Genomic DNA, 60,948 nt, shown 5'->3' with positions numbered 1-60,948 from the left:
TTTAATCTCTATCTTTTTTCATCTCAAGGATTCAAAACCCTGTAGATTTCAAGAACAATAAATTTTTTTATTCCAGATGGTTGTTGGAACTCCAGATTCAAGTCCGATCAAGAAACTTACCCCAAAATTTATAGATTTCAGGTGGTGAAGAAGGAAGGTCTTCATGGTCCAGAGATTCTTTCATGGTGTTGCCGGCGAAATTTACCCATGGTTATTGAGCATAACCTCTTCATGTCGACTTCATCTTCTTTTTTCAGTTGCAGGTACATTCTCACTGGGTAGGAAATCCGTGACTCTTCACTGCACCTCATCTTATCTTCTCCAATACATTTAATATGAATTCAGAGTCCATCTAAGTAGAGGCAAACTTACCTTGGGGCCGAAGGGGGCCATGTCCTCCCCCCCCCCCCCCCCCAATTTTTTGAAAATTTTGATTAGTTCCTTTAATTTTTCCTATTTTTCTCTTCTCACATGTATTATATTACTATTTGCCCCCCCCCCTCTCTTAAATGTTGAAAATAAAATTTAAAAGGTAAAATAATAAAGGTATAAATCTCATTCCTAATTAAAAACTAATTCCTCAATTCCTATTTATTCTCTCCTCTCTCCTCTTTACTCCCTATATTTTCTCTTATCTTTCTACAAAAATTGGTTAAGGAAAAATCGAAAGAAATCTTCTTATTCTTTTTATTTGATTTTATAGTCTCTTTTTCTTTATTTTTTCTACTACTTTTTTTATTTGATTTTATATTGTGAATGAAATATCTATGGCTAGTAAAATAACTAAGTACCATTGGTTTGCATTTCCTACAAAAGAAGAAAAAAAAAAAAAAAAAAAAAGAAAGAAGAAAGAAGGTTTTTTGCTATTGAAATCATGTGCCATTTTCTTTTGTAGGTTTTTTAGTTTATCTATATATTATCAGGGAAAAAAATATCATTATTAATAATTTCTATTTTTTAATATGTGGTCCCATAAAATATATATATGGGCCTATGTCTAAAAAAGATAAAATAATTCAGAGGTGGGACCCCCAATGAGTCTTACATGGGCCCTTACAGTATATGCGGTGGAAAAACATTATTGCTTCCCCAACGGGGAGGTGATCTGAACTTAATTCTTTGCCTCTCTCCTCCCCAAATGTTGAATCCTAGTTCCGCCCCTACATCTAAGGATTGGTGAGCTATCCTTTCCCCCCCCCCCCTTTTTTTTTCTTGATAAGAAAAGAAAATATATAAAGACTTAACTTGTTTTTAATTTGGAATGACATTTATATCCATTATATTACCTTTAAAAATTGTTCTCAATATGGGGGGGGGATAGTGACATTTCACATGTAGGAAGAGAAAAAATTGAAGAAAAAAAGGGAATTAGTATAAAAACCAGAAAAATTAAGGAATTAATAAAAAAAATTTAAAAAGGGGGCCATGCCCCCCGGCCCCACTGCGGTCCGCCCCTACATGCAGCTATGGCTGAATTGGTCATTGCAACCATTGTTGTGCATGGATAAAGATACCATTGTGCTTTGACAATCAGTTAACCCTTTATTTATTTATTTATTTATTTTTATGTATTAACTAGAGCTGCAACAAGGTTAGGTTGGTGGGTCAGTCTTGAGCCTTACTCTAAACTTAGTCCTGATCCTAACTTTGATTCTAAGCACAAAACAATAAAGCAATTCATAATTCTATATCGTTGCTTTATAGTTACAAAAAGACGATATGCTAGAGGTTGCAGGTTGTAGGGGCTGAGCTTGGATTTAACATCGAGCAGAACCAAGTATTGTTATTTCACACATGGAAAAATGGAAAGAGAATTTTCCAAAAATTGAGAAGGGAAGGAGATGAAATTTCAAATTTTTGGGAGGGAGGAGTGCTAATATTTCACACATGGAAAAAGGGTTAGAGGTAAAATTTCAAAAAATGAGGTTGAAGGGCCTAGGTAGCTTCACCCCTGTAGAACAAGAATTTTAATAATCTTTCTTCTAAGTTTATTTGATGCTTGAGATCTATCATATTTTGATTAATTTAGCATTTTTTTAACATATATAATGCTTGCAAATTAGCCTAATGGCACACATTCTTAGTGATGAAAAATGAATCAATAATATTTTTATGACTGTTGATTGATGATATATTTGTACTCACAAAAGTACAAAATTCAAAGGTGAGTAGGGAATAAGTACATGTATTTGGTTATAAATAATTATCATTCTTATATGATTTCTATTATCATATGAAAGATTATTTTTATTTTCACTGAGTTAAATGTAAAAGGAGCTTGGTGGAAACTACAAATTTAAAATCGATATCCATGAATGGTGACAAGTTTACAGCTTCTCCTTGATAAGGAAAGAATAAATAAGCTTAACCCAGTTCGGTTTGAGCCCTGTCTGACCAGATCGGAATCAAACCAGTTCGGTTTGAGCCTAGTCCGACCTGCTCGGATCAAATTAGACCGACCAAGTCAAGGTCGGCCGAATAAATACAAAGGCTGAATAACAAGGTAATAAGACTCTAGTCAAAGAAACAGTATTCAGTCAGGACTCAACTACTCATGTTTGAGTAGGACTCAATAATGACTAAGAGTCAGATCACAACCTAACTAAGGTTTGAGTCCCACTCAAACTCATACATAGAAAACCTACAAAAAGGTAAGGGAGCACAAGAGAAATGTACGGTGAATAGAACTATCAATATTCGTATTATAATTGTTCATTACTTTCTTGTCTTCCTTAGTCGGATTCCTAACTAGATCGTCGGAGGTGAAAACTCGACCTCCACGGTCGAGCTCATCCTTGCAGGTTCAACCGGTTGAAGGGACGAACAGGATTGTGCAGCAACACTCCTCATAAATCAAACTTTTACCTTTCATCTCGGGAACAAATTTTGTATATTGATTCTTTTTTTCATGCATTTTTTTTTCTTTCCTGCTTCTCATCTTTGCTAATAGCAGTTGTAGTGTACAATGAAAAGATTATCAATAAATTAATGAATAATTAAATATCTGAATTGTATCCCAAGATATCGGCTGGTTTGCCCGAGAGGTTAAGGGGGAAGACTTAAGATCTTCTGCACATAAGTGCGCGTGGGTTCGAACCCCACAGCCAGCAGTGTAAATGTATATGTTTTGCTTGGATTTAGGGTTGTTGGGAAATGCCATGTCAGCATTTGCCACATCAGCCTCTATTGGTTTTGATGATAATAAACATAAATTACTAATGGCTATATTGAGTTATGATGTTTTAGTTCAAAATGAGAACAAGTGGACCAACTCCAAGTCAAAGCCAAGATCACGCCAAGATGGACCAACTCCAAGTCAAAGCCAAGATCACGCTAAGATGGACATGAAGTCTAAGTCAAGATGACCATGCCAAGATGGACATGAAGACCATTGCACAAAATCAAGTCGAAGATCAAGACTTAGGCTGAATTAGGGCTTAGAACACTCTCGCATACACATTCATGTAAATGCATCAATTATATGTAATTCATATTACTAGAGTGACCTAGGACATGTTATTGAGGTGTACAATGCTTAGGGTTGACCAAAAAGTCCAAGAACCCAAGCCATGTCCCAGCCCCAACTTAATTCAGCAAAAGGGCGCATGTTCGGGTACATGAATCCAGAGATTTAGACGGATTCACCGTTTGAGAAATTTATATTTGTTTGGTTGTGTGAATTTCTAAATCATGAAGTCTAGAGATTCAATTTCGTGCGAGACGGAAGACTAGGGCTGCAATTGGGCTAACCGTGCAACCGAGACGCAACCCTGTATGGTTAAAAATGAGCCTACAACGGCTAGTTTAACGACTCTTTTTCCGGACCAATGATTATTGTCCAGCCCTGACCGCCTGGGCATTCTTGAAATTCCGTCTGGTTTAACTAAGCCATAACGGCTAGTTTTTAACGACTCTTTTTCAGACAGTCGACCGTCTGGGCTAAAAATAGGACAAAATTATGTCCGTTTTCTATCCATTGGGGATTGGGTTTAGGCACTCAAAGGTGCTCTATAAAACCCCAATTCACCTCATTTTAAGAGTAGAACACTCACACTTGATCACCCACTCCCCAAGTGATCCTAAGCTCTCAAATTGCAAGAAAACTTTGTGCTTTCCCTTTCACCTTCTCCCCAACCTTGAAGAACATTCCAAGGTATTAAGCAAGCTTGTGGAAGCCAAGCTTGAGGTGATTAAAGGCGTCGGTGGTGCATACATTTCCATTTGAGCATACAACTCACATTGCATCACATTCACACAAGAGGTAAAGTGTCACACCTCTTAAGGTAACATCCTTCCTTTGGAACTGATTCAATTCTAGTCGAGGTTGGTAGATTAGAATTGGTCATTGGGTGCTCTTGCCCGTGAACAAAGATTGCTTGGGTGCTTTTGCCCGTAAACAAAGATTGTTAAGGGGTGCTCTTGCCCTGCTTGTTAAACAAAGATTGTAAAGGGTTCTCTTGCCCCATAACAAAGATTATTGTAAGGGTTTGATCTCTACCCATTGTATTGAAAGAGAATCAATAGTGGAATACTCTCTTGAGGCCAAGAGAGGAGTGGACGTAGACTTGCAAAGTTGAACCACTATAAAATACTTGTCTTGTGGTTGATTGTATTGTTTAATTTCATTTGAATTTTCAATTTACCTTGTATTTCCACACAAACCGAAAAATTGAGACAATCCACTAGTTGCAACCTAATCACCCCCCTCTAGGTTGCACCAATTTTGTCCTATTTTTAACCCAACGGTCCTTCCTTCAAATCCTTTTGATCAAGTCGATTAAAAAAACACGCTGAAAACGACCAGTTAAAAACTAAAAAATGCCGTTATGGCTTAGTTAAACCAGACGGAATTCCGTCTGCCAGACGGTCATCCATCTGGAAAAGAGCCGTTAAACTAGCCGTTGTAGGCATTTTTTTAACGGGGAATTCCTTTACTCGAGGGTCCATCTCGCATATTCCATCCGTCAGGGTGATCGGTAATTCACGGTTTAAAATACCAACAGACGGAAATTCAAGGGTAACTTTTGTGACTTAGAAAATATCCACGACAAACCAAAGTTAAATTTAGCCAATACAGTCGACCGATGGGAGGTCGTCTGATCCATTTGTTGAATTAAGTGGGGGGTAGGGACATTTCGGCTAGGGTTTTTGGACTTTTTGGGCTATCCAACCCTAAGCATTGTGCACCTCAATAACATGTCCTAGGTCACTCTAGTAATATGAATTACATATAATTGATGCATTTACATGAATGTGAAAGCGAGAGTGTCCTAAGCCCTAATTCAGCCTAAGTCTTGATCTTCGACTTGATCTTCGACTTGATTTTGTGCAATGGTCTTCATGTCCATCTTGGCATGGTCATCTTGACTTAGACTTCATGTCCATCTTCATGTCCATCTTGGCATGATCTTGGCTTTGACTTGGAGTTGGTCCACTTGTTCTCATTTTGAACTAAAACATCATAACTCAATATAGCCATTAGTAATTCATGTTTATTATCATCAAAACCATTAGAGGCTAATGTGGGAAATGCTTTCATTATGCATTATCCCAACAATCTCCCCCCTTTTGATGATGATAAACACATGAATGACTTTGGGAAGATATGAATGAGAATTGTTCCACGAAAAGATACAACACTCATTCATATGCATGTTATTTACATGTTTTTCCATGGTGAATTCTAATTCATGTTTGTTATCATCAAAACATGGTGAATTCAAGTTTCATGTTTGTTATCATCAAAACCAATGGAAGCCGATGTGGCAAAATGCTGACATGGCATTTTCCAACAAGGGTGAACCCACACTCCTCCCTAAGGGCATGTTTGGTTACATGAATCCAGAGATTTGAATATGTTTGTGCTCAAGCTCTTTGTAAGCACATCAGCCCGTTGCTTGTTTGAAGTAACAAAGGTGATATAGATCAGCTTAGCCTCAAGCTTTTCTTTTTGATGAAATGTTTGTCAATCTCCACATACTTGGTCCTATCATGTTGTACTGGGTTATAAGCTATGATGATTGCTGACTTACTATCTAAGTATAACTGTATAGGAACCTCCAAATCTGTCCGAACCTCTTGAAGCAACCCTTTAAGCCATAGTACCTCACAAATGCCTTGAACAATCACCCTAAACTCGGCCTCGGCACTGGACCGCGCAACTACAACCTGTTTCTTGCATCTCCAAGTCACAAGGTTACCTCCCACATATACACAATACCCAGAGGTAGACCTCCTATCATCTGGACATCTTGCCCAATCTGCATCTGTATATGCCTCAATCTTCAAATGTCCATGAGCTGAAATTAAAATTCCTTTTTCTAGAGTAGTCTTCAATTATCTCAAGATCCGATATACTGCATCCAAATGTGAGGAATAGGGATCATGCATATACTGACTAACAAGACCAACTGCAAATGTGATGTTAGGTCTAGTGTGAGATAGATAGATCAATTTTTTCACTAATTTTTGATACCTTATCTTGTCAACTGGTTTTCCTTCCTTTGCCTTTAAGTGTAGGTTAGGCTCAATAGAAGTCTCAGCAGACTTACATCCTAGCATTCCAGTTTCCTCAAGAAGATCCAATGTATACTTCCTCTGGGATAGAAATACACTGCTAGTAGAATATGCCAACTCTAAACCTTGGAAATATCTTAGTTTTCCCATATCTTTGATCTCAAATTCAGTTCCCAAAAAAGTCTTTAATGTTGAAGTCTCATCCTCACTACTGCTTGTGATCACAATATCATCCACATATACTAAAAGTATTAGTGTGGCAACCATCTTTTTAATAAACAAAGTGTGGTTTGTATTGCTCTGCTTATAGCCATTAGATATCATTGCCTTATGGAACCTTCCAAACCACGCTCTTGGAGATTGCTTCAGCCCATATAAAGCCCTCTTTAACTTGCACACTTTCCTATAAGTCTCTGTAGTAGAATACCCGGGTGGTATATATATATATATATATATATATATATATATATATATATATATATATATATATATATATATATATAATATATATATATATATATATTATTGGGTTCTCCATGCAAAAGGCATTCTTCACATCTAATTGTTGTAAATTCCACCCTTTATTAATTGCACATGAAATTATAGTCATCCATAGCTTCTTTATAGTTTGAGTGAGATAATGCCTCTTGCCAAGTGTTAGGAATTGAAGTAGAGGACAAAGAGGAAATAAACTTTGAATGTTAGGAATGAGTAGAGGACAAAGAGGATAACTGGAGATGATAAACATAATTGGAAATAGAATGTTTGGTACAAGTTCGAGGCTGCTTTCTTAATGCAATTGGTAATTCTAAGGTAGGATTAGAAGAAGGGTCAAAGACAGACTCACCTGGAGGAACAAACTGTTCAAGGCCAAGAACCAAAGCTTTTGACTAGCTTGGTTTAGAAGGGGTCACTTGTTGCTTTTTTCGATAGGTCTTCAAAGGTCTAGTCTCCCCCTGTATATCATCCACCAGCTTTTCCTGTCCGGTCATTCCATCTTCCAAAGGAGGATCATCTGCAGGAATCTCAGGAGAAATATCGAAAGGCGGGATCAACACTGGAACCTCTTCACTAAAACTCTCCCCCTGAAGAGGTGTAGGGGGAAAAAAAGGAATTCGTTTCTAGAACACAACATCTGTAACAAACCCTAACCCTAACCCGGACCCACTGTTGTTTTTAGGTCCGAAGACCCGAAGCGGTGGTAGAAGAGACTTATGGACCCTTTTGATTGATAATTATGAGTCGGAGACCGAACCCATGGACATTGACGATGATACCCCTTACTTGAGTACATTGTTGGTGTTTAGTGAAAGTCTGCGCATCGGAGAAGAGTGATTTAGTTGAAGTACCTAATGGACTCCCGTGCACAATCCGAAGGTATTCCCCGAAACTAGACTTTTTGATTGAATTGTAGAAGAAAACCCCATTCAATTTGACCTTGTATAGCCCTCCAAATCCCTATCCGAAGTTGCTAAACAAAACCTGATTTTTCTGTTGAATTATATTTTGGTCGATCCTCTTTGGTCGATGCCATCGACCAAGGACCATCGACCAAAGTTCCCTAGACAGACAAGTTAATGATTCTTGGAATATTCCCTATTCTATTTATACTAGCCTCGTGTTTTGAGCCCTATTCCAATCATTATCACTCTTGAAAACATGGGGAGAGCTTCCCAAAGCACCTCCTAGGCATTTGTAAAGAAGATTCCACCAAAACTCATTGTAAATCATTGTTCCTTGTCTCCATCTACAACTACAAGGTATGATTCATCACTTTCACTCTCTATTCTATTCTTTTCTATCCCTCTTTTGCAGTTGAGACCTTGGAGATGGTGCTCCAACCTTGCAACCATCACTCCAAGTGTCCACTCTTGCTTAACCTATGATCCTCTCACTTGTCTATTGATGCTATGCTCTCATTTCAAGCCTTGCATATGCATTCTTTGATTTTCTCCTTAACATCATGCCTTCTTGTACAAAACTGAGGTATATAGTGTGCTATGTACATGTTTATCACTAGCATATGATCCTAATCACATTCCTATAAGTTCCCTTAGCTAATGCATGCCTTTTCAATGTCAATGCAATCAATTTCAATCCATGCTATGATGCTTGTCTCTTGAACTTAGTAGCTCAATTTGGGGCTTTCTATTTAGACCATTAGATTATGTTAATTCCTTGATTTGTAGTGTCCTCATACTATTATTAAGCATCCCTCCAAGTTCCGGATCGATCCAAACCTCGGAAGACCAATTTTGGACAAAAATCCCCAAAACCCACTATTCTGTCCCGAAGACATTTTGGTCGATGCCATCGACCAAGGACCATCGACCAAACTTGTTGCTGATAGCAACTTCAGCCAGTTTTGACCCGTTCGACATCCGATCTTCCCGATTCCTTCTCTAACTTCTTATTTATGTTTGTTTAGGGTCTTAACACTACTTTTGGATCATTTCTTGGTAATTCTTGATTTATCATCAACTCAACCTAAGGTAAGGATGGTTATCTCCATAAAAACTTAGGCCATGAACTTATGTTTGGTGCTTACACTAAATAAACATAGTCTCTTAATTGCTTTTGATTATTATAGGACTACTATACATGTCTTAGTACAATAGTATTGTGATTTCATATACTCTTGTTAGAATGATTTATTATCCTTGTTATTTATATTCATGATGGATCAATTCAATATTATGATTTAACTTGTATCATGATGATGTATCAAATGTATGAGATATGATGGACTTGAGTATGTGATTGCCTAAGTATAACTTGGGATTGGGAAGTGTCCTATTGATGCTTTCGTCCTTGAGCATCGGAGGGAATAGTATGGGATGTTCTCCGAAGGTGCTTATCGACACTTTCCCGGGTTATTGGATGACATACATAGGATTGTCTAGTTGTGTGGCTAAGATTGTCCTTGTCGTGTCAGGACCCGTAATCGGAAGGGCATTGAGACCGAACGACCTGTGGTAGTGTATGGTTTGATGGGTGCTCAAGACCGGTAACCTACCCGAAAGGGGCCATTTATTGGTCGGGTTGCAAATAGCTAGACTTGGGCTCACAGGCGCTCAAAACCGGTAACCAACCCGTGAGAGGACGTGAGAGCTTCCCGTTTACTATTTGTGGATGACCAATAGGGTTGATGAGTCTGTAATCCGGGATTACGCTGACTCTAGTGTGAAGGATACCGGAAAGGATTGCCTAGGGCAAGGAATGGACGTATCTGGATTTGAGTTGACACAACTAAGTAGATGACTTGCATTGGGCTAGGCTTTACCGTGACTTGCGCCAATACTTATCAATAAATTAATGAATAATTAAATACCTAAACTCATTTTGAAAATATCGGCTGGTTTGCCCGAGAGGTTAAGGGGGAAGACTTAAGATCTTCTGCACATAAGTGCGCGTGGGTTCGAACCCCACAGCCAGCAGTGTAAACGTTTTTGTTTTGCTTGGATTTAGGGTGAACCCACACTCCTCCCTAAGGGCATGTTTGGTTACATGAATCCAGATATTTGAAAATTTTGGATTCATGAATGAGAGATTTATACCTGTTTGGTTGTGAAAATCTCTAGATTTCATGAAATCTAGAGATTTATCTTTTTACACTAAAAACATGAATCCATAGATTTCATGAATCTAGAGATGGATTTCAGCTCAACTATAAAAACGCTAAACATTTGCACATTCACAAAAATCACAGATGAATCCATAGATTTCATTCCACATATTCGGTTAACCAAACAGTTAATTTTATAAATTATGACTCCATAGAGTTGAAATCTCTAGATATTTGAAATCTCCAGACTCGTGTAACCAAACATGCCCTTAAGAGAAAATTATACAATGGTTACTAAGATCATATAAGAGCATGTTTGGGTACATGAATCCAGAGGTTTTAAAGATTCACAAATGAGAAATTTATACTTGATTGGTTGTGTGAATTTCTATATTTATGAAATCTAGAGATTAACTTTTTTACACTAAAAACTAGGGCTGCAACTGGGCCGGGCTTTTGCAATCCCAAGCCCAACCCTATATGTTTTAATATAAGCCAATTCCGCCCTTGACCCTAGTTCAGGGCCAAGGATTATTGTCCCTAGCCCTAAGACCTACAGGGCCAAGCCAAGCCCATTCCGCCCTAATTGGCCCTAATTGCACTGGGTCGGGATGAGTTGGCCCTGATTAGCCCTGATTGGTCCTGACCTTGATTGGTCCTAATTGGCCCGGACCCTGATTGGCCCTAATTGGCCCTGTCCTTGACCTTGATTAGCCATATCCTTTGCCTTGACCTTGATTAGCCTTGTCCTTGGCCCTAATTGACCCTCTCTTGGCCCTAGCCTTAATTGGTCATATCCTTGGACCTAAAATATCAAATGTAAATTCATGAAAAAAAATAATAATAATAATAATTAAAGTATCACAAGTAAACTAAAAATAAAATTCATAGAAATATAAGATGATTCAAGCTCATACAAAATGATAAAATAGTCAATAAGTTGATAGTGTTGCTTTAAATATAAATAAATTCATACTTTATAATTCTATATTGAGTTTGGAAAGTCTCCCATTGCTTTGGTGATGGAAATTGAAAACCTCTCCAATTGATATCCTTATTAAAAAAAAAAAAAAAAAAAAAAAAATCCATATTCAAAACTTTGTTAACAAGTAAATCAACGATAATTTAGTATTGATATTTTTTTCGCAATTAAAGAAAATGATATTTTAGTTACAAACATAGCTATCTGTCCTTAAATAAGTTTTTTTTTTCTCCTAAAATATCACATTGGAGGCAAAAGAAAGATGCCAATATTCATGATGAGAAGCTGAGGTGTAGATTTGTTAGATATTAATTCTTTATGTACTAGCTTTTATTATTTATAATATATTATCTCGCCATAATCCTAAAAGAAAAATCAATGACTTTTGGGAACTGTTGTAATGTGAGGAATTGCTCCTCTAAAAGTATTTTATTCACAAGACCCCAATAGGGTATTTATAGTTACAACCTAGTTAAGTCCTATACTAAGTAAGAAAATGAAATATATAAATAAATCTCTAGACTTATGAAGAAACATAATCCTATCTCTAATTAGGAAACCTCAGTCCATGTTTTCAACACTCCCCCTCAAGTTTGAGCATAGATATTTATCATGCCTAACTTGCTCATAATGTAATTGTTGGGATTTTATAATTATTAATTTAATTATATGTCCAAGGGCAATATTGGAAACTCACTTTTAGGGTTGTTACAAAATAGGGTTATATATTTTGGTAACCACCGCATGAGATAGTAAGTGATTACATTACGTAAGTTTTCAAGAAACAGCTGCTCCCATCTCTCTCTCCCTCTCTCCTAGAAACGTAGGAAAGGAGTTCTCTGCTTTAGATCACTCTTCCATCCTTTCCACACGGGATTTGGGTTGTGGAACTTGTTTCCTATCCTAGTGATTGTGGAATCACCCTGGTGGAGCTTTGGTGGAGGAACGAGGACGTGGATCCAATTTACTTCCGCTGCAGATACTCCATAATTTAGGAAACCAAATCCAGGTGAGGATCTTTCCATCAATTAATCAAATTGAGATAAATGGAGTTATTACCAACATTGGCATTAGAGTCGTGGTTCCCACGACTCTCGGTTCCTCCCCATTGTTTGTTTTCATTGTATGGATCCAATGGGAGGATCAAGTGTTTATGGAAACACACGGAGAATCCGAGGTTTAATAGGAAACCCATGGGAAATGATAGGGTTTTAAGAAACCCTTATGTTTTGGTTCAGATCCGAGTGGGAGGATCCTTGTGAATTTCCCTTATGAATTTTTGCATGAATTGATAATCCATGATAATTATTTTTTTATAATATTTATTGCTGGATTTTTTTTCATGTGTTTTTGGATGATTTTTTGGGAGAAAAAAACATGTTTTTCCGTTTTTTGAAAAAAATTTGTTCAAGAAAAAAATTGAAAAAAAATCCCTTTTTGTCACTGTGGACCAGATGGATGTCCATCTATTGATATGTCTGATCACAGTGACCCAGACCCAGACGGAAATTCCGTCTGGGAGTTAGTTTTTTTTGGTCCATCTAGTTCAGAATGTGTTTCTAACTTACTGGACACCCATGGCCCGACAATCTATGTGATGTTTGGGCATTGAGTGTGAAATCCAACCCAAACCTAGCTAGACACCCTATCTATTTTGGGTGAAGAAAGGTTAGTTTAATGTTTGACCTTGAAGTTGGACCTTGATAACAGTGTTACTACCCTTTGAAAGCCTTAGGAAGTCATGTCAAACCTTTCCTTAGGGTAAATCCAAGGTCCCGAAGTGAAGGAAGAAGTCTTTGTGGGCCCTCTCTATAGAAGACATGGTGTGTGACCCAAAACCCATGGATATTGTTGATGGTGCTCCATATTTGGAAGCATTGTTAGTGTTTAGTGAGAAACTATGCATCGAAGAGGGGTGAATTATTTGAAGTACCTAATGAACTCCCGTGCTCAATCCGAAAGTATTTTTGGAAACTAGACTTCTTGATTGACTTGTGGGAGAAAACCCCACACAATTTGACCCCGTATAGCCCTCTGAATCCCTGTCCGAAGTTGCTGAAATGTGCATTGGTCGACTGGTTGGTCGATTGGGGCCAGTAGACCAATCAATTGACCAATAGGGCCAGAAATTCGAGAAATCTTCAATTTAGGGTTTTTGGCTCTCTATTTAAGTGAACTTCATGTTTCTTAGTATCCTCTGCCTCCAAAACACTTTGAGAACATGGGAAGACTCGTTTGAAACTCTTTTCGGTGATTTTGAAGATTCCTCTACAGATCTGAAGCCTCTCATCTCTGATCTGCCAATTCAAGGTTTGTATTTCTTCTGTATTATAGATTATTCTTTCTCCAATCTTGTTCTTTATTGAGATCAGGAAGAAGATGTTGCATTCTTGCAACCATCTATTCCATGATCTCATTCTATTCTTTGAGATCTATGATCATCATCGTGATCTCAACCCTAGCCCTGAATATTCTTCTTGAAACCTTAATCCTCGTACGATCTTTTGGAACCCTTGGGTAACCTTCCATGTGAGGGTAACCACATGAGTTATATTTATGTTAATCTAAACTTTTTCAATGATTTTCTTGTTATCTAATTGCTAAGCAATTATTCCCTTTCATCTTGTGACCCTAGCCTTTTCATGAGAGCCTTAAGGTTGAAACCCTAATTTCTTGGTTCAAATCATGAACCCATCTTTTGACCTTGACTTGATGATTTTACCTTCCTATATAGTTCTAATACATTCTAGGAAGATCCCCTTCAAATTTCGGATCAATCCGACTTCAAACGAAGAAGTTATGACCAATCTAGTTTCTGCAATTCCGTACTGACTCGGTTGGTCAACTGATTGGTTGACCAATGATGTCAGTAGCTTCATTTTTTGCTTAGTTTGATTCGTTTTCTCTTTGATCTTTTAGGCATCTTTCCTAATGTTATATCTATGATTGTTAGGGGTTTATTTGCTAAGTTTGAAGTTGCTCTCTTTGATCTTTGGATTATTTTCGGCGATAATCAAGGTAAGGACAGTTATTTCATAATAACATAGATCTCATACTCTTTGGTTTCTACTTTAAGAAAATCTGAGTTTTCTTACTATTCTTGTATTTTATACTTCTGATGTACTACTGTAAGTATAGTAGCACTTCACTTATGTTTTCTTTTTCATTATTCAAGCTTATATGAATTGCTTATTTCTATATTGTTTAATGATTAGATCATGTTTTTATATTCTATTTTATATGATGAAGTGTTGATTGTATATGACATGACTGATCTGAGAATGTGTTTGATTAGGTATGGTTTGGGATTGAGAGGTGTCCTTTTGACACTTTTGTCCTTGGACATTATCGGAAATAGTATGGGATGTTTCCGGGGTTGCCCATTGACGCTTTCCGGAATCATTGGTTGTCACACCTAGGATTGTCTAGCAATGTTTGGCTAGGATGTCCCCATTATATCAGACCCGAATCGGAAGGGTATTGAGACCGAACGACCCGTGGTAGCAATGTGATTCGCGGGTGCTCAAGACCGGTAACCAACCCTTGAGAGGACGGGAATCATATTGTGGGGGCCATTTATTGGAGGATTGCATATGGGTAGACTTGGGCTCATGGGTGCTCAAGACCGGTAACCAATCCGTGAGAGGACATGAGAGCTTCCCGTCTACCATATGTGGATAACCAATAGGGTTGATGAGTCCGTAGTCCGAGAGGGAATATGCTGACTCTAGTGTGAAGGATACCGGAAAGGATCCCAAGAGGGAAGGAATGGACGTATCTGGATCTGAGTTGATATGACTGAATAGATGACTTGCATTGGGCTAGGTTTTACCCTAACATGCGCCAATACTTAGACCAATGGTGATGTGAGAGAGCGGTGACTTAACCCCCAACCATGGATTGTCCGAGAGGGATGACGGACCCACTACCAACCGGAGCCGAGTGATCTGAGACCTATCCAAAGAAGTATGGTGCTATGACTTAAAGCATGTCTTCCAATAGAGACCAACATACATAGAGTTTAGATGCATACATACATTATCTGTTTCATATTGCATTGCATCTTGTTATGTTCTGCTGCATGTTATTTATGTTGTTATGAGTTAACTTGCCTTACTAAGTTCATTTGAACTCACTCCTTTTTGTACAATCTTTTGTTAGAAGGTACTGACTACTATGAAGGATAGTACGATGAAGCGTGCAAACCGATGAAGCGTACTTCACGCAAGCTACTGACGACTATGAAGATAACCCTGATGATCCCTCGAGCGATCAAGTTGCGTACTACAATTAGACATAACGTAGTGTTGGAACATCTCTATTGGATTGATGAAGTCCATTACTTTGAAGATGTTATTTATAGGATAGAAAACTCATAGTTATGTTTGATTTTCTATTCTTGCTTTTCTTTAGAAACAATTGTAATTCTTTTTAGACTTACGTACTACATTTTGTTGTATCTGTGGAGTGAGTTTCCGCCTCACTCTACTTCTTTTGATGTGATTACATCTGGTATCATTTCCGCACTTTGATTATATTGATTATTCATTTCTTGATTTGAATCTTTTGTTTATAATATTAAAACCTTGATTATTTCCTGTTTATGATTATGTTATTGTATATGTGGGAGGATGATTTCCTCGATACTTGATCTTCGGGGCTGTGGATCACACTCCAGGGTATGCCAGTTAGGGTACGGCTGGGGGGATGTGACATTGAGGGCCTAATGGGGCCTAGTGGGGCTAGTGGGAGCTAATGAGGTAGAAGTGTTTTGTGTGAACCACCTCATAGCATTAACATGATTGCATGTTTTATTTTATTAAAATTGTTTTTAATTATGGGTCTATTAATCATGTTTCTTGCACATAATGAAACTAGTATATAAGTCTATGTGGGTTTGCATGAGAATTTGATTGAATGTTTGTTAGCATCTCTTTTGGTTTAAATTCTTATCCCATAGGTTGACTATGCTAGTGTGATTTGTTTTTGCTTGTGTTGTGTTTTATGCTAGAATAGTTGAACTCATCCTTGTATGTAATGTCTCTAGAATAAATGGTTGCTACAAAGAGCTTAGTTGCTGACCTCACTAAAGGAGATAAGCTGAATGAGAGGAACTATGATCTTTGGCACCGAAAGGTGCAATATCTCCTGGAAGAGCGAGGATATCTTGGGAAACCATAAACCGACCATGAACCCCACGAGGAAGGTACCACCGACAGACACATCGCAGGGACCTTGAGTCATATAATGCTTGGAAGAGGAAAGACCGGGTAGCTAGGATTACAATCTTGATCTCCATGAGGGATGACCTGATGCTTTGGTTTGAGAAGCATAGGACTGCAAAGTCTTTGTGGGAGGCTGTGAAGTTCCAGTACAGAGGGACTTCCACCACAAGAGGCCGCCAGCTCGGACTCACCTTTGACGGTTATAAAATGCGCCAGGGTCACACCATGAGGCAGCATACAACCATCATGTCTAACATGATTAGTGAGTTGAGCCCATGTGGGCGCCAAAAGACTGATGAGGAGCAAGTCTCCGCAGTCATCAGGTCATTGCCAAAGACTTGGGAGCATATGAAGATCTTCTTGACTCATGCTGATGATGTCAAATATTTTGATCAAGCTGCCAAGCACCTTAAGCTAGAGGAGGATCGGATGTTGACCGATGCCCCTCAAACTAAAGTACTTGCTGCTGAAGCTAGCACTAGTAAGGGTGCAGGCTTCAAGCGCAAAAGAGAGAAAGCTCAACCTCAACGGTCCAAGCAAAGTAACCAGGGTGGGAACAAAAACAAGAGTGGCCCCAAGCGTTCAAGGGGGACTAGTGCTGGCAAGAAGAAATCACCTTTGATTTGCTTCAAGTGCCGAAAGCCTGGTCATTTTGCTCGTGATTGCACTGAGCAAGAGGCTATGTACTGTGTGTTATACCTCATCTTGTTATGTAACAAGTTCTACTATGCTTGCTGAACTAAATCCTTTGTGGATTGTTGATTCAAGTGCTATAGAACACATAACAAGGGAATGCTAGAGCTTTATGGAATATCGTCGTATTCCAAGAGGAAGCAAGAGAATAAGGATGGGGAACAGTTCAAGTGTGGAGGTTCATGGCATAGGCACATGCATATTAGTTTTGCAAGGTGGCCGGATGCTGTTACTCCATGATGTGCTGTATGCTCCAGACATTCGGTGGAATCTTGTTTCTGTTATTTATCTTTTGAGACATGGTTTTAGAGTTGTATTTGAAAACAATTCTTTGGTTTTGTATCTAGATGATACAGTTTATAGTTATGGTTTTCTTCATAATGGTTTTATTGTATTGGATACAATTGATAATTTATCTAATCCTAGTAATGCTTGTGTTTGCCAAAATACTGTGTGTATTGATTCTAATTTGTGGCATGCTAGACTAGGACATATTGGCTTAGATAGGATGAGCAGGTTGGCAAGAGAAGGTCTCTTAGGCCAAGGTTCACTATCTGATTTGCCAACCTGTGAGTCATGTCTAGCAGGAAAAGCAACTAGAAAACCATTTAAAAAGGCTTTGAGAGCCTCTCTTCCTTTAGAACTTATCCATTTAGATGTGTGTGGACCCATGAATGTGCATACTAGAAAAGGACAGGCTTATTTCATCACATTCATAGATGACTATACACGGTATGGTCACATTTATCTAATTTCTCATAAGTCAGAAGCTCTAGAATGTTTTAAGAAATTCATGAGCTTAGTTGAGAATCAGTTAGATAAAAGGATTAAAACTCTTAGAATGGATAGAGGTAAGAGAGTATCTCTCTGATATGTTCAAAGGGTTGTGTGATGAAAAGGGGATATCTAGACAACTTACTATTCCAGGGACTCCACAGCAAAATGGTGTTGCTGAGAGGAGGAATAGAACCTTGCTAGACATGGTGAGATCCATGATGGCGCATGCAAATCTACCCATCTTTTATTGGGGAAATGCTTTGCTGATTGCCGCCTATATCCTCAATAGAGTTCCAACCAAATCAGTTCCTTCCACACCATATGAGTTGTGGACCGGAAGGAAGCCAGATTTGAGTTACTTGGGCGCATGGGGATGTGCAGCATATGTTCACTCTACTTCTCACCAATATGGAAAACTTGGACCTAAAGGAAGAAAGTGTATCTTTGTGAGATATTCTGAACCCTCAAAGGGCCATTTCTTCATTGGACTAGATGAGAGTGAGAGGAGAACGGAACTTGATTCTAGGGATCCAACATTCTTGGAGAATGATTTTCCATCTCTTTCAGGAGTTAACAAAGAATCATCAGAATTCTTTGAAATACAAGATAGTGGTCTTGTCACTCCAGGGATTCAGATTATGGGTAATGAACCTGGGGTTCATCCAGAAGATCCTAGTGGAAGTGGGAGTGCAGATGTGATAGCTACCATCAGAGGGTGAGCAATCTGACATGCACTTGCACCATAGTGGGTGCGGGCTAGTTCCTCGTTGACGTTTCGACATAGAGGATGAAGCTTACATGGTAACTCCTGAAGAGATTGACTGTGAGATGACTTCATTCGATGAGCACGAAATGAAGAGTGTGCGGGAAGCTCTTGCGGGGTCAAGCTCAAAGGAATGGTTGAAAGCAATAGAGGAAGATTTGGAGTAGATGAAAGTTAATCATGTCTGGGACTTGGTTGACTTGCCACCGGGCCCAAAGGCAATTGGGAACAAGTGGGTTCTCAAAATCAAGAGAAAGGCGGATGGATCTATTGAGAGATTCAAGGCTCGTTTAGTGGCTAAGGGCTACACCCAACAAGAGGGCGTTGATTATGAGGAAAACTTTTCCCTTGTGGTTAGGTTTGCCTCAATCTGCCTCATACTAGCCATTGTTGCTCAATTGGACTTGGAGCTTTATCAGATGGATGTAAAAAATGCTTTTCTTAATGGAGAACTTGAGGAAGAGATCTATATGGATCAACCTCAAGGCTTTGAAACTAATGGACTTAAGTGCAAAGTGTGCAAGCTTAAGAAGTCCATATATGGCTTAAAGCAAGCATCTAGACAGTGGAATATGCGCTTCCACCAAACTATGATGGAAAATGGTTTTTCCATGCTTGAGGAAGACCACTGTGTTTACACCAAGAGATCTGATAGTAATTATATCATTCTGACATTGTACATAGATGACATACTTATGGCTAGCAATAGCAAGGAGCTATTGGAAACCATTCAGAAATGGTTGTCCTCCGTATTTGATATGAAGGACATGGGTGAAGCAAGCTATGTGCTTGGTGTCAAGATTGTCAAAAATAGGCAAAAGAGATTACTGGGTTTATCTCAGGAGACCTATATTGATAATGTCTTGACGAGATACTAGATGCACAACTGCAAACCAATTGATACTCCAATGGAGAAGAGTTTGCATTTGAGCCTTGATATGGGTCCGAAGACTCCAAAGGAGAAAACCAAGATGGAAAAAGTTCCATATTCCAGTGCAGTGGGTAGCCTTATGTACGCTATTATGTGTACTAGGCAGGATATTTGTTATGCAGTGGGTTTGATTAGTCGGTACCAATCAAACCCAGGCATAAAGCACTGGAAAGCAGTCAAGAGGATATTGAAATATCTCAGAGGAACGAGTAACTACATGCTGTGTTACCAAGGATCGGATTTGCGGTTAGTTGGCTATAGCGATGCCGACTAGGCTGGAGACATTGATGAGCACAAATCAACCTTTGGATATGCTTTCTTGCTTAATGGTGGGGCCATTTCGTGGTGTAGCAAGAAGCAGACTTGTATATCCCTCTTGACCATGGAAGCAGAGTATGTGGCATGCTCAGCTGCGGTTCAAGAGGCTGTTTGGTTGAGGAGATTCCTTCGACATACTAGAATTGTGATGACATCCAAAGAGGCTGCCCTTGCCTACTGTGATAGTACGGCAGCTCTTAGCTATGTCAAGGACCCCAAGTATCATGGGAAGACCAAACATATAAAGTTGAGATATCACTTTGTTAGAGACATTATATCAAGGAAGAAAGTTGTACTTAAGCACATATCTACTAGTCAGATGGTAACTGACCCTCTTACCAAACCTATAGCCAATGGTGTTTTTATTTCTCATGTAAAATCCTTGGGCTTGTGTAGATTGTGACTTATTTTTGTATTAAAACTTTCTTATTATTGAGAAATATAAGTTTATTCCAACATTTATTTTATTCACTTTCTATGTGACTATGTTCTTCTAGCATAAAACAAGATATGTCAATAGGCAAGAGAATGGCTCACTCACATGAGCATTCGCCTCTGGCGCCTTGAAGGCAAGCAGAGATGAGACAGATTGTGAATGACTTTGTGTAGGTCAATTCATAATCATGATGCCACCTTGATTTGGAATCAAGATGAGTTTCTCTATTGTGAAGAGAATCGACATGAATGTTCCCACTATTCATGTTGCCTATAGGAGCTAGGTGCGAGTACTTTATGTGGCGCTAGGGTGGTGACAATAAAGAAACTCGGGTTAGGTGCAAGAGGTTGCGACTAGACTAAGACCTGTATGGTGTTGAGATGGACATACATTCTATTGTATATAGAATGCTCCAGCATAGCATGCATATCATACTATGTGTTCTTAGTGATCATTGGAAATGAGAGGATGGATCCCTGCTCCTCTCATTGTGTGAGTCCTGGACTTTATGGTCTGTTAGTATTCTTAGTGACTTTCGACGACATCATGAAACGAAGGGTTGATGTGGCTACTTTGGGGTGTTACCTATGGTCATGAAATATTCGACCTAAAGGGGGACTACGGGTAAGGAGTCAATCCTAAGTGTAGTGATGGTATGGGGCGAAAGGAAAGGTTTGATTCAACTTGTAATATCCAGCCCTGTTCTAACCCTAACCCTAACCCGGATCCACTGTTGTATTTAGGTCCGAAGACCCGAAGCGCTAGTAGAAGAGACTTATGGACCATTTTGATTGATGATCATGATTCGGAGACCGAGCCTATGGACATTGATGATGATACTCCTTGCTTAAATGCATTGTCAATGTTTAAGGAAAGTATGCGCATCGGAGAAGATTAATCTAGTTGATGTACCTAATGACCTCCTGTGCACAATCCGAAGGTATTCCCCGAAACTAGACTTCTTGATTGAATTGTAGAAGAAAACCTCACTCAAATTGACCTCATTAGCCTTTCAAAACCCTACTTGAAGTTGCTGAACTAAACTTGTTTTTCTGCTGAGAAACATTTTGATCGATCCTTTTGGTCGATACCATTGACCAAAAACATCGACCAAAGTTTCCCAGTCTGCCAAGTTAATGATTCCATGGAATATTCCCATTCTATTTATTATAACCTCGAGCCTTGAGCCCTATTGCAATCATTTTCTCACTTGAAAACGTGGGGAGAGCTTCCCAAAGCAACTCCTTGGCTAATGTGAAGGGCACCTCATCAAAAACTCATTGTTTATCATTAATTCTTGTCTACATCTTCCACACCAAGGTATGAATCACCATTCCACTCTCTATCCTACCATTTTCTATTCTTTTCTATTCCTATCTTGCTGGTGAGACATTGGAAATGGTGCTGCAACCTTGCAACCACCACTCCAAGTGTCTACACATGATTAACCTATGATCTTCTTAACCATCCATTGATGCTATGCCTCCATCTCATGCCTAGCATATGTATTCCTTAATTTTTCTATTAACATCATGCCATTTTATACCAAATTGAGTTGTAGGGCATGCTATGTTCATGTTTATCACTACTATATGATTCCAATCAAATTTCTTTTAGTTCCCCTAGCTATTACATGCTATTTCCATGTCAATGCAATCAATCCCAACTCATGCCATGATGTTTGTCACTTGAACTTGTTAGCTCAATTTGGGGCTTTTTGTTTGGACCATTAGATTGGGTAAATTTCTTGACTTATAGTATCCTACTACTGTTGTTAAGCATTCCTCCAAGTTTCAGATTGATCCGAACACCGGAAAACCAATTTCGGATGAAAACCCCCAAAATCCACTATTCTGTCTTGAAGTAGATTTTGGTCGATACCATCGACCAAGAACATTGACCAAAGTTGTTGCTGACAGCAACCTTGGCCAGTTTTGATCCAATTAGTATCCGATCTTCCCAGTTTCTTCTCTAACTTATTATTGATGTTTGTTTAGGGTCTTAATAATTCTTTTGGACTATTTCTTGGTATTCTCAATTCATCATCAATTCAACCCAAGGTAAGAATGGTTATCTCCATAAACATATAGATCATCAACTTATGATTTATGTTCTTGTTTATGAATAGAATATCTTGATTTCTTTTAAGTCTTTATAAGACTGTTATATATGTGTTAGAACAGTAGTATTGAAATCTTCATACTCTTGTCATGTTACATTACTGTTCTTGTTTACTTATGTCTATGATGATTCATTTCAATATCATGATTTAACTTTTATGATAAGAAGTATGGGATGCATGAAAGATGATGAACTTGAATATGTGATTGCTTACGTATAACTTGGGATTGGGGAGGGTCGTATTGGCACTTCTGTCCTTAGGCATCGAAGGGAATAGTATGGGATGTTCTCCGATGGTGCCTATCGACACTCTCCCGGGTTATTGGATGACATACATAGGACTGTCTAGTTGGGTGGCTAGGTTTATCCTTGTCGTGTCATACCCAAATCGGAAGGGCATTGAGACCGAACGACCCGTGCTAGTGTATGGTTGGATGGGTGCTCTAGGTCGGTAACCAATCCTGTAGGGGACATAAACCATGCTACGAATACCCGAAAGGGGCCATTTATTGGTAGGGTTGCAAATGGCTAGACTTGGGCTCACGGGCGCTCAAGACCGGTAACCAATCCGTGAGAGGATGTGAGAGCTTCCCGTTTACTATTTGTGGATGACCAATAGGGTTGATGAGTCCGAAATCCGGGATTTCGCTGACTCTAGTGTGAAGGATACCGGAAAGGATCGCCGAGGGCGAGGAATGGACGTATCTGGATCTGACTTGACCGACTAAGTAGATGACTTGCATTGGGCTAGGCTTTACTGTGACATGCGCTAGAACTTATACCAAACGGTGATGTGAGAGAGCGGTGACCTATTCCCTTACCATGTATGATTGAGGGGGAGTGACTAACCACCCAAAGAAGTATGGTGCTATGACTTAAAGCATGTTTACCCTAGAGACTTGCATTCATAGAGTTAGAATCATACTGCATCATATGTTACATTCACATTGCATTATGTATGTTCTGTATGTGTATGATTTCTAATTATGAAATAACTACCTTGCTAAGTTCTTCGAACTCATTCCTTTTGTACAAATGTTTTTAGATTATCCTACAGGTACCGAATATTATGATGGCACCCCCTTCGAGACGGACTACGGTTCCGCATACTACCCTTCGGGTAGTGGCATATGTAAAGATCCGAGTGTTGGTGCCAAGGAGGATTATTATTCGCACCAGGGTTAGCCCCACGGTTGTGCGGGAGCGGCAGAGCTGGGTTTACTTCATCCGTACTATTGAGGAGACTATAATTAGAGTAGAAGAAACCCTAGCTTAGTGCCCCATTTCCCTGGTGTATTTTTGGAGTATTTGAACCTGTAATTAACTTGTTGGATTTATCTTTTGAATACTTGGACATGAAACTGACTTTATCACACTTCTTTTCCGCTGCTCTGAGAGGGTGGTTATCATACCTTCTCTCACCTTTATGATTATGTTCACACTTTGATATTATCTGTCTTCCGCACTCTGATTTATTTAATCTTACCTTATTCATGATACTTAGTATTAGTTGTTTTTACCTTGATTATCATTGTTCATGATTATGTCATTGTGTATGTGGGAGGCATGGACCTACGAATCTTGATCCTTGGACTATGGATCACATTCCCGGGTATCCCAAAAGGGGTACCGGCTGGGTGGATGTGACACAACTGCACCCTAAAAAGTGTTTGATGGCGCCAATTGTATGTGTTACAGTAGTGAACATTTTAAGGACAAGAAGGTGATCTCTCAGAGGGATCGAGATACCTTTAGTCTGGTGAGTTTGAATAAACCTAGGACACTGTGTTATACTAATGTTTATTTGATTTGTTTCTTTGAGTGATGTGCCATTTCTGGCCTTCTGGGAAGGTTTCTAGTTTGGGGCTCACACGTGCAGGTATATCACCGGTCGCACAACCCATTTTGCCAGTATGACTTGTGGATGTTAGTGTCTGGGACACAGGTGGTCTATGTATCTGGGATACATAGCGAAGAGAGCAATATATATGTATATCTGGGATATACATGTGTGTCTGGGACATAAGAGGTCTATGTATCTGGGTTACATAGCAGAGATATTGAATGTGTATATCTGGGATATACATTTGTGTCTGGGACACACTGTGAAAGAGAGATTAATGCTTGCCCTTATGCAAGTGGGAGATGTTGGGATTTTATAATTATTAATTTAATTATATGCCCAAGGGCAATATTGAAAACTCACTATTAGGGCGGTTACAAAATAGGGTTATATATTTTGGTAACCACCGCACGAGATAGTAAGTGATTACATTACATAAGTTTTCAAGAAATAGCTGCTCCCATCTCTCTCTCCCTCTCTCCTAGAAACGCAGGAAAGGAGTTCTCTGCTTTAGATCACTCTTCCATCCTTTCCACACAGTATTTGGGTTGTGGAACTTGTTCCCTTTCCTAGTGAATGTGGAATCACCCCGGTGGAGCTTTGGTGGAGGAACGAGGACGTGGATCCAATTTACTTCCGTTGCAGATACTCCATAATTTAGGAAACTAAATCTAGGTAAGGATCTTTCCATCAATTAATCGAATTGAGATAAATGGAGTTATTACCTACAGTAATTGAATATCTTCGTGCTCAAGCTCTTTGTGAGCACATCAGCCCGTTGCTCGTTTGAAGTAACAAAGGTGATATGGATCAGCCCAGCCTCAAGCTTCTCTTTGATGAAATGTCTGTCAATCTCCACATGCTTAGTCCTATCATGCTGTACTGGGTTATGAGCTATGCTAATTGCTGACTTACTATCTGAGTATAACTGTATAAGAACCTCCAAATCTGTCCTAACCTCTTGAAGCAGCCCTTTAAGCCATAGTACCTCACAAATGCCTTGAGCAATCGCCCTAAACTCAGCTTCGGCACTAGACCGCGCAACTACAGCCTGTTTCTTGCTTCTCCAAGTCACAAGGTTACCTCCAACATATACACAATACCCAGAGGTAGACCTCCTATCATCTGGACATCTTGCCTAATCTGCATCTGTATATGCCTCAATCTTCAAATGTACATGAGCTGAAATTAAAATTCCTTTTCTTGGAATAGTCTTCAAGTATCTCAAGATCCGATATATTGCATCCAAATGTGAGAAATAGGGATCATGCATATACTGGCTAACAAGACTAACTGCAAATGTGATGTCAAGTCTAGTGTGAGATAGATAGATCAACTTTTCCACTAATTTTTGATACCTTATCTTGTCAACTGGTTCTCCTTCCTTTGCCTTCAAGTGTAGGTTAGGCTCAATAGGACTCTCAGCAGGTTTACATCCTAGCATTCCAATTTCCTCAAGAAGATCCAATGTATACTTCATCTGGGATAGAGATACATTGCTAGTAGAATATGCCAACTCTAAACCTAAGAAATATCTTAGTTTTCCCATATATTTGATCTCAAATTCAATTCCTAAAAAAAGTCTTTAATACTGAAATCTCATCCTCACTACTGCTTATGATCACAATATCATCCACATATACTAAAAGTATAGTAGTGTGGCAACCATCTCTTTTAATAAACAAAGTGTGGTCTGCATTGCTCTGCTTATAGCCATTAGATATCATTGCCTTATGGAACCTTCCAAACCACGCTCTTGGAGATTGCTTTAACTCATATAAAGCCCTCTTTAACTTGCAAACTTTCCTATAAGTCTCTGTAGTAGAATACCCGAGTGGTATATCCATATATACCTCTTCTTGGAGTTCTCCATGCAAAAAGGCATTCTTCGCATCTAATTGTTGTAAACTCCACCCTTTATTAATTGCATATGAAATAATAGTATGAACTGTGTTCATCTTGGCAACAGGGGCAAATGTCTCCTAATAGTTAACGCTATAAGTCTAAGTGAAACCTTTGGCCACCAATCTTGCCTTGTACCTTTCAACAATCCCATGTTTTGTTTTTGTTTTTTTTTTTTTTCCCCCTTTTTTCCAGAGCTTGCATTTCCTCATCCATAGCTTATTTCCAGTTTGAGCGAGATAATGCCTCCTGCCATATGTTAGGAATTGAAGTAGAGGACAAAGAGGAAATAAAACTTTGAAATTCTAGAGATAGAGACTGATATGAAACATAATTGGAAATAGGATGTTTGGTGCAAGTTCGAGGCTGCTTTCTTAATGCAATTGGTAAGTCTAAAGTAGGATTAGAAAAAAGGTCAAAGACAGACTCACTTGGAGGAACGGATTGTTCAGGGCCAAGAACCAAAGCTTTTGACTGGCTTGGTTCAGAAGGGGTCACTTGTTGCTTTTTTTGATAGGTCTTTAGAGGTCTAGTCTCCCCTTGTATATCATCCACCAGTTATTCCTGTCCGGTCATTCCATCTTCCAAAGGAGGATCATCTGCAAGAATCTCAGGAGAAATATCGAAAGGAGGAATCAACACTGGAACCTCTTCACTAAAACTCTCCCCCTGAAGAGGTGTAAGGGAAAAAAAAAGAATTTGATCTTCGGAACACAACATCCATAGAGACGAAAAAATGACGAGAACTAGGATGATAACACTTATACCCCTTTTGTGTTGGAGAATAACCCAAGAAAATGCACTTTAACCCACGAGGATCTAACTTTCCATGAACATGGTGGTTCCAAACAAAGGCAACACATCCAAAAACCTTAGGTGAGGCTGTAAAGACTGTTGTACCTAAAAGAACCTCAAGGGGACAGCATTGGTCTAAGACTCGAGAAGGCATTCAATTAATTAGATATGTCGTAGTAAAAACGGCTTCACCCCAAAACCAAAAAGGCACACGCATAGAAAACATGAGGGAACGTGCTACCTTAAGTAGATGTCTATTCTTGCGTTTAGCAACCCCATTTTGAGGTGCAATGTCGACACAACTAGTTTGGTGTATGATGCCATGGTTTTCTAAGTATAAAGGGAATGCGCCACCCAAGTACTCAATTCCATTATCCGTACGAAGGATTTTGACTATCACCCCAAATTGAGTCCTAATCATATTTTGAAAATTTTGAAAGCACGAGAAAACGTCACTTTTTTGGTGAAGTAAACCCATGTGGTCCTAGTACAACAGTCAATAAAGGTAACAAACCATCTATGGTCAGATACGAACACGGTCCGAGAATGACCCCATACATCAGAGTGAATGACTAAAAAAGGAATTTTACTACGATTATTTGAAATAGGGTAAACATGCCTAGTCTATTTGGCCAAAATACATGCCTCACAATAAAAATCATTTAAATTGAACATTTTAATCAGATAAGGAAATAATTTGGACAAAATAGGTAAAGGAACGTGGCCAAGACGACTATGCCACTGTAATAAGGTAAAAAGTGCAAGGGAGGTGGAACTAAGAGACCGTAGAAAGAGCTGATGGGGACCCATCTATTAAGTAGAGCCCCCCTTTTAGTCTACCACTGCCAATCGTAAGCCCTGTTTCCATGTCCTGAAAAACACAATAAGAAGGAAAGTTATTTTGTAGTTCATATCACGAGTAAGGCTACTAATAGATAAAAGATTAGGAAAACTTAGAAACATGTATGACATTAGATAAGGTAAGAGAAGGCAAACAGATAATAGATTCTTTCCCAGAGATAGGGGAGAGAGACCCATCAGCCGTTCAAACATCCTGAGCAATAGGGACAGATGAATAAGTATGAAACAAAGTAGATGAGCCTGTCATATGGTCGGTTGCCCCAGAGTCGATTAGCTAGGAGGGATAAGTCAAATTGACATTGTGACAACCAAAAATACCTGTGGGGATTTGTGGATCAACAGAAGGATCAATGACAAAGGATATACTAGTACTGGAAGTCGGTACTGGAGAAGATGAGTCAAGTCTGGACATCAATTGGCGAAGGTGCTAGAGCTCATCTGAGGAAAGAGGTGTTGGAGTACTCAAGGTGTCAGAAGAACTGGCTTGATTTCTAGATGTTTGATTGCTGCCCTTGATTCCATTGCTACTTCCTCCACGGGAATTTGTTGGACGTCCAAGCAACTTCCAACACTTGTCCTTTGTATGATGCTCTTTTCCACAATACTCGCACTTTACTGGAGGGCAAAATTTACCATAACTAGATTTATTATTGTCATAACCAGCCACCAATGTAGATCTATCAGATTTTTAAGTGTGTACCATAGCTGTTCTTCGACTGTCCTTGGTATCACCATGGCATAGGCTTGAGCCAGAGAAGGGAAAGGCTCTCTAGAAAGGATCTGTGCGCGATTTTGATCAAATTCTATATTCAATCTTACCAAAAAATTATAAACTCTTTGTTTATATTCCCATTGTTGATAGGCAATAGCATCTTCAGCATTCTTCGGTGTAAACTTTCCATAGAAATCTAAAGTCTGGTAATATCCCCAAAGAGTGTTATAATACTGAGAAAGAGGAAGGTCCTTTCTGCTATAACTGATTGTTTTTTCGTCTAATTTCAAAGCACTGTGCATCATTGCCAACTCTAGAGTATATATCTTAAGTAACTTTCCAAATAGTTGTTGCATCAGGAAGGAGGAGATAACTCTCTGCTATGCTAGATTCAATGGAGTTGATGAGAAAACCCATGACCAAGCATTCATCTGTATACCACTTGGAAAGTTGCAAACCAGGTGTGGAAGGTTTTGTGGAAGTCCCATCAAGATGGTCAATAAGACCACAAGCACCAACAACGAGGGAAACTGAACGAGACCATCTAAGATAATTTGTCTCATTAAGTTTCACAGTGGTTATCTGAAGTGGAGAAAATTCACGATCCTTATGAATGAAAGACATGGGAGACTCTTTAGATGTACCAGATAAAGGAGATATGTTATCATCCATCATCGCAAGGAGAAATAATTCAAAAAGTCCCTAAACTTTTTCAAAATTTACGAAAAAATTCCTGAAATATTTTCAAAATTACTCCCAGTAATTCATGCGAAAAGTATCTCCTCATGTTACCTCCAATTGGGTATATTGTTGGATCAAAGTACACCAAGAAAGTGTCCAGGAAAGACTGGAGGGACATAACTGGTCTACTTAAATACTAGACTCCTTAGACAAAATTTTCCTAGACATGCACTTAATCACCCAAGATACATTTCTAGGAAAAGAAAACAAACATGTGAATAGCGATTTCAAAAAAATATCTACAGCACCTCTGTAGGATGAAAACAAAACCTTGCTCTAATACCATGTTGTAATGTGAGGAATTGATCTTCTAAAAGTATTTTATTCACAAGACCCCAATAGGGTATTTATAGTTACAACCTAGTTAAGTCCTATACTAAGTAGGAAAAGGAAATATAGAAATAAAACTCTAGACTTATGAGGAAACATAATCCTATTTTAATTAGGAAACCTCAGTCCATGTTTTCAACAGGAACTAAAAATGACTTAGTTCGAAAAATAAAAATTATCTTAAAAATAATATAAAAACTGAATTCATAGTCTAATATGATCAAAATGACTGAAGGTCAAAGTTGAGACCTATAGTTATATCAATGTTAATATAAATATTAGGGTAAAAAACTAGTGCATGATCAAGGTTAAATTAACATGAAAACTAGAGCCAAAATTAGGGTCAGGATTGAGCCAAAATCAGATGGATGTTTACTACATTGGTAATGAGGATAGGATTTATTTTTATTAACTTTTTACAAAACATGATCATGATTTTAAAATTTGACACGTGTCAAGTATTCACCCTTGTAGATTAGAATTAATTCCTCTCCATATGGGTGGAAGGTCCAGATTCAAATCAGGACCAAAATCATGGGCCTAGATCAAGGCCAAGATTAGGGCCAATATCAAGGCTAAGATCAGGGCCAAGATCAGAGTCAAGATCCAGGGCCAGAATCAAGGTCAAAATTAGTGCTAGAATCAAGGCTAAAATCAAGGCAAGAATTAGGGACAGGCCGGGATGGGTTGGGTGGGCTAGAGAGTAATCCCAGGGTCGCCATTGGCCCTAGTTCAAATCCCGAATATTTTTGCCTTAACCCACCCTTAAGGCCAAATTCTTTAGCCCAAGGCCTATTCAGGCTTAGGGCGGGTCAGGGCCGCCAGGGCCAAACTTGCACCTCTACTAAAAACTTGAATCTGTAAATTATGGGTATGAGATGAAATCCCACATCTACTATAAAAGCGTTAAACATTTGAACCATAACTCCACAAATGTTTTTTTAGAATGAATCTACAAATTTCATTCCAAAGATTAAGGCTAACCAACTAATTAATTTTATGAACCATGCCTCCATAGATTTGAAAACTCTAGACTCAACTAACTAAATAGGCTCTAAATACACTTATCCTTGTTTAACTCATTTAAATTTTGAATTCTAGAGTACTCAAATGCCCTTTGGATAGGGAAATAACAATAATGCCTAAGTTTGATACTCTCATACGTAGACCTGTAAATGGATAGTCGAAATTCGCCTCTGAATTCGCATTCGTATTCATTCCGGAATTTTTCTTACAAAAAAATATCCATATCCGTCTGCTAAGCAACTAGATTCGGATTATTGCTTATCAGATCGGATAATATCCGGAAAAAAATTTATCCGGATAGAGTAAAGTATTCAACATGTATTTTTCTGAAAATGGATGATAATCGGATTCGGATATCGGATATCGGTAACCGGATAATCGAAAATCGAAAATTATCCCATTAAAGTAAAGTATTAAACATTTTTCTCTAAAAAAGGGGCTTTAATCATATTTGAAAACCGGTAATCGAAAATTGAAAATCGAAAAAAAAAATAAAAAAATTACAATCACCAATCAATAATTGAATAGTTTATCTGATCAGATTATTATTGGGTATCCGACAAAGTTTTTTATTCGAATTCGGATGCTTTCTCTAAATTTCTATCGGATTCAGCTAGCAATTTTGCTAATCAAATTCGGATACTGGTGTATCCGAGTCAAATCCATCTTCTACCTACACCTTCACCATTTTCTATCGGATTCGGGTGAAGCTATTTTCTCTTCATCCATCTTCTACCTACACCTTCACCACCTCCCCCTGCAGACGACCAATTGCCCCTATGGCATTTCTCTAAATCCCCCTCCTCTGCAAATCCCCAAAGTTGCCCCCTACAATTCTCTAATAAACGATTGAACTCAAAGCTGATTCAAAATGAATGCTTTGATCCACTAAGTTCTGCCATTTGAGAGACTAGCATTCAATCAAAATTTTAATCTCTATCTTATTTCATCTCAAGGATTCAAAACCCTGTAAATTTCAAGAACATTAATTTTTTTTTATTCTAGATGGTTGTTGGAACTCCAGATTCAAGTCCGATCAAGAAACTTACCCCAAAATTTATAGATTTCAGGTGGTGAAGAAGGAAGGTCTTCATGGTCCAGAGATTCTTTTGCGGTATTGCTCGTGAATTTACTCAAGGTTACTGAGCATAACCTCTTCATGTCGACTTCTTCTTCTTTTTTCAATTGCAGGCACATTCTCATTGGGTAGGAAATCCGTGACTGTTCACTGCACCTCATCTTATCTTCTCCAATACATTTAATATGAATTCTGAGTCCATATAAATAGAGGCGGACCTACGTTGGGGCCGAAGGGGGCCATGTCCCCCCCCCCCCATTTTTTTAAAATTTTGATTAGTTCCTTTAATTTTTCCTATTTGTTCTCTTCTCACATGTAAAATATTACTATTTGCGCCCCCTTAAATATTGAAAATAATTTTTAAAAGGTAAAATAATGGAGGTATAAATGTCATTCCTAATTAGAAACTAATTCCTCAATCCTTTTTATTCTCTCATGTATCCTCTCTCCTTCCTATTTTTTCTCTTATCTTTCTACGAAAATTGGTTAAGGAAAAATCGAAAGAAATCTTCTCCACAATTAGATATTTTCTTTCTTTCTTTTTTTTTTTTTTTTTTTTTTTTTTTGTTATTCCTTTTATTGATTTTAGTCTCTCTTTCTTTATTTTTTCTACTATTTTTGTTATTTGATTTTATATTGTGAATGAAATATTGGTAATAAAATAACTAAGTACAATTGGTTTGCATTTCCTACTAAAGAAAAGAAGAAGAAGAAGAAGAAGAAGAAGAGAAGGTTTTTTGCTATTGAAATCATGTGCCATTTTCTTGTGTATTGCCACTATAATTTATCTATATTTTATTAGGAAACAAAATATCATTATTAATAATTTTTTTTTTTTAAAATGTGTGGCTCCATAAAATATATATGGGCCTAGGTCTAAAAAAAATAAAATAATTCAAAGGTGGGACCCCCAAGGAGTCTTACATGGGCCCTGACAGTATGTGCGGTGGAAAAGTATTTTGTTCCCCCAACAGGGAGGTGATCTGAACTTAATTATTTGCCTCTCTCCTCCCCCAGTGTTGAATCCTAGTTCCGCCCCTACATCTAAGAACTGGTGAACTATCCTTTTCCCCCTTTTTTTTAATTTTTTTTTCTCCCTTTCTAAGTTCTTTTTATAACTTTTTGTTGATAAGAAAAGAAAATATATAAAGACTTAACTCGTTTTAATTTGGAATGACATTGTATCCATTATATTACCTTGAAAATTGTTCTCAATATGGGGGATAGTGACATTTCACATTTAGGAAGAGAAAAAATTTTAAAAAAGAAAGAAAGATGGGGAATTAGTATAAAAACCAGAAAAATTAAGGAGAATTAGTATAAAAACCAGAAAAATTAAGGAATTAATAAAAAATTTTAAAAAAAATGGGGGGCATGGCCCCCTGGCCCCACTGCAGGTCTGCCCCTGCACGTAGCTATGGCTGAATTGGCCATTGCAACCATGGTTGTGCATGGATAAAGATATCATTGTGAATCAGTTAACCCTTTTTTTTTTTTTGTATGTATTAACTAGAGCTGCAAAAGGTTAAGATGGCGGGTCAGTCTTGAGCCTTACTCTAAATTTAGCCCTGACCCTAACTTTGATTCTAAGCACAAAACAATATAGCATTTCATAATTCTATATTGTTGCCTTATAGTTACAAAAAGACGATATGCTAGAGGTTGCAGGGTGTAGGGGCTGAGCTAGGATTTAACATCGAGTAGAACAAAGTATTGTTATTTCACACATAGAAAAATGGCAAGAGAAATTTCCACAAATTGAGAAGGGAAGAAGATGAAATTTCAAATTTTTAGGAGAGAGGAGCGCTAATATTTCACACATGAAAAAAGAATTAGGGGTAAAATTTCAAAAAATGAGGTTGAAGGGCCTAGGGTAGCTTCACCCCTGTAGAACAAGAATTTTAATAATCTTTCTTCTTAGTTTATTTGATGATTGAGATCTATCATATTTTGATTGTTCAGCATTTTTTTTTAAATAAGATTTGGAATTTTCCCATTTCATTAATTCAAAATAAATGAAGTTTAGGGTAAAATTGACATTTAATCTAGTTTTTATAAATGGGGTAGCATTGTCTTTTGATTTCTTAATTTTAATGAAGGACAAATTAGACATTACATATTCAAACTTAACGGCTACTTAACACCATTATAAGGAAGGGGGCAGTAGTAATTTCGTAAAGAACAGGGTTTTATTAGTAATAAAATCAAACTACAAGGAGACAACAGTAATTATCCTAATTAATTACCTTTCATCTCGGGAACAAATTTTGTTTATTGATTTTTTTTTTTCATGCATTTTTTTCTTTCACTGCTTCTCATCTTTTTCGTTAGCAGCTGTAATGTATAATGAAAAAAATTGTCAATAAATTAATGAATAATTAAATAGATAAAGTCAATCCCAAGATATCGGCTGGTTTGCCCGAGAGGTTAAGGGGAAGACTTAAGATCTTCTGCACATAAGTGCGCGTGGGTTCGAACCCCACAGCCAGTAGTGTAAATGTATTTCCGTAATACATTTGGCCTGTTTGGTTATGTGAAATCTATCTGAGAATTATACCTTTGGTTGTAAAAATCTCTAGATTCATGAAATCTAGAGATTCACCTTTTACACTAAAAACGTGAATCTGTAGATTTATGGGTATGAGGTGAAATCCAGAGATTTCCACAGATTTCATTCCACATATTCGATTAACCAAACAGTTAATTTTATAAATTATGACTCCATAGATTTGAAATCTCCAGACTTGTGTAACCAAACAAGCCCTTAAGAGAAAATTATACAATGGTTACTAAGATCACGTAAGAGTATGTTTGGGTACATGAATCCAGAGATTTTAAAGATTCACAAATGGGAAATTTATACTTGTTTGGTTGAGTGAATTTTTAAATTTATGAAATCTAGAGATTCACTATTTTACAATAAAAACTAGGGCTGCAACTGGGCCGGGCTTTTGCAATCCCAAGCCGAACCCTATATGTTTTAATATGAGCCAATTCCTGCCCTGACCCGAGTTCAGGGCCAAGGATTATTGTCCCTAGCCCTAAGACCTACAGGGCCAAGCCAAGTCCATTCCCCCCTAATTGGCCCTAATTGCGTTGGGTCGGGATGGGTTGGCCCTGATTAGCCCTAATTGGCCCTATCCCTGGCCTTGACCCTAATTGGCCCTGTCCTTGACCTTGATTAGCCATGTCCTTGGCCTTGACCCTGATTAACCTTGTCCTTGGCCCTAGCCTTAATTGGTCATATCCTTGGACCTAAAATATCAAATGTAAATTCATAAAAATAATAATAATAATATAATTAAAGTATCACAAGTAAACTAAAAATAAAATTCATAGAAATATAAGATGATTCAAGCTCATACAAAATGATAAAATAGTCAATAAGTTGATAGTGTTGCTTTAAACATAAATAAATTCATACTTCATAATTCTATATTGAGTTCCGAAAGTCTCCTATTGCTTTGATGATGGATATTGAAAACTTCTCCAATTGATATCCTTATTATTTTTTTTTTTTTAAATCATCATATTCAAAACTTTGTTAACAAGTAAATCAACGATAATTTAGTATTGATGTTTTTTTCGCAATTAAAGAAAATGATATTTTAGTTACAAACATAACTATCTATCCTTAATAAGTTTTTTTTTTTTTTTTTTCTTCTCCTGAAATATCAAAGTTGAGGCAAAAGAAATATGTCAATATTCATGATGAGAAGTTGGGGTGTAGATTTTTTAGATATTAATTCTTTATGTACTAGATTTTATTATTTATAATATATTATCTCGCCATAGTCCTAAAAAAAATCAATGATTTTTGGGAACTGTTGTAATGTGAAGAATTGCTCCTCTAAAAGTATTTTATTCACAAGACCCCAATAAGGTATTTATAGTTACAACCTAGTTAAGTTCTATACTAAGTAGGAAAATGAAATATATAAATAAAACTCTAGACTTATCAGAAACATAATCCTATTCTAATTAGGAAACCTCATTACATGTTTTCAACACTCCCCCTCAAGTTTGAGCATAGATATTTATCATGCGTAACTTGCTTGTAATGTAATTGAATATCTTCGTGCTCTTTGTGAGCACATTAGCCCGTTGCTCGTTTGAAGTAACAAAGGTGATATGGATCAACCCAGCTTCAAGCTTCTCTTTGATGAAATGTCTATCAATCTCCACATGCTTAGTTCTATCATGCTGTACTAGGTTATGAGCTATACTGATTGCTAGCTTACTATTTGAGTAAAACTGTATAGGAACCTCCAAATCTGTCACAACCTCTTGAAGCAACCCTTTAAGCCATAATACCTCATAAATGCCTTGAGTAATCGCCCTAAACTCGGCCTCGGCATTGGACTGCGCAACTATAGCCTGTTTCTTGCTTCTCTAAGTCACAAGGTTATCTCCCACATATACACAATACCCAGAGGTAGACCTCCTATCATCTGGACATCCTGCCCAATATGCATCTGTATATGCCTCAATCTTCAAATGTACATGAGCTTAAATTAAAATTCCTTTTCCTGGAGTAGTCTTCAAGTATCTCAAGATCCGATATACTGCATCCAAATGTGAAGAATAGGGATCATGCATATACTAGCTAACAAGATTAACTTCAAATGTGATGTCAAGTCTAGTGTGAGTTAAATAGATCAACTTTCCCACTAATGTGATGTCAAGTCTTTGCCTTCAAGTGTAGGTTAGGCTCAATAGGAGTCTCAGCAGGCTTACATCCTAACATTCCAGTTTTCTCAAGAAGATCCAATGTATACCACCCAGCCGGATCCGGCCATACCCGTGGGGGTGATACACCACAGGACCAAGGTTCAGTGACAATTCCATACAACACATGATAAAGCATAATTAAAAGGACAAGAATAAATCAAGTTCTAATAATAAATAATCAAATCTGGATTATCAGAAGGTTACAATCATCCATTATCTAAAGTTAATAAAAATGGACATCAGAGTTTGAAGGAAGCATAATTTGTTGCAGCGGAATTTAAACTAAAATGATTCCCTAATGGAATGCAACCTCATAAGAACAGTACTTGCACGAGCATGAAGCTCCATGCAAATCTACATCCTCTTCAGTCACTCCTTCAAGAAAGCATGTCGGTGATGAATCCTCCACTTGGAAGGAGTCCTCATAGCCTGCAGAATATTCTAATGGAAACAGACATATAAAAAGGAATGAGTTCAATAGAACTCAGTGAGGTCAACTCAACATTTTATCATACATTCGTCCACAAGATTCCACATCATATCATGCATTCGTACACAAGATTCCACATCATATCATGCATTCGTACACAAGATCCCACACCACACATAGCTTGAGTATCGATAATGTAATTAATGATAGTGATATGATGTATGAATGATTATGATATTATGCTCCTAACTCTATCATGAAGTCTCTATGGTAGACACGCATTAAGTTTGTACACCAATCTCCTTTGGGGGTTCTCAGTCACTTTCCCTCAACAAGAGACGTCTATTGGGTTCTCCGCGGTTGTTGGGTAAAGTCCTGTCAAGCCATGGTTGGGGTATAGGTCACCACTCTCTCACATCACCGTTTGGTATGAGATTGGCGCGTGTCAAAGATAATGCTAGCCCAGTGCAAAGTCATACGGTCTCGTACTACATATGGTCCGGATATCTCCCCTCATGCCTAGTGCCCTTTTGGTTCAATACCTTTCCACCTATGAATGGAATCCTCAACGGGAGGCATCTGTTGGATGCCATTCCTTAACCCAGTGGTCATCCACATATAATGGACAGGATGCTCTCCATGTCCTCTCACGGATCATTTCACAGGTCTTGAGCGCCCAGAAGCCCTTATCTATTATATGCAACCCTACCTCTCTATGATGATAGTGGGCCTGCTTGACACTTAGGACCCAGCCACTAACATCACGGGTTAACCGGCTTCAATACCCCTGTCGGAAGGGTAGTAGTACTCATGAAGTTACCTAGCCAAACACTTCTAGACACTTAGCATTCATGTACTTAAGTCTAGATGCATACTCATGTAAGTTCACTAGGGTAATGGGCGAACCCACAACCCTAGTTTGAAACATAAAATAGAAAGAGTAATTTAATTCAACATCATCCATATATCTTCATATCAATAATTTAGAATTTGAAAATAAAAGAAAACACTCAATCCATTTAATCTCATCCATCTCATACATTTTCATATTGGTTTCAAAGAATATTGAAAATAGAAGCAAAGATACTTGCTTACCTTTCATTCGTGCAAAGTCCCACACATAATCACAAGATAATAAATATTAAAGCAAGGCAATATATCAATAATGAAATTTAATTACATAATTAAACATGCAAGATAAGGTTGAGTATATTCCTCACCTTTTTAGTTAGCATAAGCTCTCCAAAGTTCCACAAAGTCACACTTACGAGTTGGTGATTATAATCAAAATAAACCTAATCATGTAAGAAGATCAATAGACATAAATTAGAAGTCAATTGGGTTTTAATAGAGTTCCCAAAATCACCCAACAAAAGCCTAATCTGCCAACTAGTTTTGAACCTACCTTTCTCAACCTAGTTTCGGCGAAAATCAATATTTCACCATCGATTCGAAGTCGAATCGAAACGAAACTTTGGGAAAGTCTATTTGGCAGCAATAGGGTCCTAAGGATACCTTCAATTTGATCTAATTCCGTCTCAATAAAAAAGCCCCAATTTTGGGCTCTCGCGAGTGCTCTCGACTGAGTCTGAGAGCAAAATGCAAAATCGTTTGCAACGATTCACACAAACCACTCACAAACAAAAGGGAAACATAAATGAAACTATTTGCAAGCATTCAAAACACCTATCATGTTACAACTACTCAAATCCAACATTTATTGCGAAGAACTACTCATAAAACTAAGCCCAAAGAAGAGGGTTTGATGAATCTTACCTTTCCTAACGATTCCGCAAAGATCCGGGTGCCGGCACGCTTCCGAATGATTAGGAACCTTCTTCTCCCTTGGTTTCTCCTCCTCCTTGAGCCTCAGCCTCGTACTAGCCTTCTAAAATGAAAGTATGAGTGAAAGAGGGCTTAAAAATAGGGTTTAAGAGTGAAAAACCCGATTCTTGCCCCGAACTGGGCTTGGGGTGGTCGACCAGCTGTTCAACCGGCAGATCGACCGGTCCTATTTTGGATGGTCAAACAAGGTCTAAATTGGGAGATCTTTGGTTTGTTGGAAAGGTCTTTCGACGCTCTTCGTTTTGATACCTTATTCGCGTCAATCGGATTCTCCATCACCAATCTATGGCCGTTCCAAGATCACCCTTTTTACCCCATCATGATTAATCTTCTCTCTTCAATTAAACTTTAGGAGAGTTGATGAGTCATCACAAGGGTCATCCACCAACATTGGTTCCATTTCCAACCCTTCGGGCTCCACTTGAATGGCCCACATTTGTCGTCAACTTGAGGCTCGATTTTCTCGGTTTCGAAGCCACGGGTTAAAGGGGTAGAAATCCGGGGGATTTCACATACTTCCTCTAGGATAGAGATACACTGCTAGTAGAATATGCCAACTCTAAACCTAGGAAATATCTTAGTTTTCTCATATCTTTGATCTCAAATTCAGTTCCCAAAAAAATCTTTAATGCTGAAATCTCATCCTCACTACTGGCTGTGATCATAATATCATCCACATATACTAAAAGTATAGAAGTGTGGCAACCATCTCTTATAATAAATAAAGTGTGGTTTGCATTGCTCTGCTTATAGCCATTAGATATCATTGCCTTATGGAACCTTCCAAACCACGCTCTTGGAGATTGCTTCAGCCCATATAAAGCCCTCTTTAACTTGCTCAATTTCATATAAGTCTCTGTAGTAGAATACCCGGGTGGTATATCCATATATACCTCTTCTTGGAGTTCTCCATGCAAAAAGGCATTCTTCACATCTAATTGTTGTAAACTCCACCCTTTATTAATTACACATGAAATAATAATACGAACTGTAATCATCTTGGCAACAGGGGCAAATGTCTCCTGGTAGTCAATGCCATAAGTCTAAGTGAAACCTTTGGCTACCAATCTTGCCTTGTACCTTTCAACAGTCCCATCTACCTTGTACTTGATCACAAACACCCATTTGCACCCAACAATTTGCTTTCCTATGGGCAAAGTCCCACATTTTGTTTTTTTCCGAAGCTTGCATTTCCTCATCCATAGCTTCTTTCCAGTTTGAGTGAGATAATGTCTCCTGCCAAGTGTTAGGAATAGACGTAGAGGACAAAGAGAAAATAAAACTTTGAAATTCTGGAGATAGACACTGATATGAAACATAACTAGAAATAAGATGTTTAGTGCAAGTTCAAGGCTGCTTTCTTAATGCAAATGGTAAGTCTAAAGTAGGATTAGAAGAAAGGTCAAAGACAGACTCATCTGGAGGAACAGATTGTTCAAGGCTAGGAACCAAAGATTTTGATTGGCTTGGTTCAGAAGGGGTCATTTGTTGATTTTTTTTGATAGGTCTTCAGAGGTCTAGTCTCCCCCTTTATATCATCCACTAGTTGTTCATGTCCGGTCATTCCATCTTCCAAAGGAGGATCATCTGTAGGAATCTCAGGAGAAATATCGAAAGGAGGAATCAACATTGGAACCTCTTCACTAAAACTCTCCCCTTGAAGAAGTGTAGGGGGGAAAAAAAGGAATTTGTTCCTAGAACACAACATCCATAGAGACAAAAAAACGACGAGAACTAGGATGATAATACTTATACCCCTTCTGTGTAGGAGGATAACCCAAGAAAATGTACTTTAACCCATAAGTCAAATTGACATTGTGACAACTAAAAATACTTGTGGGGATTTGTGGATCAACAAAGGCTTCAATGACAAAGGCTATACTAGTACTAGAAGTCGGTACTGGAGAATATGAGTCAAGTCTGGACATCAATTGGCGAATGTGCTGGAGCTCATATGAGAAAAGAGGTGTTGGAGTACTCAAGGTGTCAGAACTGGCTTGATTTGCAGATGTTTGATTGCTTCCCTTGATTCCATTGCTACCTCCTCCATGGGAATTTGTTGGGCGTCCATGCAACTTCCAACACTTGTCATTTGTATGACTCTCTTTTCCACAATACTCGCACTTTACTGGAGGGCGAAAATTACTAGAACTAGATTTATTATTGTCATAACCAACCACCAAAGCAGATCTATCAGATGTTTGAGTGTGTACCATGGCTGTCCTTCGACTGTCCTTGGTATCTACCATGGCATAGGCTTGAGCTAGAAAAGGGAAATGCTCTCTAGAAAGGATCTATGCGCGAATTTGATCAAATTCTATATTCAATCCTGCCAAAAAATTATAAACTCTCTGTTTTATCTTCACATTGTTGATAGGCAATAGCATCTTTAGCATTCTTCGGTGTAAACTTCCCATAGAAATCTAAAGTCTAGTAATATCCCCAAAGAGTGTTATAGAACTGAAAAAGAGGAAGGTCCTTTTGTTGTAACTGATTGATTTTTCGTCTAATTTCAAAGCAACGTGCATCATTGCCAACTCTAGAGTAAGTTTCTTTAGTATCTTTTCAAATAGTTGCCGCATCAGGAAGGAGGAGATAAGTCTCTTCTATGCTAGATTTAATGGAGTTGATGAGAAAACCCATGACCAAGAATTTATCTGTATGCCACTTGGAAAGTTGCAGACCAGGTGTGGAAGGTTTTGTAGAAGTCCCGTCAAGATGGCCAGTAAGACCACGAGTACCAGCAGTGAGGGAAACTGAACGAGACCATCTAAGATAATTTGTCTCATTAGGTTTCACAGTGGTTATCTGAAGTGGAGAAAATTCACAATCCTTATGAATGAAAGACATGGGAGACTCTTTAGATGTACCAGATAAATGAGATATGGGATCATCCATCATCATAAGGAGAAATTATTCAAAAAGTCTCTGAACTTTTTCAAAATTTACGAAAAAGTCCCTGAAATATTTTCAAAATACTCCCACTAATTTTTATTTTGTAGGAAATGACCTCTTCATGTCAACTTCTTCTTCTTTTTTCAGTTGCAGACACATTCTCACTGGGTAGGAAATCTGTGACTCTTCACTGCACCTCATCTTATTTTCTCCAATACATTTAATATGAATTCAGAGTCCATCTAAGTAGAGCCGGACCTACGTTGGGGCCGAAGGGGGCCATGTCCCCTCACATGTAAAATATTACTATTCCCCCCCCCCTTAAATATTGAAAATAATTTTTAAAAGGTAAAATAATGGGGGTATTAATGTCATTCCTAATTAGAAACTAATTCCTCAATCCCTATTTATTCTCTCCTCTCTCCTCTTTGCTTCCTATATTTTCTCTTATTTTCTACAAATTTGGTTAAGGAAAAATCGAAAGAAATCTTCTCCACAATTAGATATTTTCTTTCTTTCTTTCTCAATTTTTTTTTTTATTCTTTTTATTTGATTTTATAGTCTCTCTTTCTTTATTTTTTCTACTATTTTTGTTACTTGATTTTATATTGTGAATGAAATATCTATGGCTAGTAAAATAACTAAGTACCATTGGTTTGCATTTCCTACAAAAAAAAAAATGAAGAAGGTTTTTGCTATTGAAATCATGTGCCATTTCTTTTTGTATGGCTACTTTAATTTATCTATATTTTATCAGGGAAAAAAATATCATTATTAATAATTTTTATTTTTTAATATATGTGACCCCATAAAATATATATGGGCCTACGTCTGAAAAAAATAAAATAATTCAGAGGTGGGACCCTCAAGGAGTCTTACATGGGCCCTTACAGTATATGCGGTGTAAAAACATTATTACTCCCCCAACAGGAAGGTGATTTGAACTTAATTCTTTGCCTCTCTCCTCCCCCAATGTTGAATACTAGTTCCACCCCTACATCTAAGGACGGGTGAACTATCCTTTTCCCCCTTTTTCCTTTCTAAGTTCTTTTTATTTTTTATTTCTTAATTTAGTAATTTTTTAACATATATAATGCTTGCAAATTAGCCTGATGTCACACATTCTTGGTGATGAAAAATGAATCAACAATATTTATATGACTGTTGATAGATCATATATTTGTATTCACAAAATTCAAAGGTAAGTAGGGAATAAGTACATGTATTGTTTATAAATAATTATCATTCTTATATGATTTCTATTATCATATGAAAGATGATTTTTATTTTCACTGAGTTAAATGTAAAAAGAGATTGGTGGAAACTACAAATGTAAAATCGGTATCCATGGTTGTGACAAGTTTACAGCTTCTCCTCATAAATCAAACTTTTACCTTTCATCTCGGGAACAAATTTTGTATATTGATTATTTGTTTTCATGCATTTTTTTGTTCTTTCACTGCTTCTCATCTTTGCTGATAGCATTTGTAGTGCATAATGAAAAGATTATGTTTACCCAAAAACAGTATAATGAAAAGATTATCAATAAATTAATGAATAATTAAATATTTAAACTCATATTCAAAATAGCAGCTGGTTTGCCCGAGAGGTTAAGGGGGAAGACTTAAGATCTTCTGCACATAAGTGCGCGTGGGTTCGAACCCCACAGCCAGCACTTTAAGCGTACTTGTTTTGCCCAGACTTTGGTCTCGTTTAGAGATTCATCTTTTAACACTATGCCCAGATTTAGGGCCTGTTTGGTTATTTGAGTTTGTAGATTTCAAATCTATAAACTTCAAATCTTTAGAATTATGGTTTGGTTAGCTTTTATTTTTTAAATGAAATTTTTAGATTTATCCTAAAAAAATATTTATTGAATTATGGTTCAAATGTTTAAAGCTTTGATAGTCGAGGTGAAAATCTATAGATTTCACGTCATACCCATAAATATACAGATTCACATTTTTAGTGTAAAAAGGTGGATCTCTAGATTTCATGAATCTAGGGATTCACACACCCAAACAGGAATAATCTCCCATTTGTGAATCTAGATATTTCAAATCTCTGGATTCACATAACAAACAGGCCCTAGAGATTCATCTTTTAACACTAAAAATGTAAATATGTAGAAATCTCACAACTTAAGTAACAAAACATGAACCATGACTTTATTATAGATTCGAAATCTCTAGACTCAAGTAACCAAACATGAACCATGACTTTATAGATTTGAAATCTCTAAACTCAAGTAACCAAACATGAACCATGACTTTAGGGCCTGTTTATTTACTTGGGTCTGAGATATAAAAAATATAAAAAAAAAACAAATCTATTCATAAAAAAATTTATAAAATTAAATGTTTGGTTGTGGAATGAAATTTGTGGATTCATCATAAAAAAAACTATTTGATCGATGTGACTTTTGTGAATGTGCAAATGTATAGCTTTTTTGAAATCTCTGGATTTCACCACTTACCCATAAATCGACAGATTCATGTTTTTAGTGTAAAAAGGTGAATCTCTAGATTTCATGAATCTAGAGATTTTTACAACCAAACGGGTATAATTCTCAGATTCATGAATCCAGAGATTTGAAACCTCTAAATTCATATAACCAAACAGGCTCTTATAGATTTGAAATCTCTAGACTCAAGTAACCAAACATGAACCATGACTTTATAGATTTGAAATCTCTAGCTCAAGTAACCAAACAGACCCTAAATACACTTATTCTTGTTTTTCTCATTTAAAATCTGAATTTCAAAGTACTTAAATGCCCTTTGGATAAGAAAATGACAATAATGCCTTAGTTCAATACTCTCATACCCATCTGGGTAAAGCTATTTTCTCTTCACCCATCCTCTACCTACGCCTTCACTCCCTCCCCCTGCAGGCTACCAATTGCCCCTATAATGTTCCTCCAATCCAACTTTTCTGCAAATCCCCAAAGTTGCACCCTAGAATTCTCTAATAAACGATTGAACTCAAAGTTGATTCAAAATGATCACTCTGATCACTAAGTTCTCCCATCTGAGAAACTAGCATTCAATCAAAATTGTAATCGCTATCTTATTTAATCTCAAGGATTCAAAACCCTGTAAAATTTCAAGAACATTATTTTTATTTTATTTCAGATGGTTGTTGGAACTCCATATTCAAGTCTGATCAAGAAACTTACCCCAAAATTTATGGATTTGCAGTGGGTAAGAAGGAAGGTCTTCATGGTCCAGAGATTCTTTCATGGTGTCTGCTTGCGAATTTACCCATGCTTGAGCAGAACCTCTTTATGTCGACTTCTTCTTCTTTTTTCAGTTGCATGCACATTCTCACTCAGTAGGAAACTCGTGACTCTTCACTGCCCCTCATCTTATCTTATCAAATACATTTAATCTAAATTCAAAGTCCCTCTAAGTAGAAGTGGACCTACGTTGGGCCAAGAGGGGCCATGGCCCCCCTCTTTTTTTGAAAGTTTGATTAGTTCCTTTAACTTTTCCTATTTTTTTCTTTTCTAACATGTGAAATATTACTATTTGCCCCCCCTTCAATATTGAAAATAGTTTTTAAAGGTAAAATAATGAGGGTATAAATGTCATTCCTAATTAGAAATGAACTCCTCAATTCTTATTTATTCTCTCTTCTCTCCTCTCTCCATTTTACTCTCTCTCTTTTTTTTTTTTTTTTTTTTGGTTGCCAACCCCGGTTCCGAGGCATTGCCCTGACTAATCCGGTATTCGACCTGAGTTGCACACCTGGCTGTGGTGGTTGAGTCTCCCAGCGGGGATTTTTTGCATCCACAAGATTTTTTGCACACCAAGTCTCTATTTTCTCTTCTCTTTCTCCAAACGTGGGTTAAAGAAAATTCGGAAGAAATCTTCGCCACAATTAAATGTTTTCTTTCTTTTTCAATTTCTTTTTTTATTTATTATTTTTTTGTTATTTTTGTTATTTGATTTTCTAGTCTCTCTTTCTTTATTCTTTCTACTATTTTTTTATTTGATTTCTTATTGTGAATGAAGTATCTATAGTTGGTAAGATAACTATCATTGATTTGCATTTCCTAAAATACAAAAACAAAAAAAGGGTTTGCATCTAAATTTTTGCATGATATCATATCCCATTTTCTTTGTATTGCTACTTTAATTATCTATATTTTATTAGGAAAAATTATCATTATTAATAATTTAAATATTTTTTAAATATGTGTGGGCCCCATAAATATAAATAAACCTATGTTTTAATAGAATAAAAATAATTCAGAAGTATCCCTGTTTGTGAAATTTAAAAGTAACCGCAAGCGCACGGTATCATGTAGTTAACGGGTCGATCTCAAGGAGATATACCACTTAGAATTGAACTTCTTAATAGTAATGTGAGAGTGGAATGATTCAATTTTGTTAATTAATTAACTAAACTAAACGATCCTAATCTATACTTCTAATGCAATTGAATTGAAACGAAAAATAAATTAAACACAATCAATGCATAAATAAAAGACAGGAAAAAAAATGCGAAAAATAAAAATAAAAGGAAAAGGGAAATGATCCGAGTGTCAACTCTAGATCGAGGAAAGGGGAGTATAATAATAATGACTTTGACCGCGGACCCTTTGCCTTAGCTTACAGTCCACCGATCAGGGGAACGAATATTAAAGAAAGAAAAAAAACAGTGCAAGAAATAAATACCAAAGCAATAAAAGGAAAATAAAGCCTTAATCAAAGAGAGGCACGACTGTAGGCATCTTTGATCAAGGATCCAGGGGAAGGGAGAACAATAAATAAATGCTGAAAGTAAATTGCAGAAAGTAAATTGCAGAAAGTAAATAACAGAAAGTAAATTGCAAAAAGTAAAATGAAAACCTTAACCAAAGACAGGCACGATTGTAGGCATCTCTGATCAAGGATCCAGGGGAAGGGAGAACAATAAATAAATGCTGAAAGTAAATCCTAAATTAAGAATATGGAGGGATAGATAGAAGCGGGAATGGAGGGATGAGAGAAGATTAATAAATAAGGTTACTTACTTGCGAATTGAACAAACGATTCGAATCTCAACCAACCCTAACAACCAGATTTAGATCTAGAATGATCTAAATCTGCAATTGCTAGACCCAGAAAAAAAAAAATCTTAAAACTTAAAACTTGAACTTGAAACTTGATTTTGAATTGCATTACATAAAAAAAATTAAACCTAAACATTCAATCTAGAAATTAAAATCTCACTAAAGAAAGCCTAAATAAACTGAAGAGAGAAGAAAGAATGTATCTACTAAGCTCTAAAACACGTTCTCCTTTGATGGAGTATGCTCTCATTTTATAGAGTTTACATGAGATATGAGGCACGGCTGAATTTGAATAAAACTCAGGGTTCCTATCTGACTCAGCCAATTAGGGTTTTGACGTACTAATTGCACCGACTTAGAGAGATGAGATGCATAATTCCACCGTTGGATTTGAGGTTTAAGTAGTAATGAAGCTCTCCTCCAAAAATCAGCACAATCGGACATCGAATGACCGTTCGATTAAGAGCTTGATCGAAACTGGACAGAGACATTCAAAAACGGGATTTTTGCCTCTTCCTTTTCTAAATATAATTCTTTTTCCTCTTTTTCTTTCTTTAATTAAATCCCAGATAGGAAATAAGATATTGAAGTATGCAAGGACTTTTTTTCTCCATTTGGACTCTCTCAATAATATCTCTGTAGATTTGATTGATAATTTAAAATTTCAGCTATAGATCAAATTTGCCTTCTTTATCTCTTCAATATTTCGGAGTTGCCCATAATCACACATCTCTAACCCATCATGCTCCAGATCAAACCCATTTTCGCATTTGAGAATTTGAATGGACTTCTTGACGTGTAAAATTGCATGATTTAAGCCCAAAACTCCAAATATTTGCTTAAATCTTGAAAAGTCTTAAAATCTGCAAAAACAACATAAAACCCAAGGTAACTCTACTCTAAGTGTATAAAATGCATGCTTTATGCCTTAAGATTTCACACATAAATGTGCTCATTAGTCCCCGCTGGGAGACTCACCCACCACAGCCAGGTGTGCAACCCGGATCGAACACTGGATTAGTCAAGGCAAACCGGGGTTGGCAAACCAAAAAAATAATAATCCAGAAGTGGAACCTCCAATGAGTTCTACATGGGCCCTTACAATATGTGTGGTGGAAAAGCATTACTGCTCCTCCAATAGGGAGGTGATCTGAACTTAATTCTTTGCCCCCTCCCAATGTTGAATCTTAGTTTCGCCTCTTCATTAAGAACAGGTGAGTTATCCTTTTTTCCCTTTTTCCCTCTAAATAGTTTTTTTTTTCTTGATAAGAAAAGAAAATATATAAAGACTTAAAGTCATTTTACTATTATACATTGTCATAATATTTGTGTCATTTGCTGATTCTAGTTTCAAGAACTGTTGCTTGATTTGGTGAGATTTAAAAGCCGAAATTTCAATGACTCTAGTATGTGTTGAGATCTCTGCCAAAATGGAGACTAGTCTGAGAGGCCAGATTGGTTCCAGAGACTAGTACATGTATTTGTTTATAAATAATTGTCATTCTTATTGATTTCTATTATCATATGAAAGATGATTTTTATTTTCATGAGTTATGTTGGGTTTAGTGATGAAAATCACATTATTTTTGTTTGATTTCAAATTTGAATTTGGTGCGTCTCACTTAGTATTTAACATGGGTTAGGTGTTTAGTATCATTAAGAGGGCCTTGAGAGAGGTAAATGGGGTGTGAAAAAAAGAGTTTCTAGAGAGTTCTAAAATGGGTTTTGTGCAAAAACGGGATTGAACTTCTAGCTTCTTCTTCTTCTTTTTGTGGTTTTGCAAGAAAAATATTCTCTTTCTCTTGTATTCTCTTCATTGCATTTCCATTGAAGCTTGAGCTTGGATTGAAGGGTTTTTTTTTCTTCAAGAGCTTGAGGTGAAAGGGTATTTTCAAAGAGGTTTGAGTGGTGGTGTGACCGGTTGAGGTAACATTGTATTATTTTCAAATCTTGTACTATTTTGAAGATTAAAACAGTGAAATCCCTTCCCGTGGATGTAGTTAATCTCGATTATTTCAGATTCGTGAACCACGTAAAATTCTTGTGTGTTGTTTGCATTTCTTTTTTCATTCTTGTGGTGGTTTATTGTTTATTTGCTTTGTGATTGTCTTTCAACTTATTTACACAAGATACTTGGTTTATTTTGTACATTTGGGTGATTTGTTTAATTACCCGGTTCTTTGGATTAGGTCTTGTCTTCTACAAGTTAAATGTAAAAAGAGAAATTGGAGGAAACTACAAATGTTATCGATATCCGTGGTTGGTGACAAGTTTACAGATTATCCTCATATAAAATTAATTACCTTTCTCTCCAGAATAAATTTTGTTTATTGATTTTTTTTTTCTTTTTCCTTTCTCATCTTTGCTCTCTTATAGAAAACTTCTCATCTTCGCTGTTAGTAATTGTGATGTCTTATGAAAAGATTATTGATAGACTTATCGATCAAGGTAAGAAATTAAGTGAACTCAATTTATGGACACCAGCTGGTTTGCCCGAGAGGTTAAGGGGGAAGACTTAAGATCTTCTGCACATAAGTGCGCGTGGGTTCGAACCCCACAGCCAGCATATAAAATGTAATTAATTTTGAGTGCATTTTGGTTCCAAAGACCAAAGTTACATGATACTATTAAATTACTGTTAAATGGTTACTAAGATTACTTAAATAAATTCATTTAAATATTTGAATTTCAAAGTACTCAAATGCCTTCGGTAGGGAATACAATAATGCCTCAATTTAATACCTTCTCATGTCCAATTAGGTGAATGGATTCTCTCTTCACCCATTTTTTATCTATACCCCCACCTACTATCCCACCAATTGCCCCCATGGCATTCCACCAAATCCAACTCCTCTGCAAATCCCTCGAGTTGCCCTCTTATAATTCTCTGATAAACGATTGAACTCAAACCCGAATCAAAATGAATGCTTTGATCCACTGAGTCTCCCGACTGAGAGACTAGCATAGTAGCATTCAATCCAAAATTTAATCTCAAGGATTCAAAACCTTGTAAAATTTCAAGAACAATATCTTTATTTATTTATTTATTCTAGATGGTTGTTGGAACTCCATATTCAAGTTTGATAAAAAAAAAAAAAGTTACCCCAAAATTTCTGGATTTCAGGTGAGGAAGAAGGAAGGTCTCCATGGTCCATAGATTCTTTACATTGTCTACTAACGAATTTTTCCCATGGTTACTCAGAAGAACCTCTTCATGATGACTTCTTCTTCTCTTTTCAGTTGCAATCACATTGTCATTGGGAGGAAATCTGTGACTCTTCACTGCCCCTCATCTTTTATATAATTAATATAAAAAGGGGTTTCACTTCCCCTCATCTTATCGTCATCAATACATTTAATCTGAATTTAGTGTACATCTTAGTAGAGGTGGACCTACATTGGGGCTGGAGGGGACCATGCCTCCCCCCCCCCCCCCCCCACACACACCTTTTTTTTGAAATTTTTTATCAGTTCTTTTTAATTTTTTTTCTTTCTATTTTTTCTCTTCTCCCATGTGAAATATCACTGTATATCCCCCTCCAAAAATAAAAAAACAAAAAATTATATTGAGAATAATTTTTAAAAGTAAAATAATGGGTATAAATGTCATTCCTAATTAGAAACTAAATTCTAGGAAACAAAATCTCGGCGGGGCTGGGTTCGCCTGGTTCGCCGACGCCGCAGCAAGCTAGCACTTGCAACCTTGCAGGTAACTACCGGTTTCTTTCTCTTTCTCTCTTTCTTTCTTCTTCTTCTTCTCCTTCAACGATCCGGCGATGTCGCCGCTGCTACTACCTCTGTTTCTTTCTCTGTCTTGTCTCTCTTTCTTTCGCCGTTGTTACTACCTCCTTCCAGCTCACCGCCACTTCTGTTTATTCCTCTTCCAAAGCAGCGGCGGTTACTGCTTCTTTTTTTTATTTTCCGTTTCTTCCTCTTCCAGCAGTGGCGGGCGGCTACTATTGCTTCTCTTTTCTTTCTCTTTCTTTTTCTCTTTTCTTTCTCTTTCTTTCTTCTTCTTCTCCTTCAACCATTTTCTTTTGATTCGCCGGAAAATCGTCAATTTTCTAGCGATATTTACATATTTTCGTTTCGATTAGGTTTTTGATTCGCTGGTCAGCAAAACTATCGAAAATCGGCAAAATTTAGCCGATTTTTGACGAAATAATGTTCCTTGCTAAATTCTCAATCCTTATTTATTCTATCATCTTTTCTTCCTATATTTTCTCTTCTCTTTCTACAAACGCTGGGTTATTTTTTCCACAATTAGTTATTTCTTTCTTTCTTTCTCTATTTATTTATTTATTTTTCTTTTTCTCATTTTTTTGGTATTTTTTATTTGATTTTATAATCTCTCTTTCTTTATTTTTTTATTATTTAAGTTATTTGATTTTATATTATGAATGAAATATCTATGTTATTAAAGTAACTAAAGACCATTAGTTTGTATTTCCAACAAAAAAAAAAAAATGGTTTGCATCTCCTACCAAAAGAAAATTTGTTTGCATCTAATTTTTTACGGTTTAAATCATGTGCCATTTTTTTTTGTATTGTTGCTTTAATTTATCTATATTTTATCAAGAAAAAAAATCATTATTAATAATTTACCTATTTTTTAATATATGTGGGCCCCATAAAATTTATATGGACCTACACTTATTATGATACAATAATTTAAGGGGTGAGACCCCCAATGGGTCCTATATAGGTCCATACAATATGTGAGGTGGAAAAACATTTAGTGTTTTCCCCAACGGAGAGGTGATCTGAACTTTCTTCTTTGGCCCCTCTCCCCTCATGTTGAATCCTGATTCCACCCTTGTATATAAGGACTGGTGAGCTATATTTTCCCCCCTTTTCCCTCTTCTAAGTGTTTGAGTTTTTATTTATTTTAAATTTATATAAAAAAATAAAATATGTATAAAGACTTAAGTTGTTTTACAATTACACATTGTCATAATATTTGTGTCATTTGCCGATTCTAGTTTCAAGAACCATAGCTTGATTTGGTGGAAATTAAAAGCAGAAATTTCAATGGGTCTGGTATGTATTGAGATTTTTGCCAAGGTGGAGACTAGTTTGAGAGGTCAGATTTGGTTTCAATTTTCTTTTGAGATGTAGTCGATAGCTTGTTCATCACACCAGATTGCTTTTAGCTTAGATTCCATAGTCTTTTGCTGTCTTGATCCCTTGGAGAATACCCATTGCCTGTAATTCCAGCAAGGTTGCATTGTTGAGGTGCACGCATTATTAATGTAGGTAAGCACAATTAGAAATGAGATGTCGGCAAATATTATGATCATCATCATAATGTGTTAGTGATTGATTCCCTATATTGTTGGTGATTGACGGTGGTTCTTATTTTAAATCCCTTATCCATTTATTTATGACAGTTAAGCCCCTAAAAAGATTTGGTTCCTTGTTGTTAGGGACTGTAGAATTTGTCTCAATTCATTGGGAATAGTAGGTTACTATGAAAACAGAGGAATTGCATAGTTCTAAGATTGAATCATGGGTGAGATGTTTTGTCCTTAATTCAAGTGGTCATGTTGTCCAAATCCTCTTTGGCAAATTACATAAAAGAAAAATGTACCAAATTGATTCGCGTTACAACAAAGTTGACATGTTGTGCTTTCTGTCGTCCATTTGGAACAAGCCATCTGGACTAATCGACGCAAAAAAAAAAAAAAAAAAAATTAATAATAATAAATTTGAACTTAGGATGGATTAGTAATTTCCATAAATATTTCCACAACTTATATAAGTTATTTGTATTCATGATTTTGTATGTGCTTATCCTACTTTTTTTGCATTTCCATCTTCTAAGTTGGTGTTCATACACCTGTTCTTACTTCTTTGCCTATATTATCTTAAGGGAATTCCATTTTATGCTTTTTGTGAATCCTATTTACTAAGAAATTGCTGGAATTGAACTAAGCAGAAGCTTCCAATTTCATCTGCAAACCGGAAGGCTCTGCATTGAACGACCTTCACTAGCTCAGGAATGCGGACGGCGATGACCCAAAAGTGAAGCTATATTGAAAGCAAAACCCCATGGCACTAGGTTTTGTGAGAGGGAAGAGAGCAAAACTCGAGAATGAGTGACCCACCTAAGGGTTGGGTAAGATCATTTTAATGAGTTAAACAAAGGTAAAAGTATTAAAGTAATTTTACTAACCATTTAACAACCGAATTTACCTGTAAATAACTTGTAATATGCATGTAAATGTCATGTAATTTTGGAGATAATAGTGGATGGTCATTAGTTTCACCCCAAAAATAATGGGTGCCTTCTAATTTTCTCATATATTTAAAATGGCTAAATTACTCACTATTTTTACCTTTTAAAGAGTTATGCTGATTATTTTAATTATCTTTCCGTTTTTTTTATCATTTTCTCTCTCTTTGTAGATCCTTATCTAAATTTTTTTTTTTCATTTCTTATATATATATTTTTTTTATTTTATAGAAAATTTTTAATTTTTTCTTTTCTCCTTTTCTCTATAAGAATCAATTAAATGTGATTAGATGTGTTTTTTTTTTCTTTCTTCCTCCGTCTTTTACCAGACTCCAGTAAACATTATTAGATGTCATTTTTTTAAAAAATTTCGACCTCCTTTATAATAATCCATAAATAAAATAAAATAAAATAGCGGGGAAGGGGAAAAGAAAATAGAAACACACTAGTCATATATAATGGACTCTTATTTAATTAAAAAGAAAAAAAGAAAAAAGAAAAAAATGCTTTAATAGACTAAAAGGAAAAAAATAGAGGGTAGCTTGATCATAGCATAGAAATTCCCTAAGGATCATATTTCTCTTTAATCACTTATCAACCATTCATCTAAGGATAATATTTCCCTTAAACCACAATGAATTTAAATCTACATACTCCATTGCTTTAGATATATATGATGCGTGAAGAAAGATACTATCAACCAAGACCCAATTAAGAATTTGTGGATCTAAATTATGTTAAATGCTCACTTTTTAATGAAGAACAGCCATGAGGCAGAGCAGTATTCAACATTTGGTAGGGAGCGGGCACAATAGCCTTTTTACCCATTGTCATTACCTTTACAATTTTTCTCTAACAGGTGATGAGGGACAAATGTTGATATTTCACATTAAAAATAGGCCTAGATAAGGGTGTCAATTGGTCAAGGCCCCTCCTCGGTTGGGCCTAACTAGGCCAATTGGTCTGAAAATGCTGGACCCTCTACGATCTATTTAATTTTTTTGCCGGTTCAGTCTCGATCCATGTCGGGCCACGTATCGGTCCAGGCTATAATCGGGCTATAACAATTCGGTTTTAATCGGGCTGTCAATTGTATTTTAATTTTAATTGGGCTTCTACTGAACCTATATAATCAGTCAGGCCTAATAACATATCATTACAACTGAGCTAGAAAGAGAGGAGACATGCATAGGCTTGGAATTTTTTTTTTTAATATAATAAATACTGAGAAGAATAAGTAATGGAGCTCTTCTATGCACCCATGTACGGAAGCCAAGAAAGGAAGTCCATAGGTACAGGAAGTAAGATCTTCATGTTCTAAAAGTGAAAAAACAGTTGAAGTGCATTGTGCAAGAGCAAGACAATCTCTTCTGAGAACCAAATTGTTTAAACTGGAAGTAATACCATATCTACACTAAATTGGGAACTCAATCACGCCCCACCTAAACAAAACCATTAAAAGATGTGCAAATCTAATTGGTTAATGGCACCCATGAGACTTCAAATGTACAACTGAGCACCATCAAGAAGGAGAAGAAAACAAGTAAACAATATCCCAATAGAGTAATGCAGAAGCCCCTTATGTATTGATCATAACTGCACCTTCTAATCAAGTTATCTGTGTAATAAACAACATAACCTGAGAAAAGCATGGTACCCACCAGTGCAACATTAAATACAGAAAATAACTGCATAAGACATTAATTCAGTACAACAGAAATGCTGTGTTAAATGCAGAAACTCTAATATGCAATTATTCATTGCTTTAAGATGAGCTCATGAAACCTAAAGCTTAAATGCTACCACTAGAGCAATACTTTCTGATAGAGTCGGAGCCCAGAGCACATTGACACGAGGGACTCTCCATCGAAAAAATTACAACAGAAATATAACATTCTCTTCCTTATTTTTTCAAAGGTTAAGAGATCACACAGGTTTCTATACAGCATTTAAAAAAAATGAGCAACAACTAATCTTATCTATACAAGTTCCATAAGGAACCCAGGAATGCCATTGGCATGTATTGTACCTAATGTAGGGCACAACGTTCAGTGGTAAATCCTCTGCAAATTGCACAAAATGCAGCACTAGAACTCAATATTCAAGTAGAACTTTCTTGTTACAGCACAAAAATCTATCATACAGTTGATACAAATTAAGAATGGCCGGTAGTGCAAAGACCATCACCAAAGTCTAAAAACTAAGTCAACATTAAGAAGAATCAGGGTCTTTCCTTTGGTTTATGTCATAAAGAAGGCACAACAGTCTTCATTTGTATAAGATTAACTGCAATAGGTGAAATTTGATTCTGTTAATTCTGTTAAACTCATCGCTCTGTCTTCCCCCCCCAAAAAAAAAAATTTGGGGGGGTTTAGGGGGGGTGGGGGGGGGGTTTATTTTTTTAAATTATAAAATAATTAAACTTTTAATTTAAAAATTAATATTTTATATATTAATTTTTTTTTTTTTTTTTTTTTTTTTTTTTTTTTTTTTTTTTTTTTTTGTTGTCAGCTGCTAGGTCAGCTGCTGGCAGTAGCAGCTGCCGCAAATAAAAATCCGTAGATCCTCTACCCTATGGTTCGTTTTTTTGCAATTCTTGTTCTTGGCTTAGGGCTTTCGCTCTTCTTAGTTTCTTGTTTTTCAATTTGCTCTTCGATTTCATGCGCTTATTGTGGTGTTTTTTTTTTTTTTTGATAAAAATAAAAGTTTCATTAAATTAAAAGCATTTGCAGCCATAATTTTGAGTTGCATTACCTGTTCCTGTTAGTTCGGAATCAGGTAGTGCTAACTTTTCAAACAAACCTTGGAGCATTGGGGATGGGAATTTTTCAAATATTACATGTTTGGTTGTCTTAGCAACCTTAATTAACATAGCTATATGGTGTAAAGGCCATGTTCCAAAATTTGGTTTTGGTAACTGATTTGGCAACTCTTCTAAGTTGCACCAAAATTTCTATATCCCAATCCCTTGTGTTGCTACCTTATCCATCCCATATAGTATTCCAAAAAGAGTTGCTTCTAGCTTGTCCGGTATTTGCATGGTTCCAAAATCGATGGACTGTATATGTCCATCCCTGTGCATCCCAATGCTCCATCCTGCCTTCCCTAGGTGCTGCTTAAGTACTCCTGCACATATTAAGACAATATTATTAGGTTTTGGGATGATATTGCACCAATTTAAAATCTGAAAAGATAGGTTTTCAGTATTTGGGGTTGGAGAATTATGAATTGTAATTTCATTTTTCTATAGTTTAAGATTTGCAATCCGGTGATTCAAGCTTTTTAACACCTTAAGAGGGTTAGGTTTTTTTTTTGTTGAAAAGCTTTTAGATTTCTTTCCTGCCAAATGAAGTAACAAGAGATAGTACAGACAGAAAGAAACCATTTGGATTTGGATATATCCAAGTGTGTTTCAAGGTTTTGACACCAGCTTAGAATTGACGAGTCTCTCCAATTTTCAGTTCGTAAGCCCAATGGTCCAGCAGCATGTATTCTTTTGACCCATTCACATGATATAGAAACATGCCAATTTGTTTCGCTCGCTACTTCGCAGAGAGCACATTCAGATGAACAGTTAGACCACTGGGCTAGTTTTGATCTGATTGGTAGACTGTCGTGCAGTAACCGCCAGAAAAACACCTTAAATTTTGGGTGTATGGGTAATTCCCAATAAATTTCCACCACCCAGAAGAGGGGTTCCCTGACGAAGAGAAACGCCTCTTGATTATCTCAGAATAGGCTTTTTTCACCGTGAATTCTCCATTTGTAGAAAGCAGGGAGGACCATGAGTCGTCATGGTCCGACAAATTAATTGGTGTTGAAATGATGGAGATAAAATTAGGATGAGTTAAGAATATCTCCCTATTGATGCTTTGGATATTGTTGAGGACCTCAGCAACCGTTGCTTGAAGTGGCCCTATTGAGAAATCATTTGTTGATGTTGGATCTAGCATTTGTGTTGGTAAGCAAGGATCAAACCAAAAAGAAGTTTGTGTTCCAACTCCGATTTTTTGTGTCACCATTGGTTTTAATTGAGGAATTTTAGTCGTGAGACTATTCCAAATTCATGATCCTTTCTTTGCACTGACTTTAAGGTCAAAAAGAGATTGATTTTTGAAATATTTTGCTTTTAGGATACGGACCCCCAAAGCATCGGGTTGAGTTAGTATCCTCCATCCTTGTTTCAGAAGAACGCTGAGTTGTAATCCTCCATCCTCTTAAAACCCATACCTCCCAACGCTTTTGGCTTGCAGAATCTACCCCAAGCAATTAAGTTCAGTTGTTTTTTCTTGTTTGGCTGGCCATTCCAAAACCTTTGACAGATCGCATCTATTTTGGTGCATATAGTCTTTGGGAATTTCAAACATTGTATTTGGTATAGTGCCATAGATTGCAGTGAAGTTTGCATCAAAACTCCTCTTCTTGCGAAAGAGAGATTTGTTGCCTTCCAACAAGCCATCTTCTTGGTCATTTGCTCGAGCACAAATTGCAGAGTTTTTGCTTTTCCTTTCCCAGCCATTAATTTTGTTCCCAAATATGTTGTTTCTCCTCTTAGTTCTGGTACCCATAAGATAGAAAGTATCGCATTTCTGTCCTCTCAAGGCACATTCCGGCTGAAATGAACTCCACTTTTCTTAAGGTTGATCTCCTGTCCTGTTAAATCCGAGAAAAGTTCTAGGACAGTCTTCAAAGCCATCACTTCTTCAATGTCTGTGTTGCATAACAAAAATGTGTCATCTGCAAAAAATAAGTAAGTAATATCTGGTTCCCCTCTCCCTATTTTGACACCACTGATTAGATTGAGGGATTTATATTCATCAAGGAGTTGAGACAAGACTTCCATGATTAAAAGAAAGAGATATGGACTTAGGGGGCACCCCTGTCTAAGACCTCTAGATCCCGAAAACCATGAGTAAGGGGATCCACTCATTTTAATCAAGAAAGTGGGAGATGAGATTAAAATGTCAATTAATCTACACCATTTGTCATCAAACCCAAGGAAATGAAACAGCTTGATTAAGATGCCCCGGTCAGCCTTATCATAGGCTTTTGACATATCTAATTTTAAAGCAATGAAACCTTTTTTGCATCGGGTTTTTTTCATGAAATGAAAGATCTCATGTGCCACTATGATATTATCCGTAATTTGCCTTTGTGCCACAAACGCACCTTGGTTTGGTGAAATGATTTATGGGAGAAAGGATTTCAATCTTTTTGCTAAGATTTTTGCAATAATTTTGTAGGACACATTGCCCAAGTTGATGGGATGAAAATCCGATACTAGTTTGGCATTTTCTTTTTTCGGGATGAAGCAGAGTAGAGTGTGATTAACTCCATCTGGGAGAATCTCATCCAAGAAGAAAGACTTTACAAACCTGAAGACATCCTCACATATGACTTTCCAGAATTTTGATAGAAAAAAGCATTAAAGCCATCCATTCCTGGTGCTTTATGAGGACCCAACGAGAAAACTACATTCTTAATCTCTTGATTGTCCGGTGTGATGGAAAAATTCCCGCCATCAATATTGATGGGAGGAAGAAATATATGGAAGTGTGCAATGTGTTGTTTGTCAGCTAGCTGGGATGAAGCAAATCTGGAGTACGTAATGTCATTCTTCACCTTACAAAGAAGCTATCTCACCCTGCAACTATTGCAATTATAGCTGTTCCGTGGAAGATACCCAGAAGTTGCGATCACACACCCAAGCGAAACTTCTTTGATTGAGACCCTGATCCCCAGCTCCTATCATAGCCTGAATGCTATCGCACTCTCTTTAATCTACTAAACAACCACTAGTTTTTCAATTTTGTCTTTTTTTGATGTTCTTTATCTACTGTTAGTCATGACGTGGTCACTCTTGGTCCGCTTCTCTTCTGTTTCAGTCAAATTCTTATCTTCTGCTTGCAGCACAGGGTTCCTGGCAGGTTGAAGGGCTTGACTTGGGGGGCTATGGAGTCAAGCTGGAATTTTAACCTCTAAATGGTGAAGGAGGAGTGTCGGTGAATTCTTCAAGGACCTGAGATGTGATGGCGACCTATCGATTCAGCCTAACTTGTCAGCTGGGCTACTTTGGCTACTGTTCTAGAACATGCTTTTTTAAGCAAGTAGACCTTGTCGGTTTTGGCGATTCAGATAGTAAAGATAGATTTCAACCAATAATTCAACTTTTTTGGTAGGTTACACATATGAAATCTAGTTCTCAGGGCGATAAAGTTTTGCCATTTAAGGAAAATCTTTCCCTTTACCCACCACCCTTTTCAACCACTGATGAGCACATTTATGTGTGAAATCTTAGGGCATAAAGCATGCATTTTATACACTTAGAGTGGAGTTACCTTGGGTTTTATGTTGTTTTTGCAGATTTTAGGACTTTTCAAGATTTAAGAAAATATTTGGAGTTTTGGGCTTGAATCATGCTATTTTACACTTCAAGAAGTTCATTCAAATTCTCAAATGTGAAAATGGGCCTGATCTGGAGCATGATGGGCTAGAGATGTGTGATTATAGGCCAACTCCGAAATATTGAAGAGATAAAGAAGGCAAATCTGATCTACGGCTGAGATTTTAAATCAAATCTACAGAGATATTATTGAGAGAGTCCAATGGAAAAGAGTCCTTGCATACCTCAATATCTTATCTCCTATCTTGGATTTAATTAAAGAAAGAAAAAGAGGAAAAAGAATTATATTCAGAAAGAAAAAGAGGAAAAATCCCGTTTTTGAATGCCTCTGTCCAATTTCGATCAAACCCTTCATCGAACGGTCATCCGATGTCCGATCGTGCTGATTTTTGGAGGAGAGGTTCACGACTACTTAAACTTCAAATCCAACGGTGGAATTATGCATCTGATCTCTCTAAGTGGGCGCGATTACTACGTCAAAACTCTAATTGGCTGAGTCAGATAGAAACACTGAGTTTTATTCAAATTCAGCCGTGCTTCATATCTCATGTAAACTCTATAAAAGGAGATCATATTCCATCAAAGGAGAACGTGTCTTAGATCTTAGTAGAAGCATTATTTCTTATCTCTTCAGTTTATTTAGGCTTTCTCTAGTTTTCTTTGCTTGCAGTTGTGAGATTTTAAATTTCTAGATTCAATGTTTAGATTTAATTTTTATGTAATGCAATTCAAGTTCAAATTTCAAGTTTTTAGATTCGTTTTTCTCTGGGTCTAGTAATTGCAGATTTAGATCATTCTAGATCTAGATCTGGTTGTTAGGGTTGGTTGAGATTCGAATCATTTGTTCAATTCGCAAGTAAGTAATTTTTTTTATTAATCTTCTCTCCTCCCTCCATTCCCACTTCTATCTACCCCTCCATATTCTTAATTTATGATTTACTTTCAGCATTATTTATTGTTCTCCCTTCCCCTGGATCCTTGATCAGAGATGCCTACAGTCGTGCCTCTCTTTGGTTAAGGCTTCCTTTTCCTTTTATTGCTTTGTTTATTGTTTTGTTATTTTCTTTCTGTTATTTACTTTCTGCCTATTCATTCATCATCTCGGACCACATAATCGGAGCAAGCCTACGGTCGTGCCTCTGCTTCTGGTGACGGGTGGTGTTGCATCTGCATTTTAGCTATTTCCTTTTCTTTTTATTGCTTTGATTATTGCTTTGTTATTTACTTTCTGTTATTTACTTTCTGCCTATTCATTCATTATCTCGGACCACATAACCGGAGCAAGCCTACAGTCGTGCCTCTGCTTCTGGTGACAGGTGGTGTTGCATCTGCATTTTACCTATTTCCTTTTCCTTTTATTGCTTTGTTTATTTCTTTGTTTATTGCTTTGTTTATTGCTTTGTTATTGTTCGCATTTTTTTTCCTGTCTTTTATTTATGCATTGATTGTGTTTAATTTATTTTTCGTTTCAATTCGATTGCATTAGACATATAGATTAGGATCGTTTAGTTTAGTTAATTAGTTAACAAAAATTGAATCATTCCACTCTCGCATTACTATTAAGAAGTTCAATTCTAAGTGGCATATCTCCCTGAGATCGACCCGTTAGCTACACGATACCGTGCGCTTGCGGTTACTTTTAAATTTCACAAACAAGTTTTTGGTAAGCACCCTTTTCAACCACTAACCTTTAACCCACCACATTTATTCTTCACCTTTATTACCTATTTGCACC

The 60,948-nt window shown here is 37.0% G+C and overlaps 5 non-coding genes across 5 annotated transcripts; all 5 read left to right on the top strand.

Annotated features, from left to right (window-relative positions):
• Positions 1-3,027: 3,027 nt before the first annotated feature.
• On the top strand, positions 3,028-3,110 carry TRNAL-UAA (transfer RNA leucine (anticodon UAA)). Its single transcript has one exon. It is a non-coding gene; the product is annotated as a tRNA-Leu (tRNA).
• Positions 3,111-9,870: 6,760 nt separating this feature from the next.
• TRNAL-UAA (transfer RNA leucine (anticodon UAA)) lies at positions 9,871-9,953 on the top strand. Its single transcript has one exon. It is a non-coding gene; the product is annotated as a tRNA-Leu (tRNA).
• A 24,071-nt stretch (positions 9,954-34,024) lies between these two features.
• Positions 34,025-34,106, top strand: TRNAL-UAA (transfer RNA leucine (anticodon UAA)). The gene has a single exon. It is a non-coding gene; the product is annotated as a tRNA-Leu (tRNA).
• A 9,002-nt stretch (positions 34,107-43,108) lies between these two features.
• On the top strand, positions 43,109-43,191 carry TRNAL-UAA (transfer RNA leucine (anticodon UAA)). Its single transcript has one exon. It is a non-coding gene; the product is annotated as a tRNA-Leu (tRNA).
• A 5,867-nt stretch (positions 43,192-49,058) lies between these two features.
• TRNAL-UAA (transfer RNA leucine (anticodon UAA)) lies at positions 49,059-49,141 on the top strand. The gene has a single exon. It is a non-coding gene; the product is annotated as a tRNA-Leu (tRNA).
• The last annotated feature ends 11,807 nt before the right edge of the window (positions 49,142-60,948 follow it).

This window comes from Hakea prostrata, chromosome 3 (genome assembly GCF_041222555.1).
Source record: "Hakea prostrata isolate BN-2017 chromosome 3, UWA_Hpros_2, whole genome shotgun sequence".
NCBI lineage: Eukaryota > Viridiplantae > Streptophyta > Magnoliopsida > Proteales > Proteaceae > Hakea > Hakea prostrata.
Note: the sequence above shows the minus strand (reverse complement) of the source record. Positions and strands in the feature narration are given on the sequence as shown.